The sequence below is a fragment of the Agelaius tricolor genome, unplaced genomic scaffold (assembly GCF_023055355.1).
Source record: "Agelaius tricolor isolate 1412-34295 unplaced genomic scaffold, bAgeTri1.0.p SCAF_4, whole genome shotgun sequence".
In the NCBI taxonomy this organism is placed as follows: Eukaryota; Metazoa; Chordata; class Aves; order Passeriformes; family Icteridae; genus Agelaius; species Agelaius tricolor.
The window spans coordinates 52,292,116-52,364,204 of record NW_027269264.1 but is presented as its reverse complement, the minus strand read 5'-3'; positions in this window follow the sequence as shown (position 1 = coordinate 52,364,204).

The window sequence follows — 72,089 nt, the reverse complement described above, 5'->3', positions numbered from 1 at the left end:
GAACAATTTCAGAAATTTAGTACAGTTAAAAATGGAAGACAGAAAATAAAATGCTGAAGTAAGTTTTTGGCTGATTGACCCATTATGCAAGAGTTCTCTTCAGTCATTACCAATTTGCAAGTGGGTGGAAAAGGGGCAAAGGATGAGATTTGAACATAAGTTCTATAGAAATTATATAAAAAGCATTTGTAGACAAATTGCTACCAGAAATTTTACATTGTAAATTATCCAGAAATTTATTTTGGAAATTTGTGGCCTTATGAGCATGTGCTTCATGTATATTTTTAGAGTCCCGAAAGACTTTTATTCCCAATCTGTAAAGAGTTCACCTGGCAGCAGTATTACGTGTCAAAACAAAAATCATTGACTAAAAATATCCTCATTGCAAAGGCCATTTTAAATAAGTGTATAATTCTGTGCTATGCTTGTACCATGCCCTGCACAATGACCAGGCTTGTAATGGCAGCATTGCTATTATTAAATCATATTGTTTCTTCTAACAACTTTCAGACATTCATGTTCTGCTATCAGCATTTCTTGTGCTGAACCCTCCTAATTGCATCAGCTTTTGTGTGGAGACTAATCTTAGGAGTTAATATATCTCATTTCTGGAGTCCAACAAACACTGTAAAATATCCTATGTGAATTTCTACCTGAATTAATTCTCTGACACTCAATTTTCTATGAATGTTCAAGACACGGAGTTTTCCTGCCAGGAATGTGTTTATCAAACACTTATTACTTCTGGCAGTAGTAGTTTTAAAGATGCAAATATTTTCAGTGAGATATGCTTGCTTTTTTACCCAGTCGAGAAGACTGTATTAATATTATGAAATTTCTCTGACCAACTGCAAATAAGTACCCTATTTAAACTGCAGAAAAGAAAAAAAAAAAAAAAAACAAACAAAATGAAACAAAACACAACAGTGTCTCTACAGACATACTAATAATAATAAAAAAACAGGCAGAAAAGTCTGTCAGATAGCAAATAAATCTGAGAAGGCTGTGATCTGCTGGGAAGTAGAAGGAAGCTAATTTGTCAGACAAATGATTTGTTGTGAATTGTGCTGTTATCTCTGTTCAAGGGGAATGAGCCTTGATCCTGGAAGGTGCTGAGCCAGTCCTGCCGGTTTCTGTACAGTCTCAGGTCCCGTTGTGGCAGAATATCAATTTTTTTCACATGCAGACCGATTTTGATGAGAGGCAGCATAATGTCCAAGAAAAGAAACCTGCTTTCCCTTCCCACCTCCACCATGGGTCTCCTTCATGACATTGGGCAGAACACTTATCCTCTCTGGACAGCAATTCCTCCGTCTGACGATTGGGCATGATACTATATTTTTAAAGCTCTTTTGGACCCAGGATGAAAAATGCTAGACGTTATGATTATTATTATATTTCATTGCTGACATCTATTACTGAGTATGTATTTCACAGTGACAGATATCACAGTATGTATATTTCTATAATGACAACTATCACAGCACGTATATTTCTGGGATGACAACTACCATATTAGAGTGTGTATATTTTTGGAATTAAAGCTATAACAGCACAAATTGTTCTAAAACTATAGTACTAATTGCCATATACTTTTCACAAATACATGGTGTGCTGTTATATGTAATCAAATTGTACTTCTTGTTTCATTTCAGGTACATATTTATATATATATAATATAGGTGTATATAAATTGTAATACATATCCCGTGTTGTTTGACATCCACCAAATTTCTCTATCCTAATAAAAAATTCCATACAAAGCAATATCTAGCAACAATGTACAGAAATGTATGTACTGTGAAAGACTTTTAATGGCTAACAATTCAGCATGGGAGTATCAGTGAAGTCTTTCATGGCATGTATTAGAGAGTTAAACATTGCAATCTGCTCTTCACACCAATATCCAATATATAAGGAAATGCCAAGATCAGTCAAAATCCTAGAGGGTTGTTTTCTTTCTTGTTTTCTTGCCAAAATTCTCACACACACACACACACATATATGTATGTATGTATGCATGTATGTATGTATGCATGTACATATTAAAAATAATATCAAGCAGTCAGAAGAAGAAATCGCGTCCTTGTAAAATAAAAAAGGAATTGTTCTCACAGTGCAGTTCATGGGAGGATTATATACAGCTGACTGCTTGATAGAATGCTGGCTTATTTTTCAAATTAAAAATTTCTTATAAGCTTTTATGTACTCTGAGTACATTTTTGAATAAATAAAAATGAGAAATTTTATTTAAAGTTCTTAAAATTGTAAGACATATATTTCAACATCTGGTAGTGAGTCAATTTACTTGATAAAATTTCACATTTAAGAAAGACTAAGCTCTTCCTAAGGAATGTGTCCTTATATCATGGAAGAGCTCAGGGCTGAAGCTTATTTTGGACCCTGGTAAGAGCTCAACAAACATATGCAGTGCCCAAAATGCAGGTGCAAAAACTTCCCAATTTAACAAGAAATATTTAGTAAAGTGAGGCTGAATTTCCAGTTTTCTCAAGACCTTAAAATGAGATTATGGAGTCAGGCAAAAGAAAAGCAACCAAACCCCAAAAACCAGCTAAATTCATAATTTGCTCTTTTTTACTTTGAAAAACTTTAGTGGTCTGAAAGCATGAAATAATATGCAATTTTTTTTTAAAGTGTCATTTAATTCACTCAGTTTAAAGCATTGATTCTTTGGCCTTTCAGTTCCATAGAGAAAAACTGATTTAATGTCAAGGATTTTCAAAAGGGAGGTACTTTCAGTCACTCAAGCTTCTAAGGTCAGTTTCTTTAGCCCTAGTAAGTGCAAAATCTCCTTGCAAACTGTGATATTAACCACTACCCACTTGATAGTTAATTTTTCCCCATGACCCCTATTGTCTGAGGCAGAAATACTTCAATGCAATTTGATCTCACATCCAAGCAAGTGCCGTGGCAGGATGGAGGTTTGCCAGGCAACCTGCTGGAGAAGTCTCTGCACGTCTATGGCTAGCACCTTTTTGTGAGGCTAAAAGCCTGCTCATTACCCCTCTTAAACATCTGGATTCCTGTCTTTGACAGTAGTGTGGGACCATGTTATCTTCTCACACTTCTGGCTGTTGTTTCACCGCTGGTCACATGGCACCAGTACCACTTGGGGTTGTGTTCCTGTGGTGTTCCTGTGGTGTTCCTGTGGTGTTCACAATGTTGTGCTCCTAACACTGCCTCTTTAATAGGGAAATGAACATAATTAACCAAAATAAAGCCTTCTGCTTACAGATGTGGAAGAAAAAATCCCGGTAAAAGTTGACTGAATTGTGAAGAGTAGTATTACCCTCTGCTGTACCCATAAGAAAAAAAACATGTTTTACCCAAGGCACAGTCTTGTACTTATTAGTATTAGTTCCAGAACCACTGCTAAATCAAGTATTTTGAGATGCTAGTCCATGAATAATAATGTCAGAGAAGTACAATAATTAATAGAACATGAGGATATTCCCTAAAGAGCATGAGTGGCATTGCAAGAGGTATGCATGCCTGTCCTCTGAAATTTGTCTGCTACGGCCTCTTGAACTTTGATTTTGAAAGGTGGGGAAGAGGTGAAATGAATTACACTTCATTAGCAACGTTGAGTAAATGGAGGCCCCTCTTCTCTGGAGAAACAATCTTTAATTGTTAAATTCCCAGAATTCCCCCATGCACATCAAGCTGGATTCACTCTTGTGCTCTGACTGAGCTCAGGTGATATTTTTCATTAGCCATTCTTTCTCTTGACCCTGATGTCATCATTGTTATTGTTATTTATTAATTTAAAGTGCCTCCTTCTCCCCTGGACTGTAGGCATTTCACGCAAAACTCATATCCACTAAGTAAATATTAGCATAATGGTAACAAAACAAACTTTTCAAGAATATTTTGTATCAATTTATCACTGATGGGCCGACATCCCTGGAGGCTCGGGTCTGCTTAGTCTGCTAGCAATTACAACAGAAACAAGCTCCCATTGCACATACCTCTCACCATTCTGACTCTAACCTTGACCTGGAAAGGACATTTTCTAGGGGTGAGAGGATGTCTTAGCCTATTCATTACTTTTCATGCCTCTTCAGACAGGTGGAGGAAAATCATTCAGTTAGTGATGATCTTAGCAAGCAACAGTATATTAGCCAAAATGAAGAGTAATTCAGGGTAGCAGGAGAATGCAGCACAGACACCAAAGTAATGAATTTCATGCTCTCCTTCACCCACTGGTGTACATAGTGGGGTGATGCTCAATCAGTCACCAGATTTAAGAAGGGATATTTCCCCCCCCCCCCCCCAAGCTTTTATATCACCTTAGCGGGACAAAGCTGAAATGGAAATTCCTAAGGGATTTGGTTTGGTTTGTTTGTTTGTTGCTCATTTTGTGTGTGTGTGTGTGTGCTTGGTTTGTTTTGTTTTCAAAAATAGCATAAGGGTTTTATATACATCTCCATTGAGTCAATTACCACACTGGGTGGTCCATAGGTGGTGTATGCATTCCTTGGTCCCTTTTGCTTTCTATTTATTCTGATTCTTTGAAACAGCTCTGAGAAAGCCTCCATGCAAAGCTGAAATAATTCTAAACCACTTAACAGCAGCTCTAATAAAAACACTTGGAAGATGGAAGAAATTTAAGGAAGTGTCTTGTCTTTTTAATTTCTTTCTTTGGTCTATTTTCTGTGGGTTGTGTGCCTGAAGATCTATGTGTCTTGGTTCTCAGTGTGAAAAGCCTTCTGCCCACAGCTCTGTCAAAGAGAACTTTTATGAACAACCTGGAAGTCCTAGGGAAGCTACCACCCCTTCCAAGGGTCCATGCAGTAGAAAACAGCACCACTGCTGCCATTCTCAAATTATTTTATTCACAATCTCCTCTGGTGTCTTCACAGGGTGCAATGGTATGGGAAGCACTTCATCTTGCCCTTTCAAATACCATAATGAAGAATTCACACTGACATACCTCTGGTTTTAAAAAATATGCCTAATCTCTTCCAAGAGAATATTTTGTCCCCAGTGAGACTGCTACTGTGACTGGGGCTGTGTGGTGATGGCAAGTTCAGTAATCCATCTGAGATATTATGGAGATACCCGGGCATCTATTTCTTTCCAATTCAGACCATTTCAGTTTAGCTCTAGCACATTTCTATATCACATCAAATGTAAAGTAAAACAAATGCATTAAAATCTTGGTGTGGAGCCATCTTTATCTTTCCAGTTGTCTGAATGTCCATGTCTAGCTGAGTCCATGAAAATGCTCAGATTGGCATTGAAAGTTGTTTCAATTGCTCTGAAACAACATCATTCAGTCCAAGACAGTTAAGAAATGATTGCTATGTTTGTGTGTGTGTGTGTGTGTGTGTGTGTGTGTGTGTCTGTGCTAATGTTTTGCAGCACAGGTGGATTAAAAACAAACAAAACCAAGCAAACTAACCAATATATTTCTTTTTCATATGTTTCCCGCAGCATGGTATGGTACCAAGAAGTATTGAACAATGAGCTGTGTGGTTTGAAAAAGCAAAATTCCCATTTTACCCGTGTAGGAAGTAGAAACCATTAACATTTGGATTTGAATGTACCCAGGCTGCTACAGAAGCTTGGCAGTCACAAATATCATGCTGCCTAGAGAATCAGAGACCATGGAAAATAATTGGAAAGATAAGTACTTGGTTGTGTGAAAGCAAGAGTGAAGAAATCTACATTAGGAGACCAGCTGTGCATTAGGTGTATAATACAATACAGAATGACATAAATTACCATAGCAAACAAATGGACACTCAAGAGGCAGCACATAGGGGAATGTGTATAAAAGAAAGACTGGGATTCCAGAGAGTGTTTGCTGTGGGAAATGTTCTTATTAAAAAAAAAAAAAAAAAATCAACAAATGAACAAAAATAAACCCCAATCCAATCCCTCTACACACACAGTTGTTTTGGGTTTTTTCTTCATTTCAAGCACTTTTTTTTTTTTTTTAAATCCTATATACTTCCGATTTTTCTATGATGTGATAGATTTTTTTGTTCCTCAGTACTAGAAAAAGTGTTGTATTGCTGAAGTTGATGTGTGTTAGTGCTAACAGCCCTAACACACATTCTGGTCTGGGGGGAAATCCTACTACTTTAATCTGGAGGTGTTCCAAAGCCTGGAGGGACTTTTAAATTATTATTAAATTCTATCAAATCCTAAAATACAAAATAAGGATTGTTATAACACATCTTTCTGTACCAGATCAGTAGGAATTTTGCGATATTTACAGAACTGCTTAAACCAAACATAAATAGAAATTTATTTGACTATTTTAAAGCAGAGTAGAAATATCTTTGTATAAATTGTATATATCTTAGAGAATTAAGAGTTAGCTTTTATCAAGCTTTAAACATGTACAATACTGTCTGCACCTTAAGTCATCGTGCCTTACAGCCAGTGAACAGAATAATGTGCTTCACAGCATATTTTGGAACCTTGCTTTAAAATGAGAGGAATCATACCTTGGATGTGATTACCTCTCTCCATTTACTATAGAGAGAGTATGCAGTCACTAGCTCAGATGAAAATGTCTGCTCTGTGTATATCTATTTAAAGTCCAATGAATCACACCTGAAAGTCTGAATTCACACAAATCTTAGTCCTTTGAATTCTTTATGCTAAAATACAAACCAGTGCCTTGCTGCCAGGTTTGCTGTGTGTGTTGTGCCAGGCAGACTGGTATCCAATTGGTTCTCCTCCTTATTCACGGGTCTCATATCCTTCCTTTCTTAAGAAAAGAATGTAAAAAGGGTGAATGACAACTTTTAGCAATCAATGGTCAGGATATGCTCTCAGTGCAAGAGGTAAGGACCCCCTGTGCTATCCCAGATCAGCATTCTCTGTGTGCTGACAACATTATAAACCGTGAAACCTTGCCACTTGCTTGAAAGTTGGATTAGGATTTCTATGAATGTTTGTTTGAGGGGGATTCTGGAAACCCTGTAGAAAGAGGTGGTGATAAAATCTGTTTATGCAGGTTTATGCAGCTTTTCAGATTTTGTAATCAGGGTTCCTTTTCATTAAACACAAATTTTCTAGTGGAGAACAGAATATGGTCTGTTGGCTGAAATTCATTTTGAAGAAGGCAAATTTGCAAATCCCTAGGAATCCATACCATGTACCTAACTCAACTGAGAGCACACAAAAGAAAACCCCACCAAACCAAAACCCAATAGTTTATCAGAGGTAATTTTCACAAATTTTGGTCTCATTGCTGTTATTTTTAAATATAAATCTGTTTAAAAGAGCACTTTTTCTATAGCTGGAAAATGGGGAAAACCATGAGTTCAATGTCTCATATTAATTGTTTGAAGCAAGCAGGTCAAAACTTCCCAAATCAGACTTGCCTGTTCTCTCTATTAGTTCAGCTAATAGTTTATTCTAGTTCCTTTAAAGAAAGTTTTGTAGTGTACCTGCTTGAAAATCGCAATATAAGTACAAATTGACTGATATTGAGACTCTCTTGATTAAATTATACAGAAAAGTAGCAATAGAACACAAATTCATTTCTTTCAAACAGCAGCTTTTAACCACATTATTAATATCTTGACTAAAAGACATGAAACAAATCCAAATTGTGATTTCCAATAGCCCTGATATCCCAGTTCAGGGAAAAATCAAGCGGAAAAAAAAAAAAAAAAAAAACCAGAACAAAACCAAACAAAACCCCCAAAATCAAAACAAAACAAAGCAAAATGAAAAAGCCCAAACCTTGTGGAATAAATTTTCACAATTATCCAAAGAACAATAACTATATCTTATATAACAATATATAGGATGGATGTTGCTCAAGTAGTAAAAAATAGTCAATTTAAACTGATCAGGCAAAATAGGAAAAGTAGCAGTCCCTAGTGGCTCCTATAGCTGTTTAAAAGGTGCAAGATCACAAATAAGATTTATAGTTTTAAGATAAAATATTTCAATTTTGCAGAAAATTATTCTCCTGAAAAATTAAAAAGGTAGAAGTTAATGCTATCAAGAGAGATTCTGAGGTCTTTGTTGGACCCAAAAGGAAAAGTCACTAAATCTCTATTGTGTATCATACTTGTGAGGATTTATGACTTTGGATGAACTGTTCTGTAGTCTGTCAGAAGGAAAGGAATAGATGGAACTGAAGCCAAATTTGTGCAAGGAAGAGGGAGGTAGTAAGGAACATTATTAAAGGAGACAGTAATGGAAATCTATGAGAAATCTGAACAGAGTTACAGGTGAAATGATTAAGTCCCCTTCCAGACTGAAACACTTTTCTCTTTCCTCATTTCAAATGGAAATATCCAGCAGATGGGACACAGGTGTCAGAGTTTTATTTTTCTTTCTAAACAAAAAGGTGCTAAAGACTTGAGAGAGCACCTGAAAATTGGTCCTGTAACAAGTGGGTGACAGGTCAGTCTGGGATGCTTTTCAGGAGAAAGCTGCCCCCTCAGTGATATGGCAGTGAGGAGTTCCAGCTCCCAGAATGTGCGGGGCTCAAAAAGTACTGGCTCTCATCCCTAGCAAAATTATTCATCGCCTCTTTTCTCAGTGACAGCCTTAGCCAACCAACCATCCATCAACATGTGGCTATCCATATGTCTTCCTGCACTGCTTTTCCTATATAAATACCTATATTTGAGATGGGAGAGCAGACAGACATCTGTGTGAGAGCAAGGGTCAGCAGCTGGGCTGCTTTCGTATGTTTATGCAGATGTTCCCCTATTCTTCTGTCTCTACAAGCTTCTCTGACTATTTGATTGACCTTTATGGTCACTGAATATTCATTTTCCTAGAATTTCAGTGACATTTTAGACAGCTCGGATATCCAGAATACAACACACACCCTACAGTCAACTTGTTATATTTTGAAGATGCTGCTGAAGCCTTATAGTATAAAAGAAATAACATAGTAAGAAATAAAATAAGTTTGAGAGTCCTTTTTTTAGTTGTTTTTTTTAGTTATTTTCCCTATAACTTTCAAAATCTTTCTCTCTAAGGAAATATATTTATAGACTACTTATTTTTGAGTGTGATCATGATTTACATGATTTACAGCTGGGGAAGCCATTTACCTGTAAGAAGATAATAAGCAAGTTACATTGCCACTGTATGTTTGGAAACCAGTGTCTATTTCACCTTAATCACTGGTTTGGGTTGGGATAAAGTCAATTGTCTCCATAGTTCCTTTTTAGGGGTTATGCTCTGTATTTATGATGGAATCTGTTGTTAACAGAGAAGTTTTATTTATTGAGGAACAGAGCTTACACAGCACCAAGGTATTTTCTGCCCTCATTAATGAGGCTGGGGATGCCCAAGAGGTGACACACAGGGGAGAGAGCTGACCACCCAAATGTCCCCAGGGATGTTCCATAACCTATGGTATCATGCTCAGCAATATTGCCTGGGGGTAATGGGAAGAAGGTAGAGATACCCAGAATGATGGGACTCGTCCTCCTCAATGTCTTCTAGGGATGGACAAACACCTACTTGCTGATGGGAAGTAGTGAATATATTCCTTATTTTGCTTTCCTTGCACTTTTTTTTTTGTTTGTTTGTTTTTTCTTTTTTGCTTTTAAACTCTCTTTATCACAACCCATGAGTTTTCTCACTGCTCCCCTTCCAATCCTCTCCCCCATCCCATGAGGTGGACTGATTGACCAGCTGTGTGGCTCCTTCTGGAGTTAAATCACAGCATCTGTTCTAAACCTGGGTAAGAACAAACAGCAAGGATAGAGGCATTAGAGCTTTTTTACCTCAATAATTTCCAGAAACCACTGCCCTAAGCATCTCTTAAGTACTGGATGAAACAAACTTGTTTTCTCTCGATGAAACAATGAGGAAAAATACATACCAATAAAAAAATTCTGATAATGTCATCAAGGATAGTGTGACAAGTGTCTTAACTTTCTGTTTTTCGTCTGCCAACCTGCAAACACTCAATAAGTGTCATCAGGCTACAATTTAACAACAAATGTATGTTTTTCGGGTGTGAAGCTCACTGGGGATTCAAGAGGGTGACAGTGACTGAAACCTGTCTGAGTAACATGCCTAGAAGTAGTACCCAAAGCTGAGCACCAGATGCCTCTGTCAGCTTTAGAAAACCCTGCATCATTCCCATGTTAACCTTACTACCCTATGGAATAACTACTTAGTGTACTAAATCTGCTAAGTAAGGACTTTGCAATTCCAATCCAATAGAAATGAATAAATATCTGACTGCTAAATGAATAGTCTCTCATACATTAAGCCAGTAAGCCAAAAAAATTCATTATAATGTATGCATTTAAATTATAATATACAAATATACAAAAGGGAAGATAGACATCCATTGAGACCACAGAATTGATTACATGGTTAACAAGTGGAATATTTATAGGTCATTATTCATATTAATACTAATAGTTCTTTTGTGCTGCTTTCCTCCATTCTATTGTAAGACACAATGAAGTCAGTGGCTTCATTTCCTTTCAATAACCCACCCTCTACCTCAAATTTACCCTTGCAACCACCATTCTGCCTTCTCCTGAATAACCTTGCCTAATACAGTTTCAATTTAAAAAGTGTTAAGCTGGGAAATGGATAAAAGAGGAAACCACTGCATATAAGCATGAAAGTTCACTGTGCATTATTAACAGTCATAATAGTACTTTGCATTTAATTCCCTTCCTGTAAGGGGATTAAAACATTTCTAATTATTAATCAGTATTAAACAGTTTATAATTACCTCTGCAAGAAGGTAATTATTAATACATCCATTTTGCAGATAATCTAAACCACAAAATAACTGTACAACTTTGCCAAAATGGCACAAAAAAAACGAACCAAGAAGCAAAAGAAGAAGAAAGGTCATATGTCCCGTCCCTTGTTCTTGTTCTAACTTGTGTAGTAACACACTGTTCTTGAGAAGAGAGATTCTGCCTAAGAGTGACAGGCACTAAAAGGGAGCAATCTGTTATGGAAGTCATGTCAGTTTAACTATGAAAATATGACCTCACATGGTAAAAAATAAAGAAAAAAAATCAAACCCACCTCACACACATTTATAGGCATTTCTGCTAGCAGTAGCTGTTATGTTTATTGGAAAAAAAATAAACTCTCCCCTGTTTTTTAAGCTGAGGAATGTCCCATAATTCAATATTGGGTTGGGTTTTTTTTGCATATTTTATTTAAGGTAATATAGCATACATCCCAATGATGCACAAAGCAGCACCTAACTATAAGTTCCGCTACTGAAACTTCCTCTTGCTAAATATTAGTTTAAATGTGTTGACTCCAACACTTTCTGTATTCACATTGGTGCTAAAATCATAATTTCTACTGATGCACCAGAAATAAATTTAGTTCAGGTGTCTTGTTTTCTATTTAGTGTCTCATAGATGAGGGAACTAAGGGCAATTCCAATCCATTACCTTAATACCACCATCATTCTTTTAATTCCTGAGAACACACCAAGCCATGAAAATAAAAAAAAAAAAATAGAATAAAAATGGAAAGAGAAAGAGAAAGAGAAAGAGAAAGAGAGAAAGAGAAAAGAATTGGAAGAAAATTTAAAGTATTAGAGGAAAGAAAATTTTTATTAATAAATTGGTTGTCCATCTAAAGGAATTCTACAATACGGTACAGATTCACCTCTAGTTATGTGGTGAATAAGTCAGTTTTCTGACCTTGTTTCTTCCTGAGTAATGTGGAAAATGACACTACACTCCTTCACCTGAATGTTATGACCTTTAAGTCTTAATTTTTTTAAGACTGTTGGAGATGAAACAAAGGAACGTCTCCTGTGAGGAGTGGCTGAGAGTATTTAACCTGGAGAAAAGGAGGCTCACAGGGGACCTTCTCACTGTTTACAACTCCCTGAAAGAAAGGAATATAAACAGCCAGAAGGGTGTTGGTCTTTCCTCACAGATAACAAAGGTTAGGATGAAAGGAAATGGCCCTAAGTTGCAGCAGGAGAGGTTTATGTTGGATATTCAATAACAGTTCTTCACTGAAAGGGTGGTCAGGCATTGGAGCAGGCTGGCCAGGAAAGCAATGGAATCATCGTCCCTGGACGTGGAGATGTGGCACCTGGGTACATGGTTTAGTGTTGGATTTGGCAGTGCTGGATTACTGGCTGGACTTAAAGATCCTAATGGTGGTTTTTCTAACCTAAGCAATTCTATTTAAATATGCACATTATCCCAGTGCTTAGTAACTATCACATCAGTGCATGTTGGTTTGAAACTCACAAATCACTCTACAATTTATTCTCTTTATTATTGAGTCTGAGTAGTCTGTAAGTAAAATCACAGAGCCTACAAAGCTGAAATGGGGAAAGAAAGAATCATAAATATCCAGAAAAGAGCAAATGGACATTTTGAGGTATTCCTGGTGTGCAAGGTTAATGCTATCTTCAAAAAGTTAAGGGAAGTAATATAATTTTTTTTAGTGGAGTCTCTCATATCTCATTAGCAATATCTTATCCGATTAGCACATTAGCAACATTCCTTTTTATTACATTAGCATTCATATCATATCAGAATATATTGTTGCTAATACTGTGTTACAGTCGTATCATATTAGTGACTTTCATATCAGATTACTGAGAGAGGATACTAATAAGACATTCCGATTCAATTAGTAAGGTAACAGAATTCCCTTCTTTCCAAGTCACTTCCAGCTTTGCTCCTAAATATAAGCTGATGATATGCATCAGTGGAGTAATCCTTTTACCATCTCAAAAACTTCGCCCTTCAGAAGCCATGTCTGTAGAAAGAATTGAAAATTGAGTCCTGTGTTCCTATCTTGCTAAACTCTGTGATCTTTCCAATTCCAGGGATGCTGAAGGGAAAAGAAAGCTCTCTCACGAGGTACAGCCCTATTGCCTTAGCTGACAGATAGTGCTGTTTCCTGGGGTGTGTGTTGTGAAGCAGAAACCAGCACTTTGAAGGAGCAGGAGTTCAGGTGATGTGTTACAACGAGAGTAGAAATACAGATTTATTTACTTTAGATTTCCTTCTCACTTGAAAAATTCTATTTAGTAAACTTTTGCTGAAGAATTTGATGAATTATATTAATTCATCTATTAATCTAAATTTTGAGAATTTGAAAATAGTTAGCCTTTATAAGTACTGATAGGCTCTCAGCATCAATGTGCAGTGCACAGCAATTTAGACTGAAACCTGCTCAGAAATGCAGTTTGAAGAGGAGGAACGTGCTTTGGTAAAAAGCATATACCTAGGACTCAAGTAGATGAATGGAATCCAAGATGTAAGATTGCTAACTTTGTTATTACCTTCAGTTTATCTGTGTTCACCACAGGCATTAATTTACTGTAAGTGAAGTGGGACTTGGGAAACTGCTTCTTCTCCATCTTTCCCCATTAGCTGGCCGTTACAGTAAGTGATTCCAGCATTATGATACCAGAATAGTTATGTGCCTGCACAGAGCTCTTCCCCCTTAACCATAGCAGTTGCCATTCTGTGAGATTCTGCTGTGCCCTATGTACAAAGCACAGTTACAGAGGCTGGCTTTTCGCCAGAGGATGCACTCTGATTTCCAAAAAGAGAGGTTAGTGGGATTTATTGAAATAAAAGTATTCCCCGGGTGTCTGTGCTACTCTTTTTGTTAGCTGGAAGTCATGGTAGTGTGCTGCATTTTCCCACCTTTGAAGGCTTTGCATCAAGGGCCAAGTCTACCCGCATCAGCTACGATATGTCTGGCAGTCAGTGAGAAGATACTATAAACCAAGTATATATTTTATGTCATCCATGAAGTAGATGATGATTTACAGCATCTCCCTGTCTCAAAGCAACAGTGAAATGTATGAATGAAATTTTAGCTACCTTTCTTTCACATAAATATACATGCCCATGCTGATTGTTAACTCCATGAAATGAATTACTCAGACAGTGTATACCAACTAATTGAGTCATATCTCTGCTCAAGCCTTCCCAAATTAAAGTTATATTCATTAAATGACATTCAGACCTTTTCCTGATGCAATATGGCATCACCATTGTTCCAGCAATAAGCTCTTGAAAAAGACATTGTAAGTCATGAATGGAAGTTATCTGAATCTTATCTCTTGTGGCTTGAATTCTCTGCATAATGCAGCAAGGAGCAGAACATTCACTGAATTTGATCATTCAAAGATAATAAATTTGGACTCTGGCTTTTATTAATATTGGTGGTTTCATGTATCATCTAAGTTAGACCTGGAAATTTTAAGTTAAAGTTATTGTGGGTCCTGTTAGTAATACTGCTGTTATAAATTTTCTGTTATTTCATCACGCAACTTCATTGTGTCTGTGATTCTTCAGACTGTCTGTGTAGTCCACTGGACAATCAGACAACTTTTGCAAAAGAGACATGTTTCAGGTCCATCTTCTTTCAGCTGTGAGCTTTAACCTTAGAGTTGCATACATATATGCATCTTTTTCTTTCTTTCTTTCTTTCTTTCTTTCTTTCTTTCTTTCTTTCTTTCTTTCTTTCTTTCTTTCTTTCTTTCTTTCTTTCTTTCTTTCTTTCTTTCTTTCTTTCTTTCTTTCTTTCTTTCTTTCTTTTTTTCTTTCTTTCTTTCTCTCCCTTCCCTGAACTCCCCTGAACTTCCCTTCCCTGGACTTCCCAGCTCTGAACTTCCCTGAACTTCCCCCCCGAACTTCCCTTCCCAGAACTTCCCTTCCCTTCTACTGAATTATTTTTTGCTATGCACTCAACTTTTACAGAAATGATGTGCTGCAATTTAAAATGCTCAGTTATCCATTTTTTAAGTTGACTCCTTAGAGTTTTATCAGTGAAGTTGAATTTTCTCAGATTGAAAAGTACTCAAAATTCCTTTTTTGTTTTTTATTAAATGCACTTTCAATTACTAAAGATACAGCACAAATATCTCAAAAAAGAAAGAAAGAAAGAAAGAAAGAAAGAAAGAAAGAAAGAAAGAAAGAAAGAAAGAAAGAAAGAAAGAAAGAAAGAAAGAAAGAAAGAAAGAAAAGAAATAAAATTGTTTAATTTGCCTTTACTTTTCTGATTGGCAGACTCCTGCCTACAGATCTGCACTGCAATATCCTGCATTTTCTTCACCATTAAGGTAGGGTAAAGAGAGACTCGGGTTAGGCCAGGAGCTCAATTTAAGTATCTATATCTGTCAGCAGATCCAGATCTCTTCCCAAATGATGAAATGAAAAAAAAATATATTTCATCCATTTTCCTTTGGGTGGACATTATTAATGAGAAATATTTTTGGTTTGTTTTTTTTTTTTAATCAGAAATTACATTGTTAGCCATCAATAAGTACAGCATACCTGCAAAATAGTGTAAATTGCAAAAATTGAAAATCATCTGCATCATCAAAGTTTTAACATAAAAATATTGCAAAAGTGCTATGGGTTTACTGAGCACTTTAAAAATTAATGGGAGTTCTTACTATTTACATAATTATGTAGTGATGAACAGGAAAATAACATGCTAGTCCAAAAAATGAACTCCATACAATATATTTTCAGTTTTGGAAGTGTTAATGTAAGCAAAGCAGAACTCATGACTGTCACAGAAGATCACAAAAAAATCAGAGATATTGCTCTCTATTTGAATGAATATTCATGAAAAAAAAATCCATTATTTGCATATCCCTCGTAATTATATTCTTCTAAAGTTAAATTTTCCCCAAAAGACTCATTGGAGGGTGGAGGATAATTTCCTAATAGTATAAAATGTTATAGACTTAGGTTAGATAACTGCCCTAATTTCAGCTATCCATTGGTGGCTATTATCCCGTGGAGAAGTTGGTAATGAGTAAATTTGTTAATTCCTTCTACAAAACAGACTCCATTTGCATTAAGAACTGATGTCTTGAATCCTTTAGCACTGCAAGTATTATATCAATGCCATTATTACCTACTAAGAGATGTAACCAACCAAGTAAGCTGGAAGTAATGTTTAGAATATGTTTCAAAAGTCAAAAAGAATATATTATTGTCTCTACTACAGGAGACTTGAAACTTTTGAGAGGCAAGTCTTTAAACAAAAAATAGAAAAAGTATAACTGAGGAATAGTTTCCCCAACCATTATTATTTCAATTTAGGAAAAAACCTAAACCAATAATTAAAAAAAAAAGATCTGCACTTTAGTTTAAATTCTCCTGAGAAAACAATCAGTCTTTTATTTTTCATTTCACTTCTAAGTGAAGCTCATGCTTAATGACAGATGTTGTTTTCAATGTGAGGACAGAAAAAAAAAAGAATTGCAAAAATTCATCCTCAATAAAATAAAATTAAAAATTCATTACTTGTTTGATGTAACTTCATTATAACCTTTACTTAGATGTCCACAAAGCTGTTTGCAATACAAATATTATGAAAAAATTCAATGGCTATTTTGAGTATTTTTGCATAAAAATGAAGCATATCTGCCTGAAATATGTATGTTGTATATACAAGACAACATTATTTTCACTTTATGTCAATAGTAAAACCATGAAAATACTTTGAAAAGGGAAGAGACCAACAGGAAATCTGTTAGTGTCATAATGTCTTGCTGCACTTTTCAATAAGCCATTCTGCTCCACATGAATCACCAATAAAACTTCTATTTACAATTACTATATTTTCTTTTGAAATCAGTCTGCTAAAATACCATCTTCAGATATTCTGCAGTTTTGTAAAGGCATTGTAGAGAGTATTGGCAGACTGATTTTGCCCTGGAAGGTGTGAAATCAGCATTTGGCACATGGTTGTTCTGAGGTCACCTCTGCCTTGCTTTTGCAAATTATCTGACCTTTATATTACTTTATTACCTTGCTCCGTTCTTTGCTTTTGGATCCTCAGCCCCGTACAGCCTTTGAACTTTGCCAAGGAAAAAGTTTGCTCCTGGGGTGTTAGGAACTGGGGTTTGTCTATATTATTTTGTTTATATTATTTCTAATGTCCAGACTGAAGAATCATCACCAAAAAGAGCAGTCACTTTAGAGAGGTTTGGAGGCACCACATGTGCAGGGACACCAACAAGCAAAATAAGAGAGGGGACGCTGGTAAAGGGGGTACAAGAAATTCTAAAACATTTCTTGGGAATATTGCAAGTTGATGTTATAGTGTTATGTTTCACTACATCGTTATGAATTCTCATCCTTCCCATTTTAGAGGGAGCCTTTCTTTTGTCAGAAAAATCCTTGATGCTGTAGCTTTTTTGAGCTCTTAAACAATGAAGTTTTGAAGTCATTATGTTAAGCCTGATGACAATTTTCCAGAGAATTGCAGTAAATAATGAGGTTTTCGGTAAAAAACACAGTTTCACTTGTTTATTTTTTCATAAGCACAAAGTTCTATTATTATTATTTACTTTGTTGATATTAAAGTAGCATTTCCGTGGTGTTGAAATTATTCCAAATAAAAGAGTTCTAAAACATCTAAGTTATATAAATATGTATGGAGGGATACAAGCTGTTTGTATGCACAATAGGATGGCAATGAAAACAATCTGTAAGCTACTTCCAAAAGTGATCTCTTATAACCACCCACTGTTTAGTCATTTTTTAATAATGTGATGGATGAAAATGTTTCAAAGCTGAAATACCAAAGCGGTCTACTCAAATTGAATCTGCAGATGAAAAAAGAAAAGTGGAAATATTTGGATAGTTAAGTCTCCATTCAATATCTCTCACCACTGATACTCTGAAGAAGCGGATCCTATAAGCATGATGCTATCAAGATCCTATCACAGGATGTATCGATGAACTCCCCAGATCAAGAGAGTTTTGTCCAGTCTAGACTAAAGATCTAGACCTAAGTGGTTCCTGTACAAGTTACAAGAAAAACTGTGACTTAATGTCCTTCCCTGTTAAATCTTGAGACAGACTCTTTGGTCTTACCTAAGAAGAGCATAGAATGAATCAATGAATGGCTCAAGTTGGAAAGGACCTTAATGACCATCTCGTTTTCATCCACCTGGAAGGGAACACCTTCCATCAGACCAAGTCGCTCAAAATCCTGTCCAACCTGTATTTGAACAATTCCAGGGATGGGACATCCACAGCTTTGCTGGGTCACCTGTGCCAGGATCTCACCACCCTCACAAAAATAATTTCCTCCTAATACCTCATCTAAACTTCTTTTAGTTTAAAGCCGCCCACCATTGTCCTGTCACTATCAGTATAAAAAACCTCTCTCCCTCCTTTCAATAAACCCCTTTTGGTCATGGAAGGTGCCCTAAGGACTTCCCAGAGTCTTCTCTTCTCAAGGGAATCCCACCTCCCTCAGCCCTTCTCTATAGGAAAGATCCTCCCTCATCATCTCCTCCCTCTGATCTGAGATGTGCTGTAAGGATCACCTGTGATTTGTGTCAGACCAGGTATGCATTTTTTTCAGCTTTGTGCAATCATTTTTCCTGAGAGATCTAAAAGGAAAGCATATCAAAAACTATCATTTTGATTTCGTCATTTGTTCAATTTTTTCACTTTGCTTTCACTTTAAAGAATGTCCCCAAATATCTCCAGGTTAGTGTTGTTAACTGATGGAGGCTTAACCTGATGTGGTATTTTACGCATTATGGAAAGAAATATAATTAATGTATTAATACTTGAGGATAGAATGAGACAGATCTTTAGATTCCCAAAGTTAAGATTCAGAATTGGGTTTCTGCAACTGTAATCAAGAATTTTCATTAGGTCTCTTATATTAATTAAAGGAGCTAAAAGACACTGAGTGGAATTTGGAGGAAGATACTCTCTTCCCAATGAGCTTTGTAAACCCTAGAAGCCTAAAATGGAGTTCCTTCCTTACCCTGATATAACTCCTCTGGTGTGGGAACACCAGAATTGGATCAGAATAAATCAGATGTTTGTAAAAAACAAATAATTTCCTGTGTGGTAATTTTTAACAGCAGAAAACTCAACATGGCTTTACACAGTAAAAGTAATTTTAAAACTTATCAATGGAAGAAAATACATCTTGAAAATGAAAAAAAAAAGAAAAAACATCAAGCCAAACCATATAACAATGCAAAAAAAAAAAAAAAATCCCCACAAAAAATAAAGAGAAATCAAAACCCTCAGGAAAGCCCTGAAAATCAAAACAACAGAAGACTTTTAAAATGGAGCCAACTTACTTTATATATCCAGATACTCTGGAGAGGATGTAATCAGTGCTATATCTTTTTAGTGGGCAGCTGCTCTGACCTCATATACCTCAAGGTACATGAGTTCAGCTCATATACCTTACAACAGGAAAACACCTAAATTTTTTGTAAGTACTTTGGCCCATGGGAGATACAAACTTTTAGCCAGAGTTTAAAGGTATAAAGCAAACACTGTTTTAAGTTCTACAGTACACAACTATGGCAAAAATGTAATTAGTAAAAAATGCTAGGCAAGAGCGTTGTGTGACCAGAACTATTCAATCAGAAAGTGCTGATTGAACATATATAATCACAATCAAAGCCTTTATTTAAATAGGGGTTACAGTCCTAATAAAACACAAAGGGAAATAGGGGCAGAGGGCTTCTAGACAGGTAATGAAAGAAAAAATTAAACTCATCCAATTACATCTGGGGAAAAATCCATTACCTATAACAGTGAGAGGACAGCCCCAGGAAAATTCAGATGCAAAACTAATAATGAAGGCGCAGTGTCCTTTCAACAGATTCTAAATGAGCTCTAATTTTCTTACATCCACCATTCCCAAACTATATAAATTTAAACTAAGCAGAAAAAAAGTGACATGCTAGCACAATTGTTATTCCAAACAGGCACAGCTGCTTGCTCACCTTAATTAGACCTAATCCCAAAAGGGAACCAATCTTTCCCTATTTTCTTCGATGAGCTCACCTGATTTACCTCAACTTTTCTTTTCTAATAGGTTTTGCCCTAACCTTTCAGCTATTGTCGTTTCAGAAATTCTAATGGGAACTGAAGAGCTGCAGCTCCCTTGTGCCAAGCTGTTTTATCCTTTTTTTTTTTTTTTTTTTAAAGGAAGTTTTTCCCAAATGTCAAAATCTTATTGAGGTGAAGAGGCATTTTGAGACATGATGGGACAGGGGGGAGAAGACTAAAATAAAGAGGGGGGAAAAAGTTGAACACGATGTGTAATTTTTTAAAACCTTTCTTTTTTCTAAGATTCTGGGTCAAATCAAGAGCTTGCCTCCAACAAAATTGCTAGGAAAGTGTGGGCTGCAGAAAAGGCTGAGGTTAGAAGGATCTGCCCCCTGGGTGCTGTGGCAATGCACAATATCTTGGTGTCTGGGTCAGTGGCAGCTATGGGAGGAGATACCAAAACCCACAGAGGTAAGTATAATATAGAGATCTGCTTATCTTCCACTTTTGTGGACCTCTACAGGAAGTTAAGTAATTATACCAGAAGAATGTAACTTTCTCATTAGTGTTTTAGATGAGAAAGAGTGTACAGAGGAGCAGAGCAAGGTACTGAAGGTCTTTCATTGTCACTGTGTTCACCCTCCCAGCTTCATCTATTCCCAAGGTTTTCCATTAAAAGTGGAAGTAAAGACACACTCATTTTTCACAAGAGATGTCAGAGTTTATACTGTGGGTTCATTGATAAAGAAATGCTCTACAAAGAGTTTTTAAAATTGCACCAGAATTTAAAGAAAAAAGTTTATGATTATCGCCAAGTAGTTTTTGACCCACTGTGTTTTGTTCTTGCAGAGGAGAGATACATTGGTGATTATAAACCCACTTTTAAATATATTCCCTTCTCTAACTATCAAAATACACCCTCAAAATGTATTTTAAAAAATCATCTGCACATATTAGTACTGCTCCTATATCCCACCACTTTCCCATTCCCCTGAGTTTAAACTTGAATTTGCTTTGTCTAGTTTTGGGCATGTGGGGTCAGCTCATTTGGAAATGATGAAGATAGCCATGAATAAGAAATTACAGGACCTAAAAGTATTTAGAGGAGAAGACCTATGTATATGCACAGTCTCACCTTTGCCAAAAAAATAATTTCGCTGTTCCTGAGTTCCATTAACTCATGGCCATTTGATTGCAGAGGAAAACCTTTGACTTAAAACAGTTATTACAATTGAGAGATGAGAAAAATAATAGCATCTCAATATCCTCTCCTTATCCTTTGACTTGGAATGTGGGCAAATAAAAATATATCTAACTTATCCATATACTTACTAAAATAGATTTTACTTGTTTAATATACCTCTAAGTTCATGGCAAATAAAAAACCATTGTTTTCTTTTAAAATATTTTCATTATAGAGCTTGTAGAGTTTTCACACAAATGATGTGGAGTAACCAATTTAAAAAATACTGAAAACTTTTTGTAATGCATTAATTTCTTGGCTTTTTATTATATATGTACCAAGTACTTTTCTAGAAAAACATTTCCTTTCCTTCTGGATGACAATGGGAAAAGCAATAGGTGAATAGAGAAAGAGAAAAGAAAGGAAAAAATATGCTCATTTGCACTCAATAAAAATTTTTAAAACTATGAAATATTAGAAATGGAAACATGTATTATTACAGAAAACACACAGACTTCTGATTACTGCGTTCTAGGATTATGCAAGCATTTATGTAAATCCATTCTTAAGGACTGAAACAATCCCCATGTTCCACTTCCAGACAGTGTTCCTCAAAACCACTATAAGAGGAAAACTACCTGCTGTTGTGTCTGTTGGGAGGATCTTTGTTGCTAAGTGTATCGGTAAACATTTGGTGCATCACTCTCTCTTTCTTGTCACAACTCTTCAGTTTGAAATCTGCATATTTGAAATCTCACAGGATTCTCAGTTTTATTATTTTTGAAAATCGTGTCAGAGAAATAAAATGCACAAGAGAAAAGTAAGGCGTTCTCTTTGTTGTTGTTGTTTGTTTCCTTTTAACTCCAATATATCACATATTTGACCCCTTATATCTCTTCTTGACTGCTCCATTGCTCCATTGTGAGCAGACCACAATCTCAGAGAAAGTGACAAAAGGAAACACTCCAAAAGACAGCCAGCAAAAGCAACAAGAATGCACTTCTGAATTCCAAATTTAGTGAAGTATTGACTCTTAAAACAGCAAAATTTCACCTGAATATTCACATTGCTCAAACTTACTATTTTATTTGATGGTCCAGTCCCTTAGACTGACTACTGTGGTATGGCCTGATTCCTTCACTTCTTTAAATCCTTTTTTGAGTCCAGAAGCAAAGCTTAAGAACTCTCTTCTCTGCAGGGGAGGAAGAGGAGTCCAGCCTTTTAAAAACATATGAGGAGTAAAACTGTCTAAATAGCCACTGAGTGGTAAGGGGAAAAAAAATCCTCCATGACCAGAAAAGGCTGAAATAAGAAGTCATGCTTACAGCCTAATGACTGACACAAGGGGAGTATTGTCATTACTCTAATGAATTATTGATTTACCACATGGAAAACTGAAAGCAGGGGACAGAAAGAGAAGGTGGGATTCACAAGTGGAGGCACAATGATTCCCAGGAGTTAATTCTGGAGCTGAAATTACTACACCCACTTTATCAAGGTGTACCAGCATGGTAGCATGACCACTTAAGCACAACGTGCTGAGCTGTGCAGGTGTCGCAGACATCTTTTCACAAAAAATCCTTTCTCTAAGATTTTTCCTTCTGAGAAGCTGAGAGGGCTCAGAGACAGAATGTAAACAATGGTTATCTGCTGCTGTGGAATGCAACAGGTCCACCTGTGATTGGCCCATCTTGGATGTTTATAATTAATGGCCAATCAAGGCCGAGCTATCTCGGACAGAGTCCGGGAGAGCTGCCTTTGTTATCTCTTTTCTTTTCTACTCTTAGCTTAGCTAAGAGAAAACCTGTCCTTCTTTTTCTTTTTAGTATAGTGATAATGTAATATATATATATATATATATATCATAAAATAATAAATCAAGCCTTCTGATCATGGAGTCAACATTCTTGCCTCTTCCCTCACCCAAGAACCCCTGTGAACACGGTCACATGCAGGCACTACACCTTTGATGGCTGAAATTGTGTCTCTGCTCTTCTTTGTAATGCCTTGTGGACATACCTGCTCACTCTATTCTCTGCTGGGGAACACAGCACAGTCCAATGCTAGCCCATTTTTATGCCAAGCAGGTTTTTTTTATTGTTGTTGTTGTTGTTTTTTGTGTTTTTTATGTTTTTTTCCAGTAGAAGCACTTTGTGGCTCTGGCCACAGGAGGGTCTGGCAAACCAGAAAGCAAAGCATATTTACATTTTGTAAATCTAGTTTTCTCTTCCCCAGTCCTTCTTTAGATGGGGTTTCCACAGGACAGAGAGGTTTAGTCAAGCATCTACAAATAAAATGTCAGAGAGTAAAACTCCAGAGGAATGTCTGCTCTCGGTGTTAGGACACTTAGTTTGAAGAAGGGTAAACTTGAGCTCTAGAAAATGTATGACTCCTACATGAAATAATCTTTACAAGAGGGAAAAGAAGCCAAGAAAATGCCAGGAGATGAGCATGGAATTGCAGCTTGATGTTTTGGAGCTTTTGTAATTCTTTCTCTTTTGTCAGTCCATCAAAACTTAATTCTATTCTTTTCAAAAGAATAAGAATCACACTCTCCCCTCATTAAATGGCCATCACCTAGTGATTAAAGTGCTGCACTAGGGGTGAGAAATGTAGGTCTGAATCTGCTCCTAAGGATGAAGAAACTGCACGCATTCTATGAATGAAAAAATGAGTCTTCACCTTCTCTGTCCAGGATCGGTCCAGTCTAACTTTGAGAGGAGACATTTTGAGTTTTACTGTGAAAATCATACTACTGGACATGGTCCCCACTCCCCACAGCCAAGCATGCATTGTCACTACTACCCTGTGATGTGCCACAGATTGGGAGAGGAAAAGCTGTAGTGATGGGACAATAGAGATGGCTGTTTGGCTTTTAGCATCTTCGGGATGCCATCTGTCTGTGGCTTCAGTGCAAGTGTTCCTGGGGATGACAGTGAATAACTGACTTAAGTACCTATTGATTTAACACAGCAATTTCCTACCTAACAGAAAAAAATTAGGACACCTTCTTATATAGGAAAGTATTTAAACACAAGCTTCATTTTAATTTAATTTTAAGCATGTTTAATACATTCCTGAATCAGGGCCACTTAGGTAATTGTGTGGCATAATTGCAACAGCCTACTTTAAAAGTGCTGTGTAGCACCACAGAAATGTAATTCCCAGTGTCTGTTTAAGGAGGTGATCTATAGCTTAATGTTAGTATAATCGTCATTTGATGCAGCAGTTGCTTAGATTGTAACACTGTAACAGTGTTAAAAAAAAAAGATAAATAAATACATAAAATAGCATAGTGTAAATTTCTCTTAAATTACCACTCCCCCTCTCTATGCATAATGCATCAAATGTACTTAGCACCAGTGAACCGGATAACACTTTTTTAGATGACTCACTATCTTCATGTTGGAGTCACATTCCATTGCAGAGAATAAAATGTGTTACCCTTGGGAGCAGAGATTTGAAGGAAGAAAAAAAAAAAAATTGAGGGAATAACTTCACATCCATTACTTTAGCTGGTTCTTGTATTGGGTTTGCACGGCCAGGCTTTGGCAGCGGGGGGGGCTGCAGGGGCGGCTTCTGTGAGAAGCTGCTGGAAGCTCTCCCCTGCCCAGTGGAGCCAGTGCCAGCTGGATCATCTTGGATCCCAGATGACCAAGGTGGTAGCACCTGTGGGATAATGTATTTAACAGGGAGAAATTACTGTCCAGAAACCAAATCCTCTGGAGAGCCCTGCAGGCAGGCAGGGCAGTGCAGGAGGGGCAGGAGCTGCTGCAGGCTCTGGAGCTCAAATTCCCCTGCAGCCCCTGGAGCAGCCCAGGCTGAGGCAGCTGTGCCCCTGCAGCCCAGGGAGGGCACGGGGGAGCAGAGATCCACCTGCAGCCCCTGGGGGAGCCCGGCCTGGAGCAGGGGATGCCCAAAGGAGGCTGGGACCCCATGGGAAGCCTCTGCTGGAGCAGGGTCCTGGCAGCACCTGTAGAGAGAGGAGCCCAGGCTGGAGCAGGATTGCTAGCAGGACTTGTGACACTGTGGAGAGCCCGCACTGAAGCAGCCTGTTCCTGACGGACTGAGCCCATGCAGGATCCATACTGGAGCAGTTTGTGAACAACTGCAACCCATGGGAAGGACTCTGGAGTGGCTTGTGAAGGACAGTCCCCGCAGAGGGGATCCACACTGGAGAAGGGTAAGAGTGTGAGGAGCCCAACCCACATGAGGAGAGGAGCAGCAGAGATGACATATGATGAATTGTCCCCAACCCCATTTCCCTGTTCCCTTGCGTTGCTGTGGGAGGGGAGGTGGGGAACTCAGGGGTAAAACTTAGCACTGGAAGATCAGAGGGGTAGGGGAAAGGTGTTTATTGAATTGTTTTTATTTCTCATTACTTTACTCTGATATGATGGGCAATAAATTAATTTCCTCAAATTGAGTCTGTGGTTCCCATGACAGTGACTGGTGAGTGATCTCACCCTCTCTTTATCTCGACTCACGAGTCTTTTGTTATATTTTCTCTCCCCTGCCCAGCTGAGGAGGAGAGTGACAAAATGGCTTTAGTGGGCACCTGGCATCCAGCTAGAGGCAACCAACCCATCACAGTTCAGTAAAATCACAAAATAATTTGTGACAAAAGCATGGATTATTGTTGCTATTAGTAGTATTATTTAAGAAAATGGCCTTTAGCCAGCTTAACAAAACATCTTGCAAATTGCATTACTTATAGCATTTTGCACTGTAAATTTCTTTTTGTTTCTAAGATATGTATGCTTTGAAAGCCTATAATTAACCTGCTTCAATCATTTATATTTTGATGCATTCATGTGCAACTCAAATAATAAAAAAAAAACATATTGATGCAACTAATTAAATAAAAGTAAAATCGTATAAAGTTTCATTATAACTGTAATTGATTTGTCAACTGAGTAATATAGCTAGATATATTACTCTGTTGACAAATTAAGTTAAAATGATAATGACACTTAGCTTAATCCTTATTTTTTATTGCATTCCTTCCAGATAATTTCTCATTTCTTACAAAAAAGGAATTCAACTTTTCTCTTTGGTGTCTCATAAATCTGTGGATTCAAATTTGTATATTAAAGTCCTTCACAATTTCTGTTTCTTTTAATTGAAGTAGAATAATTTACAGCAGTTAATTGGCTCTTTCCAAAGTTAATTTGATAGTAGTGATATAATGCAGTCAAAATACATCTATTGTCCATAGGTGCAATAACATTTAGATAAGTACGTAATTAAACCACCTAGAATCCAGAGGCCTTCACATTTTCATTCATCATCACAGAACTTTCCTTGGAGAACAAATGCCCTGGTTTTGGATTAACTGGTATAAGGCAATGTATTTTTCAACACAAGAAAGGATGAAGCTCTAGGGAGGCAAGAAAGAGCTGCCCATGGAGACCCTAGGATCTGGGATGATAAGGGGTCAATGATAAGATAGGAAAAGCTAAAAGAAGAACAATTATTGAGCGCTTCTCATAATAGAGGAACTTGAAGGCAAAAAGAAATGAAATGTTCAAAAATTGAAATGGTACCATGTGGGTTGACCTCGTCTGGTTGCTGCATGTTGACCACAGCACATTCTCACTCTTGCTCCTCAGTAGAAGAGGGGAGAAAGCAAAATTAAAAATGCATAAGTTGAGACAAAAGCATTTTGATGGAAGGAATAAAAGGCCACATGTGGAAACAAGCAAAAACTCAAACAGGAATATTTATTTTCTGCTTCTCAACAAGAGAGGATGTCCATCCACTTTTTGGGAAGTGGGGCCTTGGGATGTGCAGAATACAAACACTCTAATAAGGAATGTTTCTCTTACTCACTCATGCCCCATCCTCCTCCCTTCTCTCAGCTTGTGTTGAATGATGAATACAACATCACAGGGTGGGGAAAATGCCTTTGGTCAGCTTGGGTCAGCTGTACCAGCTTTGACCCTCCCAACCTTTGCAGGGTAGAGGTTAGAGAGACTCATGAAGGTGTGCAGGACCAATGTAAATGTTGAATGTGGATAGTGCTATAGGCCTCATCCATTTTGTCTTGTTCAGTTGCAGTTAATCACAATCATAAGTAAATATTTAGCAAAGATTTTATTTTATGATGTCTTAATTGAAACATTTATTCCCTTTTTTTTGTTGTTTACTTAAAGAAAATTTCAATAGATCTGCATGTCCTTCTGAATAAAATTCCTCCAAAATTTAAGGCATTTAAAAAGTCCTCAAGCAAAATATTTCAATTTGGAATTGGGGGGTGACTTTTGCTTTTGCTGTTTGCATTTTCTTCATCCAAGCTGTAAACATTTGGAAAATCAGTTTAATTTCTCTAAACACCTTTATTTTTCATTTGCTCTGAAGGAAACAGTGGGGGAAAAGTGCTATTTAGGTCCCAAATATACCAAAGTCCAAGGTCATATGTCTCCTGATATTTACACAAAACCAACTTTCTCCTATGATGCCAAGAAGTGGACCTCAGAGATGAGAAATGTGTGGGATGCAGTGCAATTGCACAAGGCAGCTCTTCCCAGTCCGCAGAGAGCACAGGCACATTTTAGCCCCCAGCTATGCAGTACTGGCTCCAAAGCTCGGAATTGCTCATGCGTTTAATTCTGGAGCCCATCTCAGCCGAAGCAGCAGCGTGCTGGCTGTGATGGCAACAATTACACTTGCATTCAAACATCATCCACTGAGGGCTGAAAGTTTTAGCCAACCCACGAATAAGGTCTGCAGAAACTGAATGTTTCCCTGTTAAAATGTCTTTCAATCAAAGACAGGTTCTGCCTATTGAGCACTTGCTTCCTTAAAATTATCCTTTAGATAAAGGACAAGGAGAAAACACCACAGTGCTCACTGGTTTGCAATCCTCACAGTGTTGGGCTACTAGCAGTTCTCACCATCTATTAAAATTGAGCTCAGGACCTTAAAAATTAAAAACATGTGTTTCTATTGTTTCAGCTAAAATGTCACTGTCAGCAGATGAAGGTCAGTGGTCATGTCATGACCTTTTTAAAGTATTGCAACAACTAGATGGATTTTTGGCTGATATTTTTACACACTTAGGAGAGAGAAAGGAATTCAGAAGTTTGTGCTGTGTAGCTTTTTTCCCCCACAGGCTGTGTTTTCTGCATATCACTCATTCCCAAGATACCTGGATCTTCAAGTTCTCCAGGGAGCTTCACATGTTACTGACACATCCCAGTGATGGTTACAGTTCTGTTTTCACATTTACTCTTGCATAAGGGCAGTACACTCTCATCCAGTGTAAGACAAGTGCAGAATACCCCCAAGAGTTCTTGTGAAGCCACTTTCCGAGTGCCTGACCCTGAAGACCTCATGGTATGACTGTCTTCTGTTCATTTAGTCCATTCTGAATACACCACATAATGGATCCTCTTGTTAAATATCATTATTATACTTTACACCTACCCATTGTTTGCTTTTAAATGGGTTAATTACCCTGTTCACCCACTGAAGAGGACTCAAATGAAGTTTCTACCAATATAAATAACATTTTTGTCCAAGATGTATATTTTTAAATAGCGTATTTATACATTGCTTGTGACTACACAATGTTTGACATAAAATATCATAGGTGACATTTGTAGACCTATTTTACTGTTTTGAAGGATTGCAAACATCATGTTAATTGGTTTACCATGTAACTGGATATCAGTAATACTTCTAATATTTGTGTTACTTCTGGTGCACAGAAACAGAAAGGATTTGCACATCTCAGGTTTTCATCTTACACCCAGCACTTAGTTCAGTTTGCAGTGATGTGTCCTTGCCACATACAAGATACAGGAAGCACATTTGAGTCTACAATAAATTAGAGCATCCATTTCTTTATTCAGGGCATGATAAAAGAAGTATGATGTAAAAATAAAATGCTTTTCAGCATGGTAATGCAAGTATTTCACCCTTTTTAGTGCAAATCACTAACCTGTCTAAGTGATATCTGTCCTGTTTGTTTGATGCTAATACTAAAATCCAACAAAGGTAAAAACTACTATATTTGCCATAGAGATGGCAGGTCAAACTCCCATAGAAACCACATTAGTGATGAAAACAAACAAATACAATTTAATTACCTGCAATCAATAGAAAAAAATTCTATAGGCTGCATGCAAGCTGTGAAAAATAGCAAATTAATGTTCTGCCACAGCCCACAAGCATAAGAGCACAAAGATTCCATAAGTAAAATATGATTGCAAGACAAACAAAGTAACTGCAAAAACCAGCTAGATCAGCTCTCCCTTTAGGAGCCATTTTTTCTGAATTACCTAAGTAACACAGCCATATGCGTCCTATTTTCATAAATCATATAAGCATTTAGGATCCCAGTGGGATCTAGACTCCAAAGTACCTCTGTGATTTATATGTGTATACAGAAGTCACTTAGGTGCTTTGGAGAAGGCTACTTCTGGATTTTCTTGATTTTAACTTAAAAAGATGAGGAAGTGCCTCATATTGTTGCAGGATTTTTCAATGCCCAAGTAATACTTTTGGATTTTCTGCTATAGGTGTCATTTGATAAGTAATTTTGTCAGTTGGTAAAGAAAAAAATTTAAGTCAAAAGGACCACCTAACCTCTTTTTTGGGGAAAAAAGGAAAAGAAAAAAGGAAAGAAACTAAGCCAAAAAACATGGATCATCTTGTGCTAGGCTGTCACAATGATTTTTATATTCAATCGATTCACAATGAGACTAGACTTTGTACTGTTCTTTATTCATTGATTTGGGGTTGGTTTTTCCTTTTGTTGTTTGTCTGCCTTTGTGTATATATGTATTCTGATTTATATTTTAATTTTAAATCTCTGAAGCAATGTCATAGGCTATCTTTTAATTGCTCATAGACAATCAAAGAAAGAGGGGCTACAAATAGAAATCATGTCAAGAAACATTTTCTTATGATTTTTTCTTTTGAAATATAATAATAACATATCTTTTTCTTTTCAGAAATATTAGTAATAGAAAGACTATGACATGAGAAAAATAGTTGTTCTAGGAACAGATGATATAAGTACAGTGACATTTGACTTTTTTAAATATAAAAAAGAGATAATTATTAGTTTTATTATCTGTGAAGTATTTGTAGATAGCTATTCACAGGAATATTAATGGAGATTTAGGTACATCAGAGTTCAGCTGTTCCTAAGCTCGGCTAGGAAAAAAGAGCAGGAATCCAGCCAGGTTCTAGCCCAAAAGTTACTATTGTGTTGCTCTATGTACATGAGGAAGTAGAAGGGGTGAAACTAGTGAAAACAAGCAGAAAAGGGCAAGCTGTATTATTTCTATTTTAAAATATATCTTCTAGCTGTGTGGTACAGAAAGCACCATCTTAATCTTCAACTGGTGGATGCTGAGGCCCTTCTCTTTTCTGTAGATCTGGAATAAATACTTCATGACTTCAGGCTTTTTTTTCTTTTTTTTCACCATTTTGCCTGAGGTCAGAACCTGGACCCTTGACATTCACCAAACCCCCTCTAGTCCAAATATAATTTGCACCACCGGTGAATTAATTTCTCAGCCTCAGACCTTGAGTCTCCTTCCATAAAAAGTCAACAACACAGTATCAGAAAGTGTCAGTGTTAGAAAACATATTTTGCTGTATAATAGGGAACATAATTTCCTCCTCCAACAGATTTCCAATCTAAATAGTCTCTTATTTAGAATCCTGAGTGCACTGGTAAGTGACGTTTCGGTACCCAGCTAGAAATGAGCAATAACATTCAAATGAAAATTGGAAGCTGAAGATCTAATCATTAACAACAGATGGTTGAACGTGAATCTGATAAACAAGTTGTTGGTCCCCATCACGTCCCCCTCCCCTTCTCCTGCCCATTTCTTTTCTTTTCCCTTGCGTATGTTTTTGTGTATGTGAGTTGTTCTAACACAGTCAAATCAACAGGGGAAAAAGGGATTCCAAAACCAAAAGGTAAACCTCATGAGAAATCTGGAATACATTCAGGTGGAAGGGGAAATCGCTTGAGCATCTAGTGCTGAGGTGTCTGAGATTTAATTCAGACAGTTCAGTTAGCACAGTGGCAGTTTTCTTAGGCTCTGGATTGTCTCCCACATTGGTCCATGTCCCAGTATTCTCAACACACAACCTGCTACACTAAAAAATCCAAATATGAGAGCCTCAGCTAGCCCCTTGGATGCTCATGTGCAGAACACAGTGAAAGGCAGTTGGAAGCCTACATTTGGTCTATCATGGTTGGATTTCATCCCAGTTTTACAACAAGTCCTTGTTTCTCTTTCTCTATTCACCAAAAAGAGAGTCCTTGTCGATGTGCATGATCACACACTCGACACAAAGGAGAACATGGAACACAAAACTGCAATATTATCAAATCTATGATCTTCAATAAATGAATAAAACATATGTGTAAGATACGGAGGTATGCAATTGTCCCATTTAACATCTTTCTTCTTATTTGTTGTTGTGGAAGTTCAAAAGCTGCACAAAGGTTTTTTGGTCAGATAGAGCATGGTTGTTTTGCTCTGTATTAAAGCAGTTTGTTCAATCCAAGTTGAACAAATCTAAGTTAAAAGTTATTTTATTTTGGATACCCCCCCAGGAACCCCGGTGGAATAATTTTCAAAATGCTGCAAGTGTAAAGAATTTGTATCACAGTAAAGCATTGAGCAAATAGCATGGCCCCACATCTTAGGCAATGCAGACTTGAAAGTGCCCTGTTGGAATATATCCAGACTGAGACTCAAAAGGGACCACAAGAGCTCCACTGAGTTTTCACAGGTTACCCAAGCTAACTTTTAAGGAGACTCAACAGCACAGGAGGAAATATAGTGAATCTAAATCATTAAGAGTCAGGACTGGGAACTTGTGGGTCTCTAAATGCTGGGTCACAGAGAGTATATAGTATCCACCATTTAAAGATCATAAAAGCACCCATATTCTATCTAAACAAAGTTTGCCCCATTACCATGAGCACGTGTGCAGTGTCACAAACGGTCATCTTGTACAACTCAGGAAAGGGAGGGAAATGGGCAGTTGCTTAAAGCAATGCTGTTATCAAGAAATGTAAGCCTCAGCCTACAGTCCTGTCTGCAATGGCCACCATAAAAGGAATATATATATGTACGGATTCTGATAATTATCAATTAAAGGACTTCCTAGAGAATTATCCCAGAGTTGTGAGGGGAAAGATGGTGAAAAAATCTGAAGTCCTAAAACACCATGGCATTGAAGAACATTGGGCTTTTGAGATTGACGACAGCTTTCTTTTGTTTCTTGGCTGGGAAATAATTTCTTCAGAAGAAATGATGCATTAAACACGGTTTTCCTACCCATAGAATGGCTTCACATTCTTTTGAACATGGAAGGAATAATCACACCAAATCAAATAAGCTTTGAGGTTTGATCCAAAATATTTATGTTCAAAGCAATGAATTATTTTCAGTAGTTGCCAACCCATGACAGATTCAATCTACATCTGTAAACATCAGAACATTTTACATTCTGATACAATTTTCCTGAATTTACCATAGAGACAAGATTTTTGTGTGTGTGCATGTTAATCCCAGTGTAAAATATCCCCAAATCAATCAATCAATTGATTAACAAATTAAGTGCTAAATAATGGATGGGACTGTGAACATTTCCTGACAAGATGCTGAGAATAAAATATGTGTCTACAATTCTTTTGTCTGATAGTCAGCCAACAAAGCATTGCACTGTTTTCTTTAGGAGTTTACATAAATGCTTGGAAAACAAATGGAAAAATGTGTTCAAACAATATTTTAGCATTCATATAAGCCAGCAGAAATGGTCATTACACTGAAAAATGAATAAAATTCTTTTTCTTTCAAATTAAATTTTAATGTAGCAGAACTTTACATGATCCCAGGAACATAAATAAATACAAGGTGACAACTAAGTATTTTCCACCACTAATTATGCTATTAGTATTGAATGTAGTGTAAAGTTCTCATGAAATAATGTTGCTAAATGCTAAAAAAAAAAATAAAGGCAGGCAAAACAAGAGTTGTGAAAACACTGAAGAATTTATGTAGTAAAGTTTGTCTTATGCAAGAACTGCATCTTATTTTCACTCCTAATTATTATTTTCTTTTATGCTGGCACATGACTAACAGACATGGGCTGTCTGTTACCACAGTTTTGAGTCTCTTTGTATATGTATTTCACAACTGGGTCTTAGTCACTTTCAGCTGTTTTCACATGGATGTGTCAATCTATATTTTTGTGTATCACTAAGTGTCTTACAGTGAGTGAAAGCTAAAGAAAGGGCTTTTTTTCTTTTAATAATGATGTGGAAAGGCAACTATCATAGTCTTTTTGCAAAAGCAAAGTGAGGCATGAGTGAGTGAAGTGTCCCATTAGCCTGTGGATGTTTCTGTGGTTGAATCAGAACTTGAACTCTGCTCTCCCACGGGCCAGACTAACAGTTTATTTTCCCCTGCTGTTTTCCCCACTTCATTTATAAGCAAATGTACCATCTATCGCCTGCACACGCACATGCCACTCAGCCTTGCTCTGATCAACATGTTGTGAAACAACAGTCTAGTTTGGAGTGTTTAGGGCTGTTGGGATAATGATTTTGTATGGCTGCTCCACTTCCCAGTGGAGTTGTGTTTTCCTAGATTTGCTTTAATGCAAGTGCTTTTTGCAAATAGAGGAGACACTGGAGAGGCTTGCAAAAACATAAGCCCTTTAAACAGTTCATTGGGAAGCAAAGAAGGATCCCTTGCTAACCAGACTGACTGTAGCTGTTCAGCTGAACAATCCTGTCACTCTTATGGTCGCTCCTAATATTTGATGGCTGGTCATGTACGGCATGCCTCATCACACCGTCTCTGGAGGTGCTGCATTGGGAAATTTGAAAAGATGCCACTCTTCTGGAAGGATACTGCTGCTGATTGAGTGGTGAGGCTATGACTCTAGGTTCCTGTTTCATATCTCAGGCTCGTTAAATTCCTGGCTGCACCGAAACGCAAAAGAAAACAAAAATATGCAGAAGTTTTTTTCATGCAAGACTCAAAGGGATGCTGGGTTTTGTGACTGACCTGTGGCCAAATATCCACAAATGTGGAACAAAAACCATAAAATGAAGGAAGATGTCATTTCTCCACATCCATGTACAGAATTCCACTTGATTACTGCCCAGTCTGAAATCTTGCTGCCATCACCAATGGCTCTCCCACACACCTCAAGAGCAAAATATCTTCTATATGTGAATCAAATTTCTAAATTTTTCACAAATTATAAAGACCATCCCACAAGCTTAGGCTTGAGGGATTTAAAATAAGTGTAGATGGGAAACCATTTGCATAGACTTGTGGTCAGAAGGCTGAGGGCGTAGAAAAATGGAAAAAAAAAACAAACAAAAAAACCCCTGAGTATGGAAATGATATTCAATCTCAAAAGTGTCCCAGAGGGCTAGCAAAAGTTCTTAGACTTTTTTTTTTTTTTTTTGAGAAGTTTAAAAGGTAAAATGAAAGAAAAGACACCTGGCATCTCTAAGGACATCAAGAAAAATTATATTGCTTGTCTTAAAAATTTGCTAAAACAAGTTTGCATAGTAATCTGTGTATCTATATTTTATTTTAGGTTTTTGCAGATTTTAAACCCAGATTGCCAGAAATCAGGTCAACCTGGTGACAGAAGAAAGTATCTGTTGAAGTTGATGGGTCTTGTTTTCAGGGTGTATGTTGTTAGTGAATTAATTGCTCTTATCACTTTTCATGTTTTCTCCGTTCTCTTTAAATAGTGTTGGAATAAAGGAACTAAAAACAGCTTAGGAAAGAAAGAAAGGCATATTTTGATTTAGCCTTTGACAGAGAAAGCAATGATTTGTAGTTATGGGCTCAAAAGCACACAGATAATAGCTCAGACATTTGGACTAATCTGAAGTTAGATATTTCATATAAATGTCCCACCCCTTTATAATGCTTCTGTATTTCAAATTCTTTTCTTTATTAAATAATGAAAAATCTGTCTTCAGACAGATCTTAGTCTTCAGCTAACCTTGGTAAAAAAATTTCTTTTTGAAAGCAATAAATACCTAGTTAAGTTCTAAAATGTTAATAGCTGTGCAAATAGTTACTGCTGTCTAAATGAGTGACCATTTAATGAATCACTTCCACCAAAAAGGTCAGTGTAGCAAGTCCCATGTGCATCATGTTATTACAACTTACCAGTAAATGACCACATTAATATTAACTGACAGATTGCAGACCTTTATGTTTATGTGCAGTGGGTTTCTGGAAAGTGCACTTCTGGGAGGTGTTAGAAAACTTTCTGCCAGCATATCATCCTGTAAATCGTGCTGTTTTCAGGTCATTACTTGTTCAACGTGTGGACACCTTTTTATGGAGCTTTTTGAATGAGAAGTATGTTAGTGAATAAAGTACACTTGACCTCTCACCTTCAAAGTCCTTTCATTTCAAGTGTCTGGGACATGTCACAGATGGGTGTTTTTATCAGGCAGACCCTTGACAGCTCTGAAATGGCCAGTTGTGTGCATTCAGGTCAGAGACTGTGTGCAGCAGCAAACTTTGATACCCTGATGATGCTGATACTTGTCGTCTCTGTGATGAAGGTGATTGCATTAAGGTGAATTTCTCAATTAAGCATAATGTATCAAGCTTGTGCTGGAGACCTGTCATAACACCATGGCACAGAATTCCCTCACCGAGGGCAGACACGCCCTCAAGTTCACCAGCATTTTAACTCAGCTATAGATTGTTGAATTGTTCTTGGTAGCACTGAGCCACTTACACAAAAGCCTCAGCTGTCTTAATAAGGGTGTGCCTAATGCAAAGGTCATAGCACAGGCTTGAGCTCTGTCCTGAAGAAGAGGAGGCCAGGGTTCTTGACTTTGCAGATTGTAGGAGGCCACAAAAACTGCTCTTTCTCCTATCCTGTCATGTGGCTGTGAGGAGGTCATAGCTCATCAGGGAGAAGGGATGAATGGATTCTTCTCATTCCACATGGGAAGATTTCTCCTCACCCAAGGTCTCTTCACCTGACCTCTCCTTCAGTCTTTTCATTTTGTCTACCCTCAATGATCTACTTAGAGCTCTTGACCTTCAGACCTGTAAGACACCCAAGATAAGAGAGGAAAATCAGGCACGCAAACACTCTGGGCCAGTGCTCCTGTAGGTCTCTGAGAAAGGTAATTCACTCCTGATCACTGATAGGCCATTCCTACCTCCTCAGAAATTTACTGAATTAAATGAAGATGCTGAAGAAGTGGTTGGGAAGTTAAGATTTTGTACTCTTTTAAAGAAAGGACCAACAGCCCTCAGCATACATTTTCAGAGAGTGTAGAGAGGAAAAATGCTATTAAAAAATCCCTACTTGCTAGTGTCCTTTTAAATTATGTAAAGCCAATTTCTTGTAATATTGTCACTGAACAAATAATCAGTTCGTTGAGGAAGATTTGTGGCTGCAATTATTTATTCATTTTAATGTTTGTTATTAAGCCTTCCTCTTGCTGTTTGCACCCATTATATGATGAAAGATCAATACAAAGAAGATGAGGAAGTGCAGAAATGATGGTTAATTATCAGGGAGTAAAGAGGAGAAGAGCAGCCCTGGTACAAATTCCTGTGAGAGCTACAACCAGTGTTTTAGTCTTTTGCTAATATTAGCCTTTGTTTTACAGTGTGAAGTGGTTTTGTTGTTGTTGTTCTTTTTTTTTTGTTTGTTTGCTTTTTGTTTTGGGGTTTTTTTTCAACCTGGGCAGTAAAGTGAACACTGGAGACAAGTTTTATTATGCTTTTCTATTACATTCAATAGCAGGGATTGAATTACGAGAAGCAGTGCTTCCAAGTGAATAGATGTCTGCAGTTGAGAAACAAGATTTTGAGTTTTTTCTCAATTAAAGAAGCTACTGGCTATGTAATTTTTTTCCCACCTTCTTGTATTTCTACAGGGGTAAAACAGCAGGATGCACTCTTGCCTTCTTCTTTAGTATTTTGTAATCTAAAAATGAAAAGTAACGTATCTTACTAAAATTGCAAGTATGTGTCTACATCTACATAGGCCTGGGCTTGTTTATGTATATATATGTAAATATAAAGACATATAGCAAAATGTCAATATTTTATAGTTTAGATTAAATTGTGCCATTGTTACCCAGGATTAACAGACATCAAAATCCTGGAGATGCATTACCATTATTTTAATTTATTCAGCAGTGGAGAGGTGAAATACATTTCAACCATTTCTTTCAAAATAGCATAATTTTTGTTAAATGTGATCTTTCTCCAGAAAAAAAATTACTTTCTGGCTGACAAAATATTTGATGCTTGTTAGTTTGTCTGAGATAATATCTCTTGGTATTACGATCCTCAGTTTGATTTTTTAACTGGGGTTGCAGAGAGTATTTTTTCTGTATAATACCAAAGAGGTGTCACAGTCTGCAACACTATGGACTGCTCAAAGACTTAAATGGACAACACAGGTAATTCAGCTGTGAGCCCTCATGTATCATAACAAATCTGGTGAGTGCAGGGGCTACCCAAGTGGGAGAAAGCCTGAAAGTACGTCCATGTTCCAGATTTTATATAGGTCTCAAGGGTGTCCTTCTAAATGCTTATGAAATCCATCATATAGCTTCAGGCCAGCCCTGAAAGTTGCCTTTAGAGAAAATCTCCAACACTCTAGATATTAGTACATACAGATGACAGGTAACTATGGTAAATATCTCTCAGAGTCACTTTCTGTTAATGCAGGGCCAGGAACTCTATTAAAATGACAAAAATAATAATGTCTCTGAAATCATCCTCTCTCTTGCTACATGTCCACAAAACTTATGCCAAAGCTGCCTTCATTTCTAACTGCTTTTCATCTGGCTTCTTACCATGGTTGAGGAAAAAATAATTCACAGGATGACATGGTTTCATTGCCTTTTTATTATTTTTTTTTTCACTTTATAACGAATGCTTATTAGTAATAAAAAAAAAATTCCTTAATTGCAGTATATTCATATGAATTTTCCTTCTCATCCGGATTCTGATCTGAAGAAAGATCTTCCCTTCACCACTACTTATTTCAGCCATTCACTTCCTCGAGTTATTAACTTACAGAAATACTGAATTTCACAATGAAAAGAAAGACACTTTTAATAATATCAATTACTTTATGGTGTCATTTGCACTGCATTCAGCATGATATTTTTGATGCTCTGATGACAGTGAGACTGAAAGTACCCACAAATGCATATTTGGAGCAGCAGTTTTCTGTCTAGTCTGTAAAACTCTGTACCACAGAGCAAGGCAGCAATCTATGTCTACAGCTATACACCTGATATTTAGCTATCCCGTTTCATTCTTGTGAGTCATCCTATTTGACTTACATAGGTAAATCTAACACATCAGTATTTGCAGTATTAAGCTTTAACAACAGTAACAGAAACCCTGGATATTTTCAGCATAGATAAATCCATCTCATTTGCTTTACTAAATGCTGCCTGGCAAGCAAAGTTATAGAATTTAGCAGCATAAGGCACAAAGCAGTTGGAAACAAATCTGAAGCTCTGGAGATCACTCACAGAATTAAGTGCATTTCAATGTGTAGGTAGTTGTCAGAAGTGCTCCATAAATCTCATTCCAATAAAAATATTGCATGATTATTTTTTCCTTGCATACATATCTGAATAAAATAGAAGCCTGTCTTTCCTAAATGCTCATGTCAGATTTTAGAGGGTTTTTTCTCATTTCTTTCTTTGCTGAATTGAGTTCCTGTTACAAAAACAGATGTTGGAAGAAATACATTTCTTGGCAAAGTTAAGAGCTACAGAGGAGAGCAAGATACTGTTCTTCATTTTACTATGCACTTTCCCTTGAAACTTACTGACTGCTTAAATCATCTCAGCTACACAGGAACCTTTAGCAATAAAATAAAAACTGTATTAACCACTAAATTTTATACATAACTGGTATTTCTCATTGACACAGAGTTTATGAAAGTTGTCAACTTCTGAGTCCAATTTATATGAAGGCAATCATAATCTGAGGGCACATGAATTGATCTAGCCAGAAATTGTGCAAATAAAATTAACCAATTTATTAATTTTTCTTCCCCCTCTGAAGATCCACTTGCAGTTTTCCATACTCTTGGCAAGGGATAAATAGAAAGCTGAATACAGAAGTTTAGCCTCTCCATTAAGTTGAAACTTCCTGCTGGGATTTGAGGAAAAGTCTGGCATAGAAATAGGTAACCATTTAGCTTCTGGGCTGCTTGGCCTCTCCAGCTCAAAGGAAGCAAAGGGCCAGAGGTTTTGTATTATTCATTTTTCAATTGGACTCAGTGGAGAAATTTGAGAGTTTACTACATAAATATGTTAAATTTAAGTACATCATGCATTTCCATAAAACTCACTGAGGCCCAGATCCATCATTTCCTCCCAGCTCAACAAACTGCTTTAAAGCATGCTAAAATTGACTTCAACAGAGCTGTAAGCACTTACTGAAAGTTCAGAGTGTCCTTAAATGATTTGGAGAATAAGGACCATCTGCATATGTGCAAGTGCTTTGCTGAGCATTCGTAATGTCCAATCCACAGCCCCAAGAAATCCACGAGGTTTCTCTACTGATGCCACTGGGCTTCAGATCTAGTCTTAACAGTTGGATATTGCCAGTTCAGAGCTCTCTTGTTGTTTCCTTGAAAGGAGATGGCATTCAGCCTTTCATTGCAGTGTCCCATGCTTTGCATTAGAAAGCCCTGGGTAGCATTCTCAGGTTTCTTACCCAATGGTGTCTTGGGCCTTGTCATGGTTATGATTTTAAAATGCACTTCTCAAAAGTGACCACAGACACAACCAGAATAATAATAATTCCTGTGGAAGCAGATTCAAACGCCTGTGCTGTCTGTGCCATGGGGAGTGGGGGCTTTTTGTCAGGGTAGAAAACTTCACATTGCCTGTTGCCCACTTAGAGATGCATTTCCAGCAAAAGGGACTCGTTGCAGAGCTATTTGTTACCTAGATGGTTACAGATATTGGAGTCTAAATTTAAGAATGTCGTGAATGAGCCATATTATTTATCAAGCACTCTCTTCCTACAGTCAGATGAGGTGAGAGCAATCTATGCTTCAGCCAGTTCCCTGACCCACATTAAAGTTAATGCAGGACTATTGAATTATGTTCTATAATCCTGATTTTGAAGGCAATTTAATTCTTACTTATTTCAGCACCTTCTGCTTTTAATGACTGCTTCTCTTTTTTTCCCCCCACTTATTTATAGGACTGTTTATACTACCCATGAGATGACCAGATATTTAAATTCTGCCTGAGACTTGTCCTTTTCCTCAACATCCTGAAGTAAATTATCCACAGGAGCAATTCTTGCCTTTTCAATCCTCACTCTTCTGTGCCTCAGAAAGAAACTTCAATAAAAACTTCTTGTTTTATTATGGTGCACCAATGTGGTAGTTATTAATAATTTTCTAAATCATTCTTCATAATATGTCTGGAAAGGGCAGAAACTTAGATTCCATTGAAAAAGCTACTAGTGTGAGATATTAGCATTTATTAAAAAACATTTATTAAATGAAAATGAGAGTGGTTAACAAATAAAACAAAATAAACTGAGCCCATTAAAAAAAAATTCTTAATTCAGCAAATTAAGAGAAAGCTCTTGAATTTTGCAGAACATTCACATTCAAGCCATTGGTACAGAAAGAGAAATGCAGAATCTGAGGGGGGTAGTGGAATCATCCCAGTCACAAAATTAACAAACAGAGACCATTTAGTGCTCCCATGACGTGTTTCCCTGGAAAGAGACAAGGCTATTTTAACAGAGGAAGACAGACACAGCCCTGAGAAGACCATTTGTGGCGTATTACACAGAATTTAAGTATCCATGTTGACCACGTAGTTTTAAGTGTAGAAAAGACTCACAAAAAAATGGCCTAATGGTTTGAAGAAATGCTTTTAAATGGAAAAAGCAAAGGTAAAAAGGAGAATGTACTGGAAATTTGAAAATTTGTTTAATTCAACAAAGAAAAGTAAAAAGTAAATGGCAGAACACTGGAGTTGAATTCAAAGGAGAAATCAGGCCCTCATATTTAAGAAGCCTGGAACAAACTGCCAAAGGGAATGATAGTTTTTGCTTAGTGGGTTTAATTCAGCACTGCAGACTTTTCTAGACAATGTTTGCCATACTGTAGGCTGCTATGCTAAATATAGGAACAACTAGATAAAAGAAAAGGAAATTATTTATGCAGGGTATGGGACTAGAAAAATGAATTATTCCATTGGGGTCAAATTTTTGTATGATCTAATGGATATCGTGTGATCAGAGGGTTTTAGAAGTTTGCCTATAATGAGAAAATAGACCAGTTCAGCTTATTCCCTTTATCAAAGTAAGGAGTTGACTGTATTGTAGTCTGCAAGTAGGAATTAAAAGACGACCAAAACAGAAAACACAACCATGACAAAACAAGACCAAAACCCATTATTAAGTTGTGGAAAGCTGAAATGTCAAAGTTTAGGATGGATACATGGATGGAAGGATAGAAATGGAGTTAAGGATAACAATTTAAATGTTTGGGTTAACACGATTCAGGGGTCTGTGTTGTTTTAACTCTTTAATGTCTTTCTAAATGTTGCAATGCAAAAAATTGACTGAACCTGTGGGTCACAAGGGATCACATGATGCTGTTGGAAACATCCCTTTTGACACTTACCTTGGAGAATTTCAAATACCTACATCACTCTTAAAATCCCCAAAACCCCCAGAATGAAGCATAATCCAAGCCTGCTTTATCAACAGCAACTTCTATTGTCAAAAAGGTTTTAAAAAATAGCAACCTTCTGTCACAGTGGGTAACACATTCATGTTTCATCTAAAATAGCTGATTTACCTACATTTTTTTTTTACTATGATGTGTTACAACACAGTGAAAGACCTGTTGGCATGGGAGAAGAATCACAATACCACACTGCTATCTCTTCTCTTCTGTATCTGTAAGTTTTGTAGCTTTTAAGACCCGTTTCTGTTTTTAGTCTACTGCTGCAATAAAAAAAATGATAGTCACTTATGTTATTAACTCTACCCCAAAGGGTTCTTGTTCATTTCCAGATAAATAAAGTTTTCTGTTGTTGATTATTTGGATAGAGACATTAAGAAGGATCCTGATAAGCTCCTGTGCCACATGGGAACATGGCAGAATCATTCCCAGGAGTTATGCTGCAATATTTCAAGTGCTTAGAGCAGTGATGTAAATGTCAGATGGCATAAACCAAATAGGTTTTTCAAACCCACTTTGTTGTCAGCACCCCATGTTTCAGAGCAGTGCCTTGGTTTGCAAGCTCAGAATTCCACTGGATTATGGTACAACATCATACATCTGTTGTCTTCAGGAGCTGTGTTGGAATTTAAGACAGTTTTATCCAATGTAAATTAGTTGGGTTAATTGCAACAATGTTGAAGACTCCACCTTAAAAATTAAGACCTTTAAGAGACATCTAGGATCTTATTAATGCAAGTTTATAAATTAAATTACTGACATTTAGCAGAAGGAATACTGTTCACTCTTTCCCATCAACCCAAGTCACTTCTAACCTTCCATAACAAATTGAAGCATTCCCTTTTTCTAGAATTTAAGGGGAATGCCAAAAGAAAAGGCAAAAGAATGAACTCTGTGATCTAAGTTCACTCTGAAAAATGCATATTCTTAGTTTGTGAGCAACGATAAAATTCCCCATTCTCTACTATACAATGTAAAAAATGAAAATAAATTATCTTCAGCATGACCAAGTTTTCCTCTTCTTTTTGGTCTATTTAATATTATCAATTTTCTCTTTGTATTAGCAGCATGGAATAAAGAAACACTAATGTAAATTTGCTTCTCCAACAATCCACAGCAGTCGTACTTTTAATACCATTTCCCTAATGACATGTACCAAAATACATAATTTCTTTGCAAAAGTTAGTGTTGATTTATTTAATGAATTATAGTTGCTTTGCTTTTTCTTGATAATTTCTAATATTGCCTTTACTTTTATCAGAGATTTTGACATTTTGATATTACAAGGAAAAAAAAAAATATTAAAGGTGATTAAATTAGATTTGGATGAGAGAGCCTATGGAACTCAAAAAAAAAAAACCAAAACCTGATCATTCACTGATGATTAAATAAAAAAATAAAAAAGGAACCAAAGAAAGCAAAAAAGGAAATAAAAGCTATAATTCTGTTCACAATCACACCATGTGTACTTGGAAAATTACACATTATGCTGGAAGCCAACTCTTATGATTATGATATCTTTTATGTTCTTGGCTTCCTGATACCAGAATCTTTCTCATTCTAAACAAGCATGAAAGTGGGGAGGAAGAGGAAGGTAGGTGAGTTCAAGTAAGATTACCAGCAACTTACAGCACAGTTTGAGAAACTGACTTTGTTGATTTAAACACAGTACAATAAATCAGATTCCATGACCCTCTGAGGGTCAACTTCCAGCATTTGAAAAAGTGAGATAAAGTGAAAAACCTGAAGATAAAAAAGAGTTGCTGAAAGCACTTTTCCCTCCCAAACCCTCTTGAGAGCATTTGAGTTTGTAGGCCCTTCTGAGGCTTGTTCTCTATGCATTTTAAAAGGTGGAAGGGGTTTTTTTTCCATTTTTCCCCACATTTTTCCACTATAGGCTAGCTAGCTACTTAGTAATTACCTGACTAATTTCTTTTTCACTTAATTCTTGATATTTGAAGAAATACAGCCATGGAACACTCTAGACCTTCCTTTGTTTTTATGGATCGTTCAAGCTCATTTACTACATATTTATTCAAAAATATGTACACATGTATATAATTACTGACTCTAAAAATATACACTTAGAAATAAGCTCATCCAAGAAAGACAGACTCAGAAAATATAAATCCCAAGGGAGTTTTTAAATATTTATGCAGCAATCCATCACCTTCCACTTGTTCTTTGTGGCCATCCCCATAATCAGTAAATCGATGTTCCATAAGAACCAGGACGGTCTTAGGATATAGCCTTTCTGATCTTCTGGAGAAGAATTTAAATATATGAAGTTACAAAAAAATCCATTGCCATTAGAAGCTAGAAGGGTTCTAAACACTTGTACAAATTTCACTTGTATGCAATTAAAGCAAGAAAACAGAAGAACCCTGACACAAAGACAATAATGATTCAGGGGAAACTCAGCATACAGCTTAAATATGTTCCTAAAATGCCTACTTGTCCCCCGTACTTATTACAGAAATTAAAATACTGCTGTTCTGGTTCAACACTTCCAAGACTAGGCAGAGAAATTATGTAAAAGTATCAAATGTCTAATTAAAAAAAAATTTACTTTTAATCTTACCCAAATTAGCAAATTTACCAGCCTTGCAATAACTTTAACTAGCAGATCAAAGTGATTTTGGCAAGCTTCAAGCACTTTCAGCATTGCTGAACTTGAAACCATCAGTGAACTGGATCTGAAACACATGAGGAGGCAAAACTGGACAAAGTTTCACTGTTCTTAGTTGTCAGACTCCAACCAGATCAACCAGTTTTGGTGTTGAGTTTATGATTTTGGTGTTGAGGTGGTGTTTTTGTTCTTACTGGTATTGGGGTTTTATTTGTTTGGTTGGTTGGTTTTTGTTTGGTTGGTTTTTGTGGTGTTTTTTTGTTTGGTTGTTTTTGCTTTTTGTTGGTGGTGGTTTTTGTTTTGTTTTGGTTGGGCTTTTTTTGGCTGGTTTTGGTTTTCTTTTGGGTTGGTTGGTGTTTTTGTTGTTTTTTTATCCATTCTGTTGAAATCTCAGTACTGTGAGAAAAAAAAAGCCTGTCCTGTCTACATTTTTTGGACTGTTTTACCCATTGACAGTTCCCTACACCATGAGTCCAGGTGTAATGCAATATGCTTTCACAAAGGGAGAAAATCTTAGTTCTCCCCTCCCTTCTCTTTCTGCCTTTCCCAGCACATGTTACCATAGACCTAAGCCACCAGAAATTACATAGCAATTATTTTTTTTTTTTAATCTAGACAAAACCCCTATGTATTTTTGTACCTGAGTCTTTACGTATAAATGAAATATGTTTATAATACATACAGTGCATACATATATTAAATTATACATTGTATGCATATTTATAAATGTTATACAGAGAGTTTATGGATAAAAAATAAATTTATACATACTCTACCTGTGTCTACGTGTTTGTGTGCATATTTATATTTTAATAGCACAAACTGCAAAGAGAGGTAAGGGGATGGGAAATGGAACAGAAACAAGAACACCCCAATGTTTAGGAAAGTTTTGGGATGAGAGAAGCTTAGCTAAAATTCTTTTGCGACCTTACCTCAGTTGGGTGCAAATGATGCTCTCTGTAATATACAGATAGATGTATAACCCTGTTAACTGCCTCATCCTGTGGTGTCATCATTACTGTAATTAATGAATTACCATATCAGACTGCAATGACTATAAAGTTTTAGGGAATAAGCAACCGTTACCTGTGACAATATGGGTTGGTGGACACCAATGGCTTATATTTCATATTGGACTGGTCAGGAATGATGACACCAGCAATGTCCTTCACTTAAAGAGGGAAAAGGAATCAACTTAGAACTTTCCCAAATGAAAAACTTTGCCCTTTTGCTGCCTTTCCTAATAGAAAACAAGTTAAAATGTACCATTGGGCAGGTTAATTGACTTACAAGTATGTCTTTTTAATAAGTGTCATAAAGTATGTCATGCAGCCGAAACTTGCTTCCAGTGCATTTTTTAAACTGTTGTCAACCAGATTAAAGTTTATTGTTCACATGTAAGTTTCCGTTTTCAAGCAGTAATGAAAGACATTAAATTGATTTGCCATGCGTAGATATGAGGTGGGTTATGTCCTCTGCTCTTTGTCAATGTGCCTTTCCCAGATGCTTTCCTTCTCTGCTGTTTGTCTAAGCCATGAATGATCATGAAACATTCTCCCTTCCCCACGGCCTGAGATACAACTCATCATTTCTCCAGTATGCCTTAAATTAAAGGTTAGTGTACGTGGGGACCTGATTCACCGCAGCTTGACTTCAATTTTGGCTTTTTATAAGTCTTTGAAGTTTTTGATGGAGAAGTGATTGAAGAAATCCTACAGTGAATCAGGCTTTAATAGTGCTCTGTTCAGGGCATTGAGTGTCTTTCTTTGTTGCCAGCACCTGCATGGCAGTGCTCCATTACTGAAATTAGTGCCTGACACAACTCAAGACTGTAAAAATTCTGCAATAATCCCAACATTCAGCTACTTAAAACACAACCTGTCAGTCGAGATTGTACTTGGTCTTCACAGAGGGAAAGAAAAACTTAAAAAAGCAAAAAAAGAGGATTTGCCAGTAAGGAAAAATTAATTTTAAGAAAAAGGACTTGTTATCAACAGTGAGGAAGAAGTAAACTGCAAAACATGACAGACATGAGGAAAATTCCTGGAGCAGGAGGCATTTAATAATGCTTAATAATGGTGATGACTAGGATTGCATTTAGCAGTACACTATTTCTTTGACCTTTTTTGTTTCTGTAAATTATGCACCTCACTTTCAAAAAAATAATAATTAAAAAACATAGATTAAAAAAATCAAGCAAACAAAGAAATAAACAACAAAAAACATGACAGCATCTTTCCCGGTCTGTGTCTGTTTTAGAAAGCAACAAGTGCTGCCAGTCCAAAATCTCTGTGTAGGTACTAAAAAGCTTTTAACATTTATTTTTTTTAATTTTTAAGCATTTCTCTTTTTTTAACAAAACAGATTTTTTTTCTCTTTTTAGTATTTCCCAGGAAATCAAAAATTGTCAGTTTCTCAGGTCCAGAAAACAACACAATTCAAACGAAATAATTTATTAAACTGTTACAAATTTTCATCCCAATCAGTAACTCATAGACTCCTCTAGTGAATAATTGCATTTCAGTTATACAGGTACATTTTAGACTGATGGCCATAGAGACATCACACTTGTTTTTTGTTTGTTTGTTTGTTCATTTTTTTTTTTCTACAAGTTATTTACTGTAAAGTCATGAAAGCTGTATCTTAAGGACACTAAAATGGATCCTGTAGATTAAAGTTGACAGCAATGTGATTTTAAGCCTGTGGGGGTAGATCTCACAAGCAAACAGATGGAATGGTACTTGTCATGACATCATGGGATAAAGTTGTTTTATCCTAGATGTTTCTTTTCCTTCTGACTAGTGTAAGTCAATTCTGTTATTGGAAAATGATATAAATTAATGTATTTTCTCTACCTCTGAAGGTAAAAAGGTCTTGAGTAAACCACAGCACAATGAACAGATGATTTCACTGTAACTATCTGTATCTACAGAAATCCAAAATCCTGCCTTAACCCTCAGTGAAGTTTTTTACTTTGACTTCCATGGGCCTTTACCCAATTTAAGCCTTAGCAGTGAAACAAAAAGTGCTGGCAGTCTTCTTTCAAAGCAAGTTCTTCTGAGTTCTCTCCCTGCCCTCAGTGTCCTCCAGGCCAATTTGGGTACTGAAAAAAAGAATTTAATATACATATCCTTTTTCCATATCCTTTTGGTTTTGTTTCTTTGCTTTTGCTTTTGCTTTTTGTTTGTTTGGTTGGTTTTTGTTGTTTTTTTTTAAGGGGGTTCCTATTTTATTTTTTTTTAATATAACTCTTTGCTGATTTAAATCCCATTGCCATCTCCACTGCGACCCACCCACTTCACTTCAGAAACCACCAGATACATGCACTTTCCAAACTTAAGACACCATGATCTGCTCACAGCAAACAAAGTTAACTGAAACGTGCATGAATAATTTAATCACTCAGTGACTATTGGCCAGGCAGGCAAGATGAAGCTTCTGCCCCCAAATTATTAAAGGCTTTTATAGAATCATAAAAAGAGCAATAATTCAATTTTTTTTAAAGGGCACTAAATATAATGCTTATTAAATGCTGGGTACAGCTGAGGTGTGCACTGGGATGAAATAGAAAGCATGCTCAGCAGCAATATGCCAAGTGCATGTTTTTCCCTTTTGCTGACAGGCAGATAACCTGACCCAATAAATAAAAAGTACTGATTTCACACCCACACACCCCTTTTCTTTCTGAACTGACTTGCTAAGTCATGGCACACTGCTAAAAAACAAACTAACAAGTAAACAAACAAGGAAAAAAAAAAAAAGAACAAAACCCCTAAGCACACAAAGCTTTTGAGAGAGGAGTCTGTATTTCCCTCAATTTTGCTTCCTGTGACAAAGTTCCATGTTAAGTTTTGAAAACAGAGGCTGGAGTAACAGGAAGGTATCAGGGAAAGAAAATATGTGTAAAAAAAACTCTGTCCTGCTGTACTGCTAACTCACTCCCTTGTTGGGAAGTTGCACTTTCCGCTCTTAACATTTGCCTCATTCTCTTGACCATTAAATTAGGGTTAATGCTATTTACTAACCTCAGTGTGGCAACACAGTTCATTAATGAGACACAGTTCTGCCTCAAGAAGAGTCATGTAGCTCTGAATATTTCACTTTGATTTCATCCGTAATTGTATAGACATTGCATTTCATGTGGGGAACAAGAATTGCCAGAACCAGAAAGAGAAAGCAACCTGCTGTAAAGGAAGCAGAAAATGTTGGCATCCCATTATGTGGGCGTGGGTAAAGATATTCTCCTTATCATGCTCTTAAATAAAGAAAAAAAAATAAAACCAAACAAAAACAACTAAATAAAACAGAGAAAAAAAAAAAAAAAAAAAGAAAGGAAAAGGAAAATGAAGGAAACCTGTTCTGTAGGACCTTAGTGGTTGGAGTATGCCTTTGTAGCCTGCAATTCCTTTCACTCTGCAATTCTGCCAGCATGGGTTTGTGAAAAGGCAAGCCCTGCTTGATCCACCTGATCTCCTTCTATGGCAGGGTGGCCTGCTCAGTGGGTGAAGGAAAGGCTGTGGATGTGAACTCTACCCAGACTTCAGAAAAGCCTTTGACATATTCTCCTGGAGAAAAACTGGCTGCAAATGGCTTGGATGAATGCAATCTAGAATTACGTCCAGATGGAGCCTGGTTACCAGTGGTGCTCCCCGGGGATCTATGGTTCTGTGTTTATGTGTAGCCTAAGAACTGGACAAATTACTGTGTTTTCTGCACCTGAATTGAGGAATGGTTTTTAACTCCACAAGCAATGAACATAATAGATCTGTCCTACTTTGAGTTGTTGTGAATGCCTGTCTCTATTCACTGTCCTTGCACCTCACTGAGAAACTGCTGCTCTGTTCACAGTTTGATCATTCATTTCAGTGGACAAATGCACCATGGGAAGGGTCTGGCCAGATGAATTGGCCAGGTGACTATCATTGTTGATGGGGATATTTCTATTTGCAACCATCACTCTGAAAATATCCTAGATTATTTTTTCTTTATATCCTAAAATTCTTATAAAGGCTGTATTGCTGTATTTATCTTCCCCAATCAGAAGGTTTTAAAATCAATATAAAAATAGAGATTATTTAATTCACAGTTTTATTGCCTTATTTTTTTATTATTATTTTACTCTAGGTCTTCCTGGTATTCGATTCATTATGAATTTATTAGGATTTTTATTAGACTGGGTTTCGTTTTATCATTTTTTTGCATTTGTTAGAATATCACATTTTAATATATATTAAAAAAAATCTTTGAATGGAGGCGAAACCTGCTTTAAAAAAAAAAAAAAACCTGATTGGATATTCAAAGGAATTTCATAGACCAAGGACCAGATGGGTCTTAGGTGCCTAGCTGCCTGCTGAGGATTTGAGCCTAAATTCCTAGGTTATGAATGTTCAACCTACCTGATATATAATTTTAATAGAACTTGATCTAATCATTGAAAAGCTACTGAAAAACTGCCACCAACTCCAGCAGACTTTGAATAAGGTACTGGAATAAGGAGCAGAATGTTTTGTGGTGCTGATTCGTTATATAAAATTTAATTCATTATCAAGTTTACAAAGATTACCCTTTTCCCAATTGACTATTGTGTAAATATCTTAAAACCCTGTGGGGCTGAGATGTCTTGGCCTGTTTCATGTTCAGTGTTCATTTTCACTCCAATTATTTCTTACTTGCTTTATCTACACATATAATCTGCCCATTCCTCCCACTTAACATATCCTTTGAACTTTTCAAATGCCTTCTGCTCCTCCTTATTATCTTTGCTTTACCATATCCTTGTCTCTTGTCCTATTTTTGATACTTTTTACTTGGATGGATATAGTTGGTATCCGTCCTCTATATCTGCCAATTAGATACAGAACTTCACACTTTTTTTTTTCTCTTCTTCATAATGGTCGATTTTCTGCACTTCTGTTGATATCATTCCACTTCCTGAAAAATTATTCCATATATTAGATTCAAACCAGTCTCAAAAAAAAAAAAAAAAGAAAAAGAAAAAAAGGAAAAAAAAAAGGGGGGGGGTGGTGATGAGGGAGAGAAGTTACATTAGTTTCTGAGATTCTATTTTCACATACCCAGAGGAATAATTCATATCTGAATATATTATGATCACTAAAGTAGACCTTAGTTGCTCAACTATTTCTGTTGCATGTATTATGCCCCAGCTTATTATCAGAACCCAAGTCCAGAACAGTTTCTGACTGCACTTGCTGCTAAGTACAACTGATAAACGAGCTGATGACCACAGTTTCTTTCTGACCCTCCAGTATGGCCCAGTCATTAGCAAAATACATGAGATTTATCTTTAATGAATGTTCAGCTAAGGGAATAGGAAGCTGGAGATGGAGGAGGAAAATGAACAGGCATGTGTAATGAAATGATTGATGCTTTATTTTTTCTGCATCCTTTTCAGAAATCTAAATGCCATCAATGACTTACATAATCCATTGTCAACATTTATTCTTACTTCAGTTATCTCCATAGTGGTAGGCAAGCTGCTTATATAATTTAGCTCTTCAGGCATAGTATCTTCTCTCCCTTATTACTTTAATCAATCATTGTTAGCTTATGTATAGCACATATCATTGCTACTGTTCTGTGGTGTGTCAGTCATTCATGCCAAACAGACCAGCCAGCAGCCCCGAAGGACCTCTATAAATGGAAATTCTCCTTTGCAAGCTGTTAAGCTTAAATGAGAGCATGAAAGCTCTTGCATGAGCACCATAACCTTCCACAGTGCAGAAGGCTTTGATAACAGTGATGTCAGCACTTCCCAAACCAACACATCTTCAGGCAATGTGATGATCCTGCTCATTGCTCTGTGCCGCTGACGTATAAAAATCTTCATCAGAGAACCAGGCTGAGGTCTAGACCTGTGGCAAGACCCAGCTGCCTCCCATTTCACTTTAAATGATTGCCCAAGGCACTTTATTTAACAGTTTATCAGATATTAATTTAGCATTTGGTATCCTTTTTTTGCCAGACTGATGCAGGTTTTCTTCCATATGCGCATTGCTAATGACATCGTAGGCTCTGACTCTGTGTTCAGACCTCTATAAGGTGCAAGGGAAAAGAAAACCACTGTGTGTCTGTGTTGATGGATCTGTGTCAGGCTGAGAAAAAAAAATGAAATGAAGGCATAGAACCAGGGTTGACTCAAGGTGAAATCCTAATCCACTGAGGACTTATAAAACCTCTGATGCATACAGTTGCTCTTGGAATACAGGGCATGGCAAAGAAAGAGAAGGGGTTCCTTACCAGTACTTTCCCACTACAAGGTACTGCTGCTTATGTCCAGTTTGATCTCTCAGGCCACATTTCAGGAGCTAGTTAAACATTATGCTGATGGTAAATCTCCAGCGTAACATTTCTGACACAAAAGCGTTATGTGATCCTCACCTGGTGACTCACATTTGCCCATTTGCTCTTGTGCTTCTTATATGGAAAAACATGGAATTAGTAGATGAATTTTGCACCTTAGAATATAATTTTCCAGAGTGCCAGTTCTGTGGTCTGGTTCCAATAATGGCTCTATCTTACAGGTGCAGCATGGAAGTAGAGCATATTTCACCATCTGAGAATCTGCCTCAGTGCTCTTGTTAAACACTCTTTGGCAGACTGGCGCTGTTACGTCACATGCCGAACAACAGGCAGGATGTAAATATCCATTTCCACTGTCTCCCACCTCAAAATAATCTTTATTATGCTGATTCCTCCTAGCTGGTCAGTTATGTGATTCAGCAGCAGTGATGTTCCACATTTCCACCTGTTTGCATTTACTCTATGGCTGCCAAGGGAACAATGGGGAAAATAATGCTCTTGTGAGCTATTCTGTTCACTATGTGTCAAAAAGTAATTTGAATCAAAGAGTCACTAACTTAATTGATGGCGATGGCTCCATCCAAAAAACAACCAAGGAATTGATGTTGTGCAAATTGCACATATATTGCTCTTGAATTTGTGAGCATATTCTTGTTTGCCTTGACAGCATGTAAATTACCTTTTGGACAGCTCAACACATTACTTAAGATGTGGCTGTGTGTGAATTTTTTAGCTGTTTAAAGGGGCAATAACAGCCTTCCTGTGAAACTAAAACTCATGTTCATCTTCCTGGGTTTTGGGTTTTGTTTCTGATAGTTTTTTGGGGGTTTTTGTTTATTTTTGTTTATTTTCTTCTTTTTTTTTTTTTTTAGTTCTGCTTTGTTTTCCTTTGCTAATTCATGGCACATACAAATTACTATTTAACATCTCAAATTTTAAATGCTGTGTGTTTTTAGGAATGCAGCATAACAAAGAATATAGTAAGGCAGTGATTCCCTCAGCAGAGTAAAACTGGAGGTAAATAGAGAAGATCCAGGTAAGTGCCTGGGAAGGATACACACTGTTTAGAAACATTTCTATGATATTAGTACATTAATTTGTCTCAAGTAATTTTAAACTCCTGTATAACTTACCTGAAGTCAAACTGTTGTTGCTTGAGGTTTCTGACATAGTTGGGGGAAAAAGACACACGACATTCAGAAGGGATTCACTACAGTTTCTGGTGATTTTGGAATCAGAGAATAATAAAAAGCTTTGGTTTGGAAGGGGTCTTAAAGTTCCTCTAGTTCCAACAGCCCCTCCATGCACGGGGACACCACCCACTAGGTCAGGATGTTCAGGGTCTTATTCAACCTGTCCTTGACCACTCCAGGTATGGGAAATCAAGGAACCAAGATCTTGGTCTTTAGTGTGGAATTAAAAGGGTCTATTTAAGCCTGCTCTGAAATTGGTTCACTATTCACAACATATGTGTCTGCTATTAACTCCAGAAGACAATGACTGAAATCAGTATTTGTCATTTCAGGGCCTTTTCAAACACATGGTCATGGTATTTGTTGTTGTAGCCTATAAATGTAATCAGAATGGACCAAAGATGGGCAAGGAAACAGTGCTAAAAGATAAATATGACTTGCCAAAGTTACAAGTTAAAGCTTTTGACAGAGGAGTTTATTATACAAATATTTCTGGATATGCACTATGTGAATCATGATGGTTTTCTTAAATATTGAAATTATTGAGAAAATTTTCATGGATTTTTTAAAATTTAAAACTAAAAAATGAAAACATGGCACTGCAAATTGAGTAGCAAAAATTCAATATATTAAAAATCCAATATATTAAAAAATAATATTTTTAATAGCATATAGAAATATTAATGATGGATCTATAGTAAAGCCAAAATATGCTTTCACTATAGATCCATAAATTAAATACTCTTAAGGAGCTAAAAAGCTGCAGTAGCAACAAATACACTGCACATCTCAGAAGACTGGTTAATATGATATTAACCAACCTTGAAAAAATATAAGTTAAATCACACTAAACTAAATTATTCCTCTAGTTTCAACCAGATCTATACTATTTAACTTAACTTGTTCAAGCTGTTTGGGTAACAGAAATGTTACCCAATTTACAGCTCGTTAGGCAAAGAATCATGCTGAATTTTTGGCCCATACCACACAGGAGTAAAATTAAACCAGTGAACCTGAGACGTGGTGCCAACCTGAGAGCAGCTTATTTTTCATCAGGCAGTAATGCAAGTCACAAGTCATGTTTTCTCCATAAAGACAAACCACTGAGAAATTATAGTGTTAATATTGGTCCTGGACTGAGAAAACAGAATGGGAAAAGCAGTTCCATCTTCCAGAATCAAAAAACTAATACCAACAGCACAGTTCTGGGGAGAAATTCCACTCCAAATACGAATTCCGAGTGTCTTGTTACACATAAAGTATTCTGATTCTGCAAAGAGTTCCTCCCTCACAATTATCTGAAATATCATATTCTCATAAAACTGAATACAGACAAGCCAAACATATCATAATGTTTGACTTTTTTTTTTGTTCCAAGGGGCCAAATATGTGGTTTTGACACATGAAGAACCTTCAGTATAATGTTATTTGAGATGTCTGCAAAAAAGACTTTGCAGAACTTCTAAGAACAGATTTTAGAAAAGTTGCACCAACACTTCTTCATTAAAAGAATTTAACAAATGTCTTTCTTTCCATAGTTTCTGTTTTAGTAAATTTTTTTCTTTAAGTCCTTTTCATTCTGTGGGTTTCTTTGCTTCCATGGATCATATCAGCTTGAACCCTATTCATAATGGCATAGACATGCGCAGAAACATTCATATACATCACTCAGATTCTTTTGTTATTTCATCCTTCTTCTTTATTTTTGCTGTGGGTGAACTATAAAGTTCTGCTGAAACTATTCAAAACAACATTATATTTATATAAAAAAAATCTTCCTTTCCCTTCTCACTACTCTCATAATAATATATGCATATGAATCACCCTTGGCAAAATAAAAAAAAAAAATAGAAAAAAATTACCAGCTTTTGATGCTTTCAAGTAAATAGTGATTGGCTTAATAACAACAACAAAATATGTATAATTAATTATAATTAATTAGCCCTGAAAAAACAAAACAAAACAAAACAAAACAAAACAAAAATAACTCAAAAAAATCATAATGTATCAGTTTGGGGCATTAATGTATCTAATATAGTATTTTGACTTCCTACAAGGCTCCATCTGCTGACAAACCTCCTCTAGATCTGGCTGTGATGCAACATATTTGAACCCTCTAGAGGCAGCTGAGGGACATTAAGATGCCATTAATGTTCATTTTACATGTCTGAGCTCTTCTGGTTGGGCTTCCTTTGCAAAATGTGACTGTAGGGTTATTTCCATCCAGATGTCACAGTGCACGTCTGTATTTGTTTATGGTATTTAATAATGTCTTCTGGCTGATCAGAGCAGTCTTAGAAGGCAATGTATTTTTCTCAGACAAAACTTGTAGCTGCTATATGAATATGCAACATTTTAATGCAGCAAAATTAAAAGAAAAAAAAAGGGGAAAAGTGACACTCATAGATGAAGGGGATGAAAGCAAGCAGTAGCAACATTGTTAGGTTTTTAAAATAAGGTTTTAATGAGAATGAATTGGGCCTTGATAGAACATAAATTGGACTATTTACATGCTTAAATTAAGCATGTGTTTAAATTGAGCACAAGCACTTTGCTACCTGGGGATTTAGTGAAGATCCATTATAAAAAATGTCCTGGAAACCATGAAATGCAGTAGGCAAGTACTCTGAAGTAAGACAGGTTACTTCTTACTCTCTTTCTGATTCTTCTGCAGGTCTTCAGGCTCTCTGATCTGATTTCCCATGTGTGCTTGCACCCTGCACTCACGTGTTAGGCAGGATCATATCTTCTGAACCTGTGGGCCTTGCCTTTTGCTCTCCTTGCCTTTGTCCAGGAGAAATGAAGTGCTAGAGGCAATGCTAGAATATGTTTTTCTTGCCAGAGGAAACATTAGTGGCAGTGACTTCTGACAGCCATATGTAATGTGTCAGAGGATTTCCAATGTACCATGTTGCCTTTGACCCAGAGAAAAAGCTGAAAGATCAAAATCAGTCATGTTTCTCTTTGTTCCCTTTCTATAATGGTGATTTCAGGAGTGGAAGCTGGTGGGGCTGATGTTGACACAGACTGGAGCAATCAATGTCTTTCTTTTGCTGCATTTTTGAGTTCTTGGTGTTCAGGTTTTCTGCATTTCTCAGCACTTGCAGGAATCCAAAGCTGATTCCTCACTAGCTTACAAAAGTCCTTAACTGAAGCATAAGCTACTACAATATCCCACAGCCCAGTTCTGAGACTTGCCAATGTGTGACAGCCCACTAAAGTCAGGAGGAATCTTATCATGGACTTGCCTGAACTGCCATCAGCAAAACAGACTCAGGAGTGCAAGTAAGGTCTGAGCAAACTGCTCTTTCATGACTCAGTAAATTCTCTAGATCTGCCATTGATTCTCCTGGCACTCTTGGAAAAGCAATGTGCCTCACCTTGATGATTTGTAAACCGCAGATATCTTCACATGCCCAGTTTTGAAAAGGGATTTGAGAACCACGTCGTGAAAACCAGAGAGCAACTTTCGAGCTCTGGATCTGAAGGAGAATCTATTTTTGTCAGATGTGTCCATATGACATAGAGGACTTATCCTGACTTTATTTCACAGGAGGCATTACACAGGAGCTGATTTCATCACAGCTTCAGGCAAGTCGTGGTGCTCCAGACTGCCGCTCATTTTGATTCCCTGTGCCGTTCTGACGCAAGCAGAGAAGGACGCACCCAGAAAAAAAGGGGAAAAAAAACCCAAAACTCATCTTCTCCTTCTTCTTAATGATGCCAAATGTGAATGGCGCAATAAAGTACATGTGTAGCCGCATTAGCTTCTTTCCAAAATGAGGTGCACAGAAATCGAGAAGTGCCCATCACGCAGTATGAATATGCAAGTAGTCATTACAAGAACCATGCTCCCAAATGTGGCAGCAAAGCTTTGGAGGTCTGACGAAGATGATTTCATGCCATCTGCCACCTGCTTCTGAAGGATAATGGCTGGCTGGTGTGTATGAGGCTTGTTCTAAATGTTATCATACTGTCTTCTTTCTTAAATTATGTGGCTAAAATGAGCCTGTCTTTGTTTTATTTCAATTGACACCAGATGCAGGGACTTGGATTCGGGTTTACTGTTTTGCAAACACAGGCTTGGCAAAAAGGAAGGGAGGAATGATAGTCAAAGCAGCTCTGATAACAGAAGAAACCCTTCTGATAAGCCTTCACTTAAATTTCATCTGTAAGGAAAAGAAACAATAAAACAGCATAGAATTCAACATTGCCCTGACTGTCATTAAAGGAACAAAGAATTATGTTGTTTCAGGTTGTTTTCTAATTCTATTGATGCAAATAATATTGACCATCATTATAAAAATCCAGACCTAAAATATATTCTCTGTATTAATCTGGCACACTGAAAAGGTTTACAAGTAGTGATATCAGAAATTTCTAATAGTTACAACAATCAACAGATTTTAATCTTTTTATCTCAGCCTTTTTATTCTCTTTTACATTACCCTAACACCTTTTTTAATTTTTTTTTTTGATTTAACCAATTAGCACAGTAAAGTACAAGAAATAATGGTAATGTCTGGCTTACCAAGGAAACCTGAAAGAAGTTCAGTTGTCAGCAAGGTAAGAATTGGTCCCTATCCTTTAACAAACATGCCATGGACTGCTCTTCTCCAAATGTCACAATTTTAAATCAACATTAGGCTCATCATTATCATCAAATCTTGGAGCAGCTCCTGTAGCAAAGAAATAAAAAGTAATCCTCTAGCTAAATTGTGTCCCATCTGGGACAAAGACAATATTTGGTTTAGGAGCCCCTCTGATGTTGTCTTTCTTCTCTGAAACCCTGAAATAGGTAATAATGCTGTGGTAAAGTGACCTTTTCTTTCTTTCTTTTCCTTTTTGAGAAAATGCTTTTGGTTTTTGTTTTTTTCTTTCTTTTTTTTTTTTTTTTTCCCAAGATATCTAGAAGATGAACCTGGAACACTTTGAGCACGCCTGTTCATAATACAAAAGGAACATTTCCTCTTCTGAATACACCTGGCTAGCACAGGTGTATTCTTCTGCCCTCACTCTGTCAGGGGCACAGGGATGCCCCCTGAGACCAAGCCAAGGTGACCCATTGCCCTCACCAACAGAGATGTCTTGTGGGGTCCTGAGACAAGAAGGAGAGATAAGGAAATGTGAAAGAATTACTCAGACCTAGGGTTTGTCCATGCACCCCATCAGGATGAAGAGGAGAGGGAGCTGGAGAACAGTCATGGCATCTATCTGAGGGATGACTCCAGGAGATGAGATCTGAAGTGCACTCAGGAGACAGGGCTGGAGAACAGGATCCTGTGATGTCACTGGAACTTGTGTCCAGGACTGAGGTGAAAAGGGACCATGGCACCATCCCTCACCATGGCAGTGGGCAGATAGGCCTCTTGGGTCTTGGGCAGGGTCATCCAGAAGGACCAATCCCATATGTGCTCCTCAGAAAATCAAGCTGCTTTCCAAAGGTTGCTTCAGCTACAGCCAAGTGACTGTGGCAGTGCCACTGTGTGCTCTCCACAGTCATCCCAGTATGACCATGGAAGTGGCCACGTCTCCTTTCTCATTTCCAGACCAAATCCTCCCTCTGAGATGAAGACTTCACATACTGCAATGCCTAGCCCACAGACAGACTACGTCATACACTGATTAATTTCCTTTTCTACCTCAAACACCTGTTTGTTTGTTTTTCTTTCCTCTCCTTAGAAAGCAATACAGGAGACTGAGTCGAGGTACCTGATATAAGTTCAATTCACCTTAAAATCAGTGTAGGTCATTGAAGGGCATTACCGAAATGTCAGTCACAGATTGTGTTGTACTACATATTAATATGAGAGGTGGGAAGTATCATGAGAGGAGGAAAGGAAAAATTAGGGCTATTTTGCCCTTTTTATTTATTTTTTTTTCCCTGAAGGAACTTAAAAAAGCAAGTAAAGAACTGCAGAAAATATCTGTATAATTCTGTTATATGCACTGTATACAGAGCCTAACCATTAATGTAGCAGACTTCATGGACTCTAATAAAGAGGAAATTACCCTATATTTCAGCACTGTGTTCACAGAGTTCCTCCTCATGTTTACAATCAGTGGGTAGCTATTGAACTCACAAAGCTTTTTTTTCCCCTCTGCCTAGCAGTCTGCCATAGTGAGGCATATTACTATGGGATGTGCAAGTGAATTTAAAATAAGCAGCATTTCTCTTAAAAGCTTGTAATTTTCTGGTTCCTCATCCCGTAGCAAATGTCTCATTGTGTTTGGCTTGTATCTACACATATTTCCATTCAGCTGCTTTTGTATTACTTCTATTATTTTTGCTTTCCAAGATTAGGGGCTTTTGGAGTTGTGGTTTTTGGTGTTTGTTTGGGGTTTTGTTTGGGTTTTTGTTGTTGTTGTTTGATGGGGGGCTTGTTTGTTTATTTTTTGTTTTTCTGGTTTTTTGGGTTTTTTTTTTTTTACAGAGTGGCTTTAACTATAGACATAGATTATCCAGATGTATACAAATGAGCTTTTCCATAAGTTCAAAGTCATTCATAAATAAGGGAGATATGGAATTTTCCCCCAGCTGCTACTAAAGCCTTACAAATCTCATAATCTCAAGGCAGATCCTTGGCCTAAACATCAAGTAAAAGTCCCATCTTTTAAGGGGAATAGAAATTCATTTTCTCACTCTTCCAAAATTAAAACTGCAAAGGAAACCTCCAGTTTTCTTCTGCAACAGAAGGTGGCAAGGATTTTAAATGTGTATATTGTGAGCTACATAGCTACACATATAAAATAAATACATATACGCAAATACGAGCATATATATTTCTCTTGTTGCTACTTCTTCTTCAATAGAACAGCCACCGAGATATAATTAAGTTGGCAGGCTTAAGAACCAGCTGAGGAACAGCAAAAAACAAAGTAACAACATAGAATAAATCAGTTAGAAGCTGTGTGGAAAAAGAAAAGGGAAGGGAAAAGGTGGCCTTTAGAGACTCAGAGAGAGAGGTAAAACTTCTTATCAGTGAATTTTGACTGAACATAAACTGAAGAAAAAACAAAACCAATACTCAACCTTTGAGCACAATTATTTTTTCCTCTTTGTGGAGGAAAATTACCATTCTCTGGAATGGCATTTGGAAACTGTCCACAGACACACCCTCACTAGATACACCATATAAACCAGAGGAGACATATGTGAAGACAAACCTTTAGTTATGGTTTGCTTTAAAGTCAATCTGCAGTCTGAAATTTGCTTAATGGTTTATGTGTCTCATTTTCATCTCCTAGTAATATTCACTCTCACATTCAGAAACTCCTGTCTTCTTCCCCTCGTCTCTCTCCACTCTCTCCTCTCCCCTTCCAATAAGGTTATTTGGGACTGTTCACAGATCTCTCACTTCTTATGTGTTAAAGTCTGTTTCCTAAAGGCCCACTCTTGCCTAGTGGATACATACTTTAATTAAAAGCAATATATCTTCCTTTTTTTCTTTCTAATCTCTATCTGTAGTTTTGTCCTTGGAATTTCCATTCTTCAGGGCAAAGTGAATGGAGTTCATTTGTTTGCCTGGGATATATCTAGTAAATTTAGGACACTAAATAAAACAAACACAAGGAATTTTAATTATTATTATTATCGTTAGTTTAGGGTAAGCCCTGAAACTTACAGGAGAAACAAGAGGGTAAGAATTCTTTAAAAATTGTCCCCAAGGCTGCTTAATTTTTGCCTCAAATAAGAACAGGTCAGTCTTCCTAAAATTGAAAACTGCCTAGATAAAGTCAATGGCAAAGTTGCTCCTGTCTTCAAAGGAATCAGGGTTTCACCTTTTATCTTAAAATGTAAGCTCCACTGCTACAGTAAACCAGTGCCACTCTCTGGCTTGAAATCAATAGAGGTCTTCTGATTCACACCCCCTCCATGTGCCTCTGTATTCCCACTGCCTGTGACATCAATCAGGGCACTTTCCCCCAGCTTCTCACTGGGGCAGTTAAGTCCTTCTGTGTCAGAGCACTCCGGATAATAAGGAAGCACTTCACAACACATCTGTTCAATCCTCACCCCAACACCAGTGACACAGTCCTCATGAGAGAAGAATTAATATTTTCCAGATGGGGAAGCCTGTTCTTAGGTCTTCTGCTTTTTTCTGAAGGGAAGGACGCGGCCAGGACAGCTGAGGCAATTAGGGTGGAAAGGTAAGGGAGAAGAGACAGGACACCAGGATGAGTTCAAGCTTCAGGAGCTATGTTGTGAGATAGCTGGAGGCACAGCCTGACAACATTTAACATCTGGTTGGGAATGATGAAAGGTATTATTCTCAGTAGGAGGAATAATGTTTACTTGTGGATAGATCTGGACTTCTTGGAACACATTCAAGGCCATAGCTGGAGACAGGGGAAGTGTGCACCAAAATCTTCCAAGTAAGGTGTTTAAATGTTTGGACTCTGTGTTTAAAGAGATAAATAAGTAACTTAGTCTTCTGCAATGGGTGCTGGTGTGCTGGTTTTGGCTGGTGTAAAGTGAATTTTGTTCACAGTGTCTGGTGTGGGGCAGTGCTTTGGGTTTGTGTTGAACACAGGACTGATAAAATAAAAATGTTTTTGTTATTGCTGAGCAGGGCTTGCACAAAGCCAAGGCCTTTTCTGCTTTTTGCCCTGCCACGCTGGGGAGGGATGAGAGTGCTTGGGAGGCTGGGAGGAGACACAGCCAGGACAGGTGACCCCAAGTGACCAAAGGGATGTTCCAGACCGTGTGACATCGTGCTCCGTGTGTAAAGTTGGGAGAAAAAAGAGGAAGGGGGAATGTTTGGAATGATGTTTTTTGTCTTCCCAAGTAATCATTCCACATGATGAGACCCTGCTCTCAGGGAGAGGGCTGAACACCTGCCTGCCAATTGAAGCAGTGAATTAATTCCTAGTAATTATTTTGCTTTGCTTGTGTGAACAGCTCCTGCTTTACCTATTAAGCTGTATTTATCCCAGCCCGTGAGTTTTCTCACTTTTACCCTTCTGATTCTCCCCCAGCTGCTGCCGATGTGGGAGTGAGTGAGAGGCAGTGTGGGGCTGGGGACTGGCTGGGGTTAAACCATGACAGCTCGGGATCTTTTCAAGGTAACACATTTATTTAGGTGCTCCAATTTGGGTTGAAAAGACCACCTCCAGGCCATCAGAGAGGAACAAGTGCCAGAGTTTCAAAAAGAAACAGAGGATGGGTTGGTGCCTGTAAATGATGCTGAGCCACAGGATACAATGTCTTATTTAGAAGATTCATCTTGTCAGTACACAGAGCACCAGCAGGAAAGTTAACAGCCTGTCCTTCATTCTGCCAATTAATGGAGGTGCACTTTGAGCAGCAGAAGTATTGCTGTGCAGCTCCCTGGTTTTTCTCAGAGCTGGGCACTGCTGAGACAAGCCAAGTGCTTAAACAGATCCCTAATATAACTGCAAATATTGCCACTTCCCCCTGTGGAACTGAATTTACTTGGATTATTCCTTTTTTTAATTTTTTTTTTCCCCAACTACTGTAGTGCCAATAGACCCAAACTAAGAATGGGATCTGAACTCTGACTCTGAAAAGGAGATGATCCTACCAGATAGGCTGACAATTTAAATAGTCAGAATAGACAAATGAATACTGTCAGTCCTATTACACAAGTGGGGAACTCATTAAATATTGTGCCCTATATTATACAGCTATTTAGGGGTAGAAATATGGGTTGAACATAGATCTCTTCTATCCAAGCTGAGTGCATTAGCCACTGTGTGTAATAAGGCCAGAAAGGGCAATTTTAAGCAGGAAAGAAAAGGAATCAAGGGAGAAAGCAGCAGAGTTGTTAATGTAGCTGTGGTTTTGCATATGTGTGAAAAAGGAGACCAAGGGTCATTCTGCAGAGACATAAAAAGAAAAGAATAAAGATTGGAAAGTGACTCAGGAAATAACTCTGCAAAAAGATGGAGCAATTAGCCTTTTCTTATTTTCTTTCTTTGCATTATTCCTTTAAACTTTATTGATTTTTTTAACCATGTAGATACACGGTTTTATTTTTTGTTTTATTATAGCATTCACCATCTCTTCAAATTCCAATAGATCTGGCTTTTGCTTTAATCATCCAATTACTACTGCTCCAGAAAAACTCAAGGGAGATGTTCCTAATGCTGAGAACAAAAAACCATATAGGCAGAGCAGTGCTTATGACCCTGTTGGAGGCTTTTTGATTATGCCTAACTACTGTGATCAATACTTCAAGACTTTTAAAAACATGCATATTGGGTGAAATGTAAATGGTGATTTTATTTTTTTTTCTCTCAGTAGGTTTTATTTAAAAGCAATTTGCTCCATTCTTCCTGAGTCACACAAATGCAAATTTCCAATGCTTTCTTCTGCATCACGAGTAATGAGAAGAACATTAAGCCATAAATAAAGCACAGATATATGAGTATGTATGTACGTGCAGAGGTCATGAATGGGATGTTGTGGGTTATTCCTCTGCTGACAGGAGAGGAGCCTTGCACCCTGGCAGGACTCACGTGCTCTGTAATTCTCCATCCTAGAGAATGCATAAAAGAGTCCTTGTAGGCATTACAGGTTGCCCAGATATCAGATGGGTAGAGGGAGCTTGTAGGTGCCTGGGTGCCCTTTCCTTCAATGCTACAGCTTTAGCAGTGATTATCCCTCCCATTTTATTTTATTTTATTTTTATTTTATTTTATTTTATTTTATTTTATATTTTATTTTATATCTCTTTATATGTCAGCTTTGACATGCTGACCTGCCGGCCCCCATTATGATGGTAGAATGTGTAATTGTTCATGGAGGATATTTTCAGGTCTCTCTTCAATTTTTTTTTTTTTTTTTTTTTTTTTTTTGTGTTTTTATTTTTAGTTGAAACAGAGGCTGCCATGAAGAATAAATGTAATTCTTCTTGCTTGATCATTTGGTAAAATTGCAGGCCAGAAAAAGATGATAAAAAACAATTTACTGTCTCTTAAACCAGACTACAATTTTCCTTTGATAGAAACTCTGTTATATACAGAGAGATTTAATTTTTTAATACACTGAAAACCTGAAGGGAATTTAAACACTTTTCTCTAACAAAGGACCATTTAGTCCCATGTCCTGTCTGCAGCTATGACCAGAAGCAAATGTCTGTGTCTGAGGATCAGAACAGGACAAGTATTTATGGAAAGGGCACACATATAAGAACAGGGGAAACTCATCACACATCCTAGGTCCCCCATGATAAGAAAGACATTGAGGTTCTGGAGTGTGTCCAGAGAAGGTGAGGGGTTGGGAGGACTCCAGTGAGGAGTTTCTGAGGGACCTGGGGGTGTTTAGCTTCAGAAAAGGAGGATCAGGGTCCTCCTCACTCTTTACAACTGCTTGAAAAGAGGAGCCAGGTGGAAAACAGTCTCTTCTTCAAGTAACAAAGGGACAGGATGAGACAAAATAGGCTCAAGATGTGCCAAGAGGAGGTTTAGACTGGATATTAAGAAAAATTTCTTCACTAAAAGATCAGACTTTGGAACAGGCTGTCCAGGGAAATGATGAAATCACCATCCCCAAATTCCTCCAAAGACATGTAGATGTGGCACATAGGGACATGTTTTAGTCTGGACTCAGTGTGAGGTTTATAGTGGCATTTGATGTTCCCTAAGGGTCTTTTCCAACCTATTCTATTCTATTCTATTCTATTCTATTCTATTCTATTCTGAGAGAATTGAGTTTCTTCAGCCTGGAAAAGAAAAGGCTTAGGAGTGATCTAACTGCAGCCTTCCATCACCAAAGAGAGTCTACAAGAAAGGTAGAGAGGGACTTTTTGTAAAAGCACGTTGTGACAGGTCAAAGGGGGCTGGCTTCAGACTGAAAGGGAATCAGTTTAGATTAGATATTAGGGAAAGAGTTCTCTACTGTGAGGGTGCTGAGGCACTGGCACAGGTTGCCCACAGAAATTTGTGGTTGCCCCATCTCTGGAGATGCCCAAGGCCAGGCTGGACGGGGCTCTGTGCAACCTGGTGAAAAGTGTCCCCGTTCCCACGTCCAATCACCTGTGAGCTGATCTGATTCATGTTTCTTAATATTTTAAGGACTTAATCTCCGTGAGTATATTCAGATTGCTCCAGAACTCCTGATAATTCCTGGTACACACTAGCCTTCTGTTGCAAAGCAATACCAAAGTAACCTCTGGAAACACAGCTTCTTTTTGATTGATGCTAAGTTGCAGCTCAGCTTCATTGGATTCTCCCTCTGGTTAATTTCTGAAAAGACAGTCTAGATTTTTGTTGTTTTGTTATTCATAGCCATCTTTACTGACCTAAAATTTACATAGCATCACCTTTAGGGGATAAGGTTTATCTCCAAGACTTTCTCTCGCAGATTTGCCATCCTTTGGGTTACAAGCTCTACAGCTCTGGGGGAGAAGCTACCTGAAAATGCCTGGCATGGATTTGCACAGCCTGGCACAGCCACTGCACAGGCTCTTTGTGAGCCACTTACGTGGGTGGCTGCAGCAGGAGACAGAGCCCATCAGACACTCGGCTGCTGCCTTTCCTGGAGGTGCAGATGCAGCCAACAGATTTCCTCTTGCCTCCCCTCCACCTCAGAGAAGCCAGTTTTACAGCAAGCCTGATGCCAGTTTGGTGCCTAAAGAATGATTTCCACCACCAGGAGTTGCCAGGCTGTTGGTGAGTGAATAGCAGCCCTGTGCCAATTTCCCCTCTATCATAAGAAATCACCACTTGTTTACTTGACAGAGCTACAAGTGTAAACAGCTGTACATTCCAGTGCATACAAGATGTTACAAGTGTAAAACAGCAGCCATGCATATTATGTGTTTCAGGGCTCTACAGGTTCACTCCTGCTTTCCATCAGAGCACAGAGAGCGTAATGTGATTTGCAGGGAGAGGAGGACGCCTTTGCTCAGTCGAAATGTGGTGAGCACATGCAGGCAGGGAAGAAGGGATCTGCTGAGTTTTCCACTGGTCGTGCAGCTCCAGAGCCAGGGACTTAGCTGGCGGTCAGCAGCAATGTTACTGTCACAGTGTCACCTGTCAAATTTTCTCTGCAGGAATAATGGTGACTGGATGCCCTGATGATTAGTGCATGGTTAAAGCCTAAAGGATGCAGGCATACAGAGCCTGAGCTCACAGCCAGGTTTACTCCCCCCATGTAACAGCACTTAGTCCAGGGAAATCACTCCTGATTGGCACCACAGGCTAAAGAATCTGTCTGAAAGGGTGGGAATGAAATGTGGCAGTGACAGAGTGCTGAAAAATTGCCTGTTTTCCAGGTAAAACGCTGCTCTTTGTGGATAATATCAATCTGAGTTGAGTTAATACTAGATCCTCCTGATTAATTAATTAAGGATTAATTAAGGATCTATTACATCTAACTAAAGCACACAAACCCCCCTACCTACTGACTTTGTAAGATTTTGCTTTTTAGAGGTTAGGGCAATGGCAAAGAGAACTGGCAACAAATCAAGGGGGATCCAGGTAAGGAGAAAGGGTCATTTGGAATATCTGATTATTTGTATGTGTGTTGATGAGAATCAACAGCAGAGAAGCCTCAGGAAAAAAAAAAAAAAAAAGTATCTTTTGATCTACAATACTTTTTGTCCAAAATATAAGCAAAACGAGAAAATTCTACAATAAAACTCAGAGAAATGGATGCATTTCTAAGCAAATAGATATTTATGTCTAATTAGAACAATGGGGAAAAAAAACCCAAAAAAACCCCAAAAACCAAAAAAAAGAGGCATCTATCAAGACCAGGACATTGCCTCTGGGGGTGCTCAGTAATAGATGCTTGGAAATCAATGCCTGGAGCCAGTGATATTTTTCTCATTGTGCCCACATCTCTTTTGACGCTCAGCAAATTGCTTCTTCACCTGGTGATCACAGCCAGACCTGTCCTTCAAAAATTCACCTTTATGAAACTCATATTTTTTCACCTTGTTTTCAAAAAGAATGTTGAATCACAAGAATGGTGGAAATCAGTTTGTTTCCACTGATTTCTTGGAAGTATCACTAATTTACAGCCAACTGTCTCTCAGTTCTTATGAAGTCAAAATTGCAAATCAATGCAGGGAAAAAAACAGTCAGAAAAACCTATAATGAGCCTCTAAAAGTCCTCTGTCTATGAAGTCTCATCTTTGCAAATGTTAATCATGACACTTGAAATATGGACAGAAGAGAAAACAACTACCTTCACCTCCTTGTTCTCACTCACTGCACCTTTATGCCATATAGAAAAGTTCAGAACACTTCACTGTCTTTTCATCTATCATTTTTCAAAACTATTTCCTCTACTTCCTGCTTCTTCTTACAATTTTCACCTTTGTAATGACATTCTGGGTGATCCACCACTGCACTTCTAAACTTCACCTTGCTTCTTTCTGACCAAGTCCTGTTAATCACACCCAATCTAATAATAGCAGTGTTAATAACACCTTCTGATACAATATCCTCCTCCACAGGCCTTCTATGTTCTTCGGATGGCTAATGTCTTGTTAAAACTTTTTTTACTTATTAATTTTGTCTGTGACAGAGCTTGATTAGCTTCTAAATTACCCTGTTCCTATTTTTAGTGCACTATGCCCCTACCCTTCACACACAGTTTAATCCCAAAGTATTAATTCGTCTCTATATAATGCTGACTTGTCTTTCTCCAGGTACCCTAAATCTTCCTGTTTTCATTTGAGGTCCATCTACCTTTGTTTTAACTCTTATTACCTTTCTCATTACTTTTACTGCTCTCTGTTCTCCATTGACGGGCACAATTGCTTTGCAACAGCCACGGGTAGTGCTGGGGAGGTGAAGGGTCAGGTTCACTCTTTGATAGAACTCACCTCACGTCCTGCTTAAATTAGCAATTGCAATGATGCACCGAGTCGGGAGACGGCGGGAGGGGGGAGCTTTATGTCTCTAATCACTCCGGGGTGAGTTGTGAACTCGGCTGCCTGCAGGAGTGAGAGTCGGGAGAAATGCCTCCTTGCTGCCACTTTGCACGCTGGCACTTGTCAGGCCCTGCCTCAGGAGCAGGAGTGGGGAGGGCAGTGACAGCCCCACCGCGGTGAGCAGGATGCTCGTCCTGAGGTAACCACAACACAGCTGTGCAGAGGAGGTGCTCAGGAGCACCTGTGCAGCACAGCATCAAACTGCTGCAGCTTTTTTTCCCAACGGTGCGAGCTTTTATCTCTTCAGATCTGTACCAGTTTGGATTCTCTCTTCCTGTGCATTTCTTTCAATACTATTTGTAAGGTTTTAATGGTCAAAAATTAATGTTGTGGCTCTCTAAATGGAATCAACTGATCAGGAGTGAAGAAAGAATGGAAGAAAAAGAAGGAAGAAGAAGAAAAAGAAAGAAAAAGAAGGAAGAAGAAGAAAAAGAAGAAGAGGAAGAGGAGGAAGAAGGAGAAGAAGAAGAAGAAGAACAAGAACAAGAAAGTAAAAGATACAGGCTAGGAAACCTAAGACAGTCTTGATCTCCCTTCTTCTCCTTAAATCCCACAATTGTCCATGGGACCCCAAGAAGTTGGTAGATTGGACTGATAGCAGCACTCAAGCCAGCATTGACAATGATCAGATTTATGATAAGATCTGTTCAATTTCTGGCAGAGCGTCACTGGAAATCTCCCCACATGGCCTGTGCTGGCAATTTCCTTTCTCCAGTTTCTCCAGAACTCTGCAAATAAAAATATACAGGACACCCAAGTCAGATTTTCCTCTAGAGTTCATTTCTTACAGAAATTAATCAGACATCAAGCTGAGCTACTTTTGAAATTTAGTGTAGCATGAATCTTGTAATTTTTAAGTCTTACTAGTACAGCTGCAGGATGCTCTGTAGTCTCTGCAGATCCTGCCAAACCACCACAAACCCATCACCAAATACTTCCTCCAGTCTAACACTCTTGAGGAAGAGATGATTAGTCATCTTAAACAGTTGTTCCTTTTTGGACTGGTGCTGAATGAATATTTTCTTGCTTTGAATGTGTTCCTTACTGGGAAAAAAAATAGAGAGAGATATCAGAAGTTTAATATGTAATATGTAGGATCTCAATGTAGAATGTTGATGTGGAAATCTAATAGATCGTGTAATGGGAAGTCCTGCGCTCTTTTTGTCTGGGGTAGAGTCAATCATATTTTTTATAGTACTTTGGGGCTCTGTTTTGGACTTGTGCTGGAAACAGAGATGATAATAGAGATGTTGTAATTTTGCTGAGCAAACAAAAAGTTTTCTGCACCTGACACCACCCCACCAGCCGGGGGGGACACAAGGAGCCTGGAGAGGGCATAGCTGGGACAGCAGACCAGGACTGACCACAGAGACATTCCAGACCTCATGGTGTCATGCTGAACACATAAAACTGGGGGGAGAAGAAGAAAGAGAGATCATTTGTGTCCCAAGTCACCGCTACATGTGATGGAGCCCCATTCCCCTGGGGATTGAATGGCTGAACACCTTCCTTCCACCGGGAACTGGTGGAGGAATTCCTTGTTTTTCTTTGCCCATGTATGTGACTTTTGCTTCACCTGTTAAACTGTCTTTAGCTGAGCCCTCCAGTTTTCCCAGTTTTACCCTTCTGATTCTCTCTCCCAACCCAGTGGGGCAGAGTGCACACACAGTGGGGCTTTGTGGGGCTTAGATACTGTCTGCAGTAAAACCAAACAGATCCAAAGCAGGAAATGATGGAGATGTGGTTGTACCTCACCACTTCTAGTGAGAACAGAGCAGCCAAGAGACCAGGATGAAAAAAGGAAATGACAGAGCACAGAAGGTCAAATGTCTTAGACTGAGAGCTCATGTTGCACCTGAGCAGCACACCTGCACAGTTTCCATCCTGTGACTTTGGCAGGGCTGTGCTGAGCCCACCTACATTGCTGAAGCAATGGTAACATATGCCCAAATCTCTGCATCATTTGATGTGCTGTGGCAGGAGGCATCTGGCTGGTCATAAGCATATCCTTCATACTTTTTTCTTTTCTGCATGACAGCTGCTCTTCACATCCAGCAGACTTCAATTCACCTGCAAAGAGGATGTCTGATGCACAGCAGCTGCCAAACATTTCTAAAGAACAGCACTCTTAGGAAGGCCTGCTGTATTCCCTACAATATATGCATCCAGCAAATGCTATGGCCTTGCCATGCATTCTCCATTCTTTCAACGCTTGGGTAAGAACAGGGACTATTTTATTTTTCCCATCATCTTCATCAGGACAGGAGAGCAGCTGCTTGACTCCATTGAGCTATGGTATACACCAGAACAGACATATGAAGCACCTCAGCACCAATGGTGTAACGCCCTGGAAAATTAATGTGATCGACTTCAAGTGCTGAGGCAAAAAGATCAAGGTAACCTTGCTGAGCAACCTCTCTGCTCCATGCCACCCAGAGATTCCTCTGCCGTGGGCCACCTGTTTGGCTGACCTTCACACCTGTGGACTAAAACAAGTTCAAAAAATTTGGGGCGGAATATGCTAAAATGATTTCATCTTCTGCCTCTACACTGCATCTGATGCATTGGTCATTTGCATTAATGCTATTGTAATTGTTTTATTGAATATGCTGGCAGAATGTACTCATTCCAGGTACGCTGAAGACATGGGGTTGATGGCTTGACCTTGCAGCTCCTTGCTGGAATGTAACTCCAGCGTGCGGAAGGAAGGCAATGAGTTCCTCTCCTAAGAGGTGACTAATCAGTACCCAAAATGAGTCTCCCGTAGACATTTTGCTTAACAACAAATTTAATGGAAAGGCTCCTTGTAACACAAAGGGAGATGAGCCACACATTCTACGGCTTTGATAATCAAATCATTATTTTTGTAGCCTTAAGGGATATCTGCTTACAGCAGAATTCAACATATAGTTTAATTTACTTATCTGATCTTTCTCTGCACATGAATAGCTTCTATTTCTTGCCCTATTTCAAATTTCCTTACATAATTCAAATGGCATCACAAAGTATGTATGTGTGTTTCTGTACTGATGATATTGACAACTGACTAAAGGGAGGTTTTATTTCTCTGTTCTTCTTGTCCCTTTCCCATTCCCTCTATTCAAGCTGCAGCTCAAAAGGATTTATTTTTTATGATCTTAATTCTGCAACAGTGTGATTATTATTAGTGTTTTAAATTCTAACCTCTGATCCCTTTCATCTCTTTTATTGTTGTGCTTTTTCTAATCCCTAAGTCTTATAAAGTGCTTCTCATCTGTACGTCTTAAAACGCTTTACAAAGGAGACTGGAAACACTATTCTTACTTGACATGCTGGGGACTAAGGCACAGAGAAGTGAAGGGTCATATGTAAAAATAATACAGGAAAAACATTGTTGAAAAAAGTCCCAGATTTTTTCACTCTCTAATGTATTGTGTTGCTTTCCTTACAGGATTTAAGCACAAATGTCAAAATCATTAGAATTCTAATAAAAGTCTTCCTTTCTTTTTTACATTTATTGTATCCAAATCCTACTTTTTTTTTCTTTTTTTCACTTTTCAATTTTCTTTTTTTGAATGTAACTACCTGTTTCAAGATTTTTCTTTTGCAGAAGAAAAACTCTAATGCAATTAGCACCTCTCATTATTAGTGATTTTGCAAGTGCATGTAGGTTAAAAATGCATGGAGTCTGGTAGCTAATGTCTGCTGCTCCAGAGAATCAGATTTTCTGCTGTTCCCAGGTTAGGAATGTAAAGAAATTGTACAAAATGAATCCCAAACATAAATGTGGCTAAGTGTGATAGCATGGGTGACAACAACTTGATAATGTAGAGCTCATAATGAGACACATATATATGGTCTTATCACCCCAAACAGCTCTACCCTGCTGATTCGGGTAAAAAAACCCACATCAACAACAAGTAAAAAAAAACTTTTCGACCATCTCAGCTCTCTCTTGCTCATTACACCGACCTGTCAGAAATGACAACTTGGCCAAGCCCAGTTATACCATGCTGACAAGGTGCTGTATATGCTTTTCTGCAATAATGTCAGCCTTAAGGTGCAATGTACTTAGGGAAGCTCATTTCTATGATTGGTCCAAAAAGAGCCATTTGCCCTGTTGGTGGGGTGAGGCAAAACCTTAGTTTCCTTTAAATTAGGAGTAATTTTCACAAAGATTGTTTTTGGAAAACTAGCTTAAAATAGTGGAACTTTCATTTTTCATTTTTCTTGAGTCTGATTACTGGACAATTGTCTGATGATTTTCTTTTAGTGTCTAAAACAGCAATGATATTATCACTAATATCTGACATATTTCAGAAACATCCTGAATGCAACCAAATAAAATTGCATTCAGGG